The sequence below is a fragment of the Ornithodoros turicata genome, unplaced genomic scaffold, assembly GCF_037126465.1.
Source record: "Ornithodoros turicata isolate Travis unplaced genomic scaffold, ASM3712646v1 Chromosome176, whole genome shotgun sequence".
NCBI lineage: Eukaryota > Metazoa > Arthropoda > Arachnida > Ixodida > Argasidae > Ornithodoros > Ornithodoros turicata.
In genome coordinates, this window is record NW_026999329.1 from 54,859 (window position 1) to 126,947 (window position 72,089).

Below are 72,089 nucleotides of genomic sequence, written 5' to 3' on the forward strand. Positions count from 1 at the left end.
ACGACTCCTACCAGCTGAGCGAGGATGGTCTCCTGGTCCGGTACATTCCCCAGGCGGACGACGAGGAGGTTGGTGATAGCCCCTTTCGGATCGTAGTTCCAAGGAAGCTACGTAAGTCATTCCTCAAATACTTCCATGATTCTGCATTGTCGGGTCACGGTAGCGGCAGCAAGACTTATTCTAAGTTGTGTCGTATCGCGACTTGGCCGGGCATGAGACAGGATGTTTTGCGGTATACACGCAGCTGTCCGATATGTCAGAAGTCTAAGCCGCGTGGAGGGCAGCCTCCCGGCTTGCTGCAACCGACTGTTAGCCAGAAACCTTGGCAGATAGTCGCATGTGACGTAATGGGTCCTTATCCCAGAAGTCCCCGTGGTAACCAGTATCTGTTAGTTGTTACAGATCACTTCACGAAGTGGGTTGAGCTTTACCCGCTGCGGAAGTTGGTGTCCGCTCGGATCTGGGACAGACTGCTGGACGTTTTTTCCCGGTTTGGATTCCCGGACCAGCTCATCACGGATAACGCCTCGTACTTTACAAGTAAGGTGTTTGTCGATAGTTGCTCTGCGTTGAGCATACGTCACGTAAAGACGTCCCCTTATCACCCTCAGGCGAACATAACCGAGCGGGTTAATCGCAACATCAAGATGATGTTGGTATCTTTTACCGAAAGGCATAAAGATTGGGACGCCCGTCTTACGGAGCTTGGCTTTGCCACTCGTACTACGGAAAATAGGTCGACAGGATTTACCCCGGCTTATTTGAATTTCGGACGGGAAATTATGTTCCCCCTCGAAAACACGTTGCGAACACGGCACGCACAGCCTAGTCGTTCGTACGCGAAGTATGCTAATGATCTTCGCGATAGAATTTCGACTGCCATTCGTTTGGCACGAGAGAGTCTTGAGGTCGCAAGACTGGAGCAGTCTCTCCAGTACAATAAAGGTCGGCGCCAGGTCATTTACCGCGTTGGAGATCTGGTACTAAGGCGAACACATCCCCTTAGCGATGCAGCGAAAGGCTTTGCTGCCTCTCTCGCTGATCGATGGGACGGTCCTTATCGGGTAAGCGCACAGCTAACTCCGGTCACTTACAGGCTCGAGCGTTGCAGCGACAACGAAGAAACGGGCCCCGTCCACGTACAAGACCTCAAGACCTTCAGCCAGCGCATCTCGGACAGCGGCAGGTGGGAGGAGGACCACGATCTATCATCGCAAGCCCGCTCTCCCTCAAGTCCCCCTAGGGCCGGTCAACCATCCCCCCAAGAGACTACTGCCCAGGGCGGGGTTCCCGGGATTACCCGCTATAACCTTCGCCCACGTAAACAACCGAGGTGACGTTTTCCCTTTTTTTTGGTCGCAGGCCCCGCCCGAGGCCCCGAACCCCCCGTCGGTACCCTCCACCTCCACTGTCCAGTCGGCCCACCCAACCGGCTCTGGTCCACTCCGCCTCCCGGCCGCTCCACCATGTTGCCACTTGGACCACGCTAGATGACCTAGGAGAAGCCAGCATCAGCTACGTCTCCCGACGACGCTGGCGGGACCAAGCTCGACCCTTGCGGGGAGACCCCCCATCTGCGATCCCAGAACCCTTCAGGGGGTTCACCCTTGAGGAACGGTTCCCCTCCGAACCACCAGCACTCTACAGCCCGGAGGAAGTGCTGAGACTGTGCCCCATCTGCCAGGTGCCCCAGATTCACACCGAGACCCATCGCCGTGGGTCCCTCCACCTCGGCCGCACCCAAGGAGCACCAGCCCCGTCTAATCCGGTGAACCTGCATGACCTCCAGGCAGCTCTAGCTGTTATTCGTCGTCTACAGCCGGAACTTTTGGCCCCTTCCCACCAGCTTCCTCGCACACAAGAAGATCATCTCCTTGATCTCCCGGACCTACCGGACATTTGATTTGTGACTTGACTCCTTCGCTTAGTGGGGGAAGGTGTGGGATAACGCGGCCACACGGCGGCGCCGTTATCTCGCCGGGAGAGGGCAAACTGGCTGTCTCTCCCGGCGAAGATTATTTAACTCGAGACCGAATAGGCAGGAGGCCTCTTTTGGCTGAGTGGAGCGCGGTTCTCGAAGGATTGCTCCCGCCCGGTTCACTTGGAGACAGTCCATGTAAGTTCATAGGAATGTTTCCCCGTGTACGCTTCCCTGTTGATTGATTAAAGAGTTGTGCTTTTCACTTCTGTCCGTGTCTTCCGGTGCAGCGGTTGGGCAAAAGACTGGTTGGGTTCTACCCCAAGTGGGATTTAGGGGGCGGAACTCCATAAACTAACCGCAGAATGGTGCTAGTGCCAGTGGCAGTATCTTGCGCGGGCTGGGGCTGCAATTGCCTTATGCGACGTGGTGTCTGGGGTTGAACCTGAGGTTCAGGCGTCTTCCTTGGGAGCCGTACCAGATCAGCGTAGGTTGAGCCGTGTGTGGCAGCAGTTGAACGTTGCTGCGGCAAGCTACGGCTTCCCTTATCAGCCTGTGCACCAATCCTGTCACACGAGTCGGACCGGGGCTTTGATCGCATAATTAACTTTTTGGGACCCACCTCTCGATGTGACTTAAGGTCTGAGGCTGCACATTCTGCAGCACGAAAACCAGGCATGTAACGAGCGTCTTTAACAACAGGAGGCTTGTCGGTTGTGAGCACCCGAGCTTGGAACCGTCTGGTAGCTGCACGCTTTCGTGGGCATAACGAATGAGAGGCGGAGTGCGGCCCTGCACAGTTTGCGCACTTCGGTTGACGTCGCGCTGTGCATTCTTTCGGCTCATGTGGGCCCGAGCAGATCTTGCAACGTAAAGGCCCACGACAGCTTCGGGCGAGGTGGCCAAACCGTTGACAGCGGTAGCATTGAACAGGCCCTTCCACGTATTCATGAACCGTGTGAGAGGAGAAGCCTAGATGGATCATATTGGGTAACTTCTTGTTCGACCTAATGGTCAGTATAACACTTCGAAGAGCTACATATTGATCTGACCCATCTTCCATGGAGATATGACGAACTTGACGTCTGGCCGCTACGACACCCTCATCTGCCAAATAGGCGACAAGGTTCTCGTCGGTGTACTCAAGAGGGATGCCCAGGACCTTCCCCGTATTTTTGACATATGACGACGGTATCAGGACCGTGACCGCGATACCGGCTACCTCTTGCAGGCCCATCAGGTTTGAAACCGCACCCTCCGTCTGGACAAAAATGCACATCGAGCCGTCACGGTTCACGCGATGATGAAGAATAGGCTCTTGGGCCGCGGAACGAATGGTCTGTGCAATGCTGTTTGGGTTGACTTTCCAAAATGACTTCTCGGGAAGCGTCGGCTTGAACAGAACTGGGATACCTTGTGGTCTGTTTTTCTTGTATGTGACAAGTGTGAAGGGGTCACTCATGTCCTCATCCAGGGTGTCCTGGCGGTCCGCAGGAGGAGTTGCCGGGTTTACATGGTAAGACTCAGTGCTGGAAGACCAGTCCTGAAGCGCTGGGGGTACCGCATGAGGTAGTTGTCCAGATCCGGTATCCTCTGAACGTTCTGGTCGTCGTGGCGAGCGACTTCGGTCGCGGAAGCTAGAGCAACCGATGTCTTGAGATGGACCGGCATGATGCATATCAGCCGGTGTGAGGGCCATAGGCCCTCAAAATTGTGGCAGCTAGGCCTTGGAAACAGACCAAGGAAACAGGAGCGAGAGAAGCTACGTCCGTGCAGCGCAAGCGCGAGCATCGGAATCAAAAACGAGTAGATTGTTGCAGGTTCAGATGCTTTTTCGTAATGCACCTATACTCCAATTTTTTTAACGATCCCGACGTATTGGCAAAGAAGTCGCAGTACTTCGATGCCAACACGTTGGGACCGTCTACGACACAGTGGCTTAGTCGGTACTCGGTAGCCATTAAGGCGAGTCGGCGCCTGTGTCGTATTTTGGACTATATTGTTGCAGCTTCAGATGCTTTTTCGTAACGCGTAAGCTATATAACGCTAGTTGGATGCTGCAGATAACGCTTTTCGAGTAGATTGTTGCAGCTTCAGATGCTTTTTCGTAATGCACCTATACTCCAATTTTTTTTAACGATCCCGACGTATTGGCAAAAAAGTCGCAGTACTTCGATGCCAACACGTTAGGACCGTCGACGACACAGTGGCTTAGTCGGTACTCGGTAGCCATTAAGGCGAGTCGGCGCCTGTGTCGTATTTTGGAGTATATTGTTGCAGCTTCAGATGCTTTTTCGTAATGCACCTATGCTCCAATTTTTTTTAACGATCCCGACGTATTGGCAAAGAAGTCGCAGTACTTCGATGCCAACACGTTGGGACCGTCTACGGCACAGTGGCTTAGTCGGTACTCGGTAGCCATTAAGGCGAGTCGGCGCCTGTGTCGTATTTTGGAGTATATTGTTGCAGCTTCAGATGCCTTTTCGTAATGCACCTATACTCCAATTTTTTTTAACGATCCCGACGTATTGGCAAAGAAGTCGCAGTACTTCAATGCCAACACGTTGGGACCGTCTACGGCACAGTGGCTTAGTCGGTACTCGGTAGCCATTAAGGCGAGTCGGCGCCTGTGTCGTATTTTGGAGTATATTGTTGCAGCTTCAGATGCTTTTTCGTAACGCGTAAGCTATATAACGCTAGTTGGATGCTGCAGATAACGCTTTTGGACTAGATTGATGCAGCTTCACATACGTTTTCGTAATGCTATTATACTCCAATTTTTTTTAACGATCCCGACGTGTTGGCAAAGAAGTCGCAAGTACTTCGATGCCCACACGTTAGGACCGTCTACGACACAGTGGCTTAGTCGGTACTCGGTAGCCATTAAGGCGAGTCGGCGCCTGTGTCGTATTTTGGAGTATATTGTTGCAGCTTCAGATGCTTTTTCGTAACGCGTAAGTTATATAACGCTAGTTGGATGCTGCAGATAACGCTATTCGAGTAGATTGTTGCAGCTTCAGATGCTTTTTCGTAATGCACCTATACTCCAATTTTTTTTAACGATCCCGACGTATTGGCAAAGAAGTCGCAGTACTTCGATGCCAACACGTTAGGACCGTCGACGACACAGTGGCTTAGTCGGTACTCGGTAGCCATTAAGGCGAGTCGGCGCCTGTGTCGTATTTTGGAGTATATTGTTGCAGCTTCAGATGCTTTTTCGTAACGCGTAAGTTATATAACGCTAGTTGGATGCTGCAGATAACGCTATTCGAGTAGATTGTTGCAGCTTCAGATGCTTTTTCGTAATGCACCTATGCTCCAATTTTTTTTAACGATCCCGACGTATTGGCAAAGAAGTCGCAGTACTTCGATGCCAACACGTTGGGACCGTCTACGGCACAGTGGCTTAGTCGGTACTCGGTAGCCATTAAGGCGAGTCGGCGCCTGTGTCGTATTTTGGAGTATATTGTTGCAGCTTCAGATGCCTTTTCGTAATGCACCTATACTCCAATTTTTTTTAACGATCCCGACGTATTGGCAAAGAAGTCGCAGTACTTCAATGCCAACACGTTGGGACCGTCTACGGCACAGTGGCTTAGTCGGTACTCGGTAGCCATTAAGGCGAGTCGGCGCCTGTGTCGTATTTTGGAGTATATTGTTGCAGCTTCAGATGCTTTTTCGTAACGCGTAAGTTATATAACGCTAGTTGGATGCTGCAGATAACGCTATTCGAGTAGATTGTTGCAGCTTCAGATGCTTTTTCGTAATGCACCTATGCTCCAATTTTTTTTAACGATCCCGACGTATTGGCAAAGAAGTCGCAGTACTTCGATGCCAACACGTTGGGACCGTCTACGGCACAGTGGCTTAGTCGGTACTCGGTAGCCATTAAGGCGAGTCGGCGCCTGTGTCGTATTTTGGAGTATATTGTTGCAGCTTCAGATGCCTTTTCGTAATGCACCTATACTCCAATTTTTTTTAACGATCCCGACGTATTGGCAAAGAAGTCGCAGTACTTCAATGCCAACACGTTGGGACCGTCTACGGCACAGTGGCTTAGTCGGTACTCGGTAGCCATTAAGGCGAGTCGGCGCCTGTGTCGTATTTTGGAGTATATTGTTGCAGCTTCAGATGCTTTTTCGTAACGCGTAAGCTATATAACGCTAGTTGGATGCTGCAGATAACGCTTTTGGACTAGATTGATGCAGCTTCACATACGTTTTCGTAATGCTATTATACTCCAATTTTTTTTAACGATCCCGACGTGTTGGCAAAGAAGTCGCAAGTACTTCGATGCCCACACGTTAGGACCGTCTACGACACAGTGGCTTAGTCGGTACTCGGTAGCCATTAAGGCGAGTCGGCGCCTGTGTCGTATTTTGGAGTATATTGTTGCAGCTTCAGATGCTTTTTCGTAACGCGTAAGTTATATAACGCTAGTTGGATGCTGCAGATAACGCTATTCGAGTAGATTGTTGCAGCTTCAGATGCTTTTTCGTAATGCACCTATACTCCAATTTTTTTTAACGATCCCGACGTATTGGCAAAGAAGTCGCAGTACTTCGATGCCAACACGTTAGGACCGTCGACGACACAGTGGCTTAGTCGGTACTCGGTAGCCATTAAGGCGAGTCGGCGCCTGTGTCGTATTTTGGAGTATATTGTTGCAGCTTCAGATGCTTTTTCGTAACGCGTAAGTTATATAACGCTAGTTGGATGCTGCAGATAACGCTATTCGAGTAGATTGTTGCAGCTTCAGATGCTTTTTCGTAATGCACCTATGCTCCAATTTTTTTTAACGATCCCGACGTATTGGCAAAGAAGTCGCAGTACTTCGATGCCAACACGTTGGGACCGTCTACGGCACAGTGGCTTAGTCGGTACTCGGTAGCCATTAAGGCGAGTCGGCGCCTGTGTCGTATTTTGGAGTATATTGTTGCAGCTTCAGATGCTTTTTCGTAACGCGTAAGTTATATAACGCTAGTTGGATGCTGCAGATAACGCTATTCGAGTAGATTGTTGCAGCTTCAGATGCTTTTTCGTAATGCACCTATGCTCCAATTTTTTTTAACGATCCCGACGTATTGGCAAAGAAGTCGCAGTACTTCGATGCCAACACGTTGGGACCGTCTACGGCACAGTGGCTTAGTCGGTACTCGGTAGCCATTAAGGCGAGTCGGCGCCTGTGTCGTATTTTGGAGTATATTGTTGCAGCTTCAGATGCCTTTTCGTAATGCACCTATACTCCAATTTTTTTTAACGATCCCGACGTATTGGCAAAGAAGTCGCAGTACTTCAATGCCAACACGTTGGGACCGTCTACGGCACAGTGGCTTAGTCGGTACTCGGTAGCCATTAAGGCGAGTCGGCGCCTGTGTCGTATTTTGGAGTATATTGTTGCAGCTTCAGATGCTTTTTCGTAACGCGTAAGCTATATAACGCTAGTTGGATGCTGCAGATAACGCTTTTGGACTAGATTGATGCAGCTTCACATACGTTTTCGTAATGCTATTATACTCCAATTTTTTTTAACGATCCCGACGTGTTGGCAAAGAAGTCGCAAGTACTTCGATGCCCACACGTTAGGACCGTCTACGACACAGTGGCTTAGTCGGTACTCGGTAGCCATTAAGGCGAGTCGGCGCCTGTGTCGTATTTTGGAGTATATTGTTGCAGCTTCAGATGCTTTTTCGTAACGCGTAAGTTATATAACGCTAGTTGGATTCTCCAGATAACGCTTTTCGAGTAGATTCTTGCAGCTTCAGATGCTTTTTCGTAATGCACCTATACTCCAATTTTTTTTAACGATCCCGACGTATTGGCAAAGAAGTCGCAAGTACTTCGATGCTTTGGGACCGTCTACGACACAGTGGCTTAGTCGGTACTCGGTAGCCATTAAGGCGAGTCGGCCTTAAGTCGAGTTCACCTTGACATCCTCAGGAAGTTCTAGTGGACAGTACATGGATTGTCGCGCAACAATCCAACACGATTCTCTATCCCACAGCGAGCATTATGTTAGCTGTCTTTGATCCCCAGCTGGCGATGGTATCTGTCTCGTGCGGAAACAAGATGGCACTGCTGCTCTCCTTTGGACCTCAGTGTCGATACTCTGGAGCGAAGCTTATTTAGTGACTCTAGCTCTGCCAGGTGTCTCGGCCATGGCTGTGGCAAAGACTGCAGATATTCAACACGAGTCATCAAGTGCAGCACTGAACTGCATAGAGACTCCTCGCTGCAGGATAAGTACTGGTTACCGAAAATATTATTGTTTCTGGTTTCGCATCCGGTCACTGAAAAACTTGGCTTTTCATTTCGTTTCTGTTTCCATTTCTGGACGATTTTCGGTAGTAGTTTCTGTTTCGGTTTCCTTTTAAGAATGCCATTTTCATTCCCGAGGTAATTTTGGTACTGGTTTCTGCTTCTCATCCCGAACTCGTACTGCCTGGTTTTGGCTTTTTTATGTCACATATTCTAGTTACATAATGACTGCAAAAGGACAGCCACGCCAAACACAAACACTAAAGACCTTAATGCAAGTTCGTCTTGAGTCTTATACACCGCAAGTGGATGCCCCTGTAGGTTGCGGAAATACGTGCCTTTAAGTTTCAAAAGTCTCTCAAAAGTTTCAAAAATAACACGTCATCCAAAACTTTTGCGTAAATCTTGCTGCACAGTGGGCTCAACACGAAAGAAAGTCCCCAGAATTAAACGAATTAATGAATGATGACTGGAAGAATAGTGTGAATATATATAATTTTTATTTTGACGCGAAAACACTGAGCGAAACGTCCTGCAAATTTGGTTTCCATTAACGTTACCACTTTTGAATTTCGTTTCCGTTTCGGTTTCTGATAGTGGAAACTAAAACAATTTCGTTTCAGTTTCCATTTTTGTTTCCTGTTGAATTTCGCTAATTACCGTTCCTCGTCTCTGTTTCTGGTAGCCAACCGTGAGGATAAGAGTTCCCTTTTCTAGCCACGAATATTTCCCTCTTTTGACCAAAAACGAGTCACTAAGGGAGATTGGCGAGGACAAAATGGTATAATTATGTCTTTGTGGTAGTTCTTGTGGTGTGGGTGGTATGTCTGTGTGGCACTTCTTCCCTTATTTGTCCCTCCTCCCATTCACAAAGATGATAAATAAACTATTATTATTATTATTATAGATTCTTGCACAACACCCATTCAACACAGATTAACATGAACATGCGCGGCCACACACTTACGATGCACAGGCGATTGTCAGGATGTGGTGTTCTGTCGTGCCTCATCCACCATACAACCCAGATTTCGCACCCTCACACTTCTCTACTCCTTTGATCCGACAAAAGATGGCCTTGAGTGGTTGACAGTTTCAGAATATGCATCAGGTTATATCTGCTCGAAGGTCCTCCAGATTTCTTGCCCAGCTGACATCTGACGCTTCGACGATGGCGTAATGTGCACTGGAAGTCACGATGACTATGCTGAGCAGTAGCTCCTTGTAGAGGGGACTTCAGTATTACGGCATACGTCATTTTTCCATCAGTTCATTTTTAAGTAACGTTGCATAAATGAGGAGGCATCATCCCCCCCCCTCCTCGCACCTTACAGGTCTCAACTCGGTTCTGGACACGGAAGAGGCACGTGGTAATGCAGAGAGAATAAAAAAGGCATGGACAGTGATGTACCTACTATCCATATGTGGCGTGTTAGTGGTATGGCGATAGCTATACCAGGCCCTTGTGGGTAGTAAACTTGTTTTTGAATTGCTATTAAATCCTTAGCAAACGCCTTTTAATGTTTACTGAAACCATGTAAGTATCATTTGTGTGTGTGTGTGTGTGTGTGTGTGTGCATGCATTTCTTTCTTTTTTCTTTTTTTTTGTTTGTGTGTTGTTGTCGTTGTCATCGTCATTACCGTGGCTGGTTAACTGTCACCGTCTGACGATTACGTGGAGTAACCTGACAGTGTTGGATCGCGTCGTGACACACAGAAAGAGTACCCTACGGACTCGGGCTTACCCGGGAGCCCAAGCCTGGCCCGGGTAAACCCTTCTTTTGGGGGTCCTGGGCTGGGCTTTGACATTCTGGACTTACGGTCCCTACGTTGTCAGGCCTAAGTGAGGCATGTATTACCCCCCCCCCTGTCAGCTAGCAACGGCTGCCAACTTCTACGGACTACTACGCTGGGCCGGGAGACCTAGGAATTATTGCGACCGCCTGTGCTGGGCCAGTTATGGAGTCAGTAAAACATATCCATTTCGGCTTGTTAATACACTTCCTTGACGATAAAAGCACTGAAAGAGACAAACACGAACGACACAACAAAAGGCTCTTTTTACGTCAAGGCCAGGTATGAAGTAGTCTGGCCACCCCCAGGCGGAGAAATCAAGGGAAAGCCGGGCTCGGACCAGGTCTAAGAACGTGGCCCGTGCAGTACTGATCGACTGTGTGCTGTCTTGTGGGGCAGAGAGGCCCTGCGTTCGTGTTTGTTACAGAGATATTTATACGAAGAAGGGAGTCAAGTCCTGTAGAGGACATCTTCTTCAGTGTTGGTTTCTGCACGTTTGTTTATGATGCAGCGAGATATACAGAGTGCGAGGTGGGTTTTTGGTCATGGGGGATGGTGAGCCACAAATGGGACGAAGTTTGCGCGACTCTCAAACCGAGGTTTGCTTCAATTGGCCTAATGCTTGAAGCCGGCTGAAGCAAAACCTCAGTCTTGCAGCGCCACAAATTTCGCCACAAACCTGTCCTACACTGTGACCTTCCCCCTGTAAGAAACACAATGGATACACAGACACCTGATCAGAATAATGAAAGACTTTAAACACCATCACTGCACAGAAACATATACGACACAGACACTTGGAAGATCGCGGAGAATGACCCGGGTGTTTTTCCTCAGTCCTCACACCAACGGGTTTCCCTCTCAAAATGAACCATTCATGGGTTTCAGAATGGGCGTGAGGTATGCGTTTCGTGTCCATGTCTAGTTTAGGTCCGCCACTCGATTTGGATCTTGAAATCTACATACCTGGATGTCATTATGCAATGTGCATCGTAATTCATTATTAATATGCGGCGCTCGGTTACACAAATTCCTCTGGACACCTATGTTTCACGGAAAGTTTTCGCCGCGGCGGCCGTGCCATCTTCACGCTCACATTGGTTGCGTTAAGTAGGAGCCCCGGAGCGCGTGTGTTTCAGACTCGACTCGCGCACCCGGGAGTGCGAGACTCCGAGCTGCGCACCCGTTTTGAAATGGAGGCTTTGAAGCAGACGACAAGCGACCGGGTGCGACCGGCTTGAGATTTTCCGTGACGTACTTCCTGTTGAGCGCCGGCAGGACGACCTTCGAAATGTGGGCTCTGATTGGGATCTGATGTGGGCGTTCCAACGCTCTGATTTCAGTGCATATTTTTATAACTGTTATCATGTTTTTGTGTTAGTGGACAATTTCCACCAGGATATCGGCGGTTATTCGCGCGAAATGCAGCGCTTAATGCAGATATTTTCATACCACAGCAGTCTTCACAGTAAACAGCCCCTGTGACTGCTGTTACAAATTGCTATCTTTTTCCATCCTGTTACAAGGAGAAGTATCGCAACCGTAATCGTCTCTTCCAACGTTACTATATGTTCAAACTAAGCCACGTGTCCTCCGTCTGCACACTGCACGAGCAGACAACAGGGAGCGCGCAGTGTAACGCTCCAAAGTTGCGTTTCGCTGTTTAGTGGCCGCTCCGGGTGTCTCATACTCCAGATTTGAGTGCGCCAAAAGAGGGGAGCCTACTTAACGCAACCAAATAATCACGAACAGCGAAATTACGGCTCCATTTTGAATAATTTTAACTTGATTGATGAGGTACTTTTGATATGGGGTTCCAGATCAATGATGCGTATTCTAGAGAGGGGTGAACGAGTAAGCTATGAGCTTAACCTCAGGAGATGCTAAATAAGGATGTCGTATGAGAACGCCCAGCTTACACGCAATGCCTTTGCTGTCATGGAATTCATAGGGTCGTTCCAAGAGTGATCACTGGAAAAGATATCCCCAAATATCTAAACGAGAAGACTTTGTTGAGGCAAACATCATCGGATGAGCACAACACCGCAAAATATTTCACTATCGGGTATCCGAAATTGTTGGGCATTTTCTGATCAAGAAAATTCATTTATGCAGAAGTACCGGGAGATATTGTGGACCGCACAGAACGGTCCACTCGAGAGTGGCATAGTGGTGACCAGGCCCCCTGGTGGTAAAAAATGTTGGTGTTCCTTCTTTTTCCTCGTAGTTTGCACACTGGGGCCCACATCTTCAACTCGCAGTAAAAAGCGGTATCACTTTTGTTTCAAGTGGGCTTGCTCGCACGTCACGCATGTGAATTACATCTTGATTACTCACAATTGACCATGTATGTGGCATGTGTGAGCAAATGTGGCAGCTATGCCAGTGAAATGTAAACCCGTTTGCACATTCACTGTCTCATTTCAAAACTTTTCGACTCAACAGCAAGCACACTCATGCCTAACGTTAAGGATTTGACAACAGACACTTGTGATTCAGCGTCGTCTGCAAGCCAGAAACATCATCAGGTTGTGCACAATTTTAATGGATCTAAACAGCATTTTCTCACGACACGGGACCAGGTGGGGAGGAGAGACTCGAGTGCATCCTCAGTCCAGTTGCATTCTTCCGTGCCACGGATTGTACGCAAGAGCACACTGGTTAGAAGCCATACAAGTGTAATCTTTATTCTGCGGCATTCAGCCACAGCACGCAGATGCATCGTCACAAGAGGATGCACACAAGCGTGAGGCCCCACAAGTGCGATCTCTGTCCCTCAGAGTTCACCAGGCTGCACCACCTGAAGGTTCAGGTACGGACTCATACTGGTGAGAAGCCATTCAAGTGAGATGTCTGTCCTGCAGCGTTCATCCAGAGCACGCACTTGCAGCATCACTAGAAAACACACATGGGCGAGAAGCCGTACAAGTGCGATATCTATCCTGCACAGTTCGTCCAGAGCACACACCTTGCAGCGTCCAGAAGATACACACCGACCAGAAGCCATACAAGTGCAACCTTTGCCCTGTAGAGTTCGTCCGAAGCACGCACCTGCAGAGTCACAAGAAGACACACATGGGCGTAAGGCCATTCAAGTGCGACCTCTGTCCCTCTGAGTTCACCCAGCTGCACCACCTGAAGGACCACATACGGATTCATACAGGTGAGAGGCCGTACAAATGCGTCCTCTGTCTTGCAGAGTTCAGACACAGTACACACCTGCGACGTCACAAGAACACGCACACGGGTGAGAAGCCACACAAGTGCAATCTCTGTCCTGCAGAGTTCACCCACCTGCATCAGTGCATGAGTTGAAGGATCACGTACTGACTCAAACTGGCGACAAGCCGTACAAGTGCGGTCTATGTCCCGCGGAGTTCGGCCGGAACAGGAACCTGCAGCGTCACAAGAAGAGACATGCGGGGACGAAGCCACACAAGTGCAAGTGACAGTTGCCGACGCGCACTGAAAAATAGTTAAAGGAGTACAGAGGGCCATAAAAAATCAGATTAAGACGTCTGGTGAAAGTGTGTTTGTCGTTATACGGAATAGCGCGAAAGGTTTTGATGTGTGCAGTTTGTGTCCCAGAAAAAAAAAACATGGCTCCGAGGCTATAACGATGATGAGGAGGTATGATGCCACGTCACCGATGACGTGATAAGGGGAACTCGTTCTGGTTCGCCGGTCAGCGCCTTGTCCCTTTGCCGCGGTAAACCAGTTTTGCCAGTTCTCCCGGAGGATTGAGGATAGAAGGAGCGGCCCAATCATTACCGAGCCAGGAGAAAGGCTTTTTCAGAACCCCGAACAGCCGAGTAGCAGACATTTCTCTAGGCTAATCAGTAATCAGCGAACGTTCTTCTTATAGCGTCAGCGCGAGGTTGCGCACGGTCGCTTTTTGCGACGTGTTTTAAATTCAATTTCTGCGAATATTATGACTCTGTGGGTTGAATTACTTCTCATGGTGCATCTTACTGGCCTACTTAACAGTTTTATAGGAAGAAAACAGGGTGTTAAAAATGACTTCTGTGCTACTTTAAAGCACACTGCAACTGTAATGAGAAACTGGGACTTTTTTCTAAAGAAGCCAAACCGAGAATCCCCCACATTACTAGTGTCGCACGGAACTCTAAAACCCTAATCCTTTGAATATGTGGTCAATGAGCCGAATCTGTACTGCAGCCCATATACATTGCTACACGCAACTTGTCCACTTACACGTTTCCCCGTGCGCTGTTTCCGCGATGCGTTGGGGTGCCAGGTGACAAGCAAGCACCCATTCCTCATGATGGTCAGGCAGACCCTTTAGTAGAAACTCTCGGTAAAACGGTGGGAAGAACTGAACAACAGCCTGGCCCGATGCTCCAGGAACGGCTTCTCAGCCTGGCCACAATTATGTTTGTCGAGGGATACACAAAAAAGTATAAAAAAAAGGCAAAAATATTCCATAAACGTTTCGCGTGACAACGAAAATGTGGAGCAGTTTCGATTTAATTTCAAAATTTGCGATCTTCACTAACCACTGTATGCGGTGTAAATATCCTTCAGTGCGCTTCGGTAAATGTGGAATTCTTGTATTTTGTTCAGTATCTGTGAAGTCCTGGTGATATATTTTTTTTCTGATATGGCGTTTCCCGGCGTGGCATGAGTTTTGAGTTTGGGAAGCTAATCCCAAAAATAATTACTCTTGCAAAAAAAAAAAAAGAAGAAAGGTTAGTGTGGTATGAGTTGTCTTATGACTTGTCCTGGTACGAGTTGTCCTGGTATGATTTGTCTTAGTAGGAGTTGAGTGTGGTATGAGCTGTCTGGCATGAGTTGTCCAGGGAACGAGTTGTCGGTATGAGCTGGGAGATTAAGGCGGGGTCCAATAGCCTCGATTTGAGCAGCAGCAGCAGAGCAACAGCAGCGGAGCAGCAGAGCTGCAGCGACACGAGCGGTCCCATAGCACTGGGCGAGAGCAGCAGCGCTGCCGAGCTGCAGAAATTCCCTGCTGCTCCCGTATCCGAATTTTTGGTTGCTGTGCTGCCGTGTTGCTCTGCAGCCGATCGTGCACGCCAATCAGAAGTATTGTTTACGTATGGAGCTGTGCGATAGTGTTCAGTGTAGCAAAGCTGGTGAGTGATGTCTTGTTTTCTTTTGCGGCGGACGATGTGCAAGTGCTTTTACAAGCGTGCCTTTCAAGTGCAGTGGTTTCACAACCGACTCAGAAGCAAGGTTCTATCGTAACACTCGCTTTTCTTGTCATTTTCATTATATGTATATGCAGAATATGGATTACTACGAATAAAGTGTTCAACCCAACCCGCGTTATCGGTTTATTCACGATGCGTATCAGAAAAGGATTATAGAGGGGTGACTTTTCAGCACCGTGAAGGCGCCATCCTCATTAGTACTTTGCAGGAGCCGTGTAGCTTCTGTACCTGTGTGTTATCGCTTGTTCAGGGTCATATATTGCCGACAAAAAGCCTTGAGCCATGGTTCACATCAGTGTCAATGCTACCAAGCTTCCACTTTGTCAGTCTCCACTATGTTCTGTCCGAGTGACGATCTTCGAGAACGATTAATTCTGGAAGTCCAAGAGAGACCCCCTCTCTGGAACAAATGGGATAGTAGATACAAGGATCGACATGAAGTTTCCAGGTTATGGCTTGAAGTCCAGGAAGCGATGAACCATTCAGAGATGACAGGTAAGAAACACCTTATTGCAGAGCAACTTGAAAGCAACAGTTATAGCAAGAGTCTCAAAAGGTTTGGCATGCTCTAAAATTTGCTTTGCTCTTCCTTCTTGAGTACTGTTACCGCTTAAGAACAGTGAAAGTGTATTACGTGGTTTGCAGCTTAAAAAAAACAGCATTGAAATATGTGCTGCTGTATTTTTTTTATACATTGGGTATGACTTTCTACTGAGTGTCCCATGAGTGTTCAAGTGGGGCTGATAACCAACTACCCTATGCTCATCCAAAGAGACAATGAGAACACTGTAGTTGGTTTTCTGTTCCTCATGCACTTCAAGCATTCTACCTCAGGAGAGAGCCTGCTAGCATGGTGTAGTCACTGGCCATGTATCAGATACGTCTACATGTGACAAGATGAGTAATAATCTTCACAAAAACAAAAATGATGCAGACATTCATTTCAACGTATTGAAATTGGTTCATTCCATACAACGGCCAATATGTAAGAAAATGATATGGACAAGAGAACCTTGCACACTGTAAAAGAAAATAGAAAGTGCAGGTGGAGGATTGCAACCATACAAGGATGAACTTAATCGTAGAAGGTTTCCTATTACAGCAAATTTCTCTAATGTGTGTCACATAAAGCTGCTGTGCTTTGGATATTGATATACTCTCGATTGTTATTTGACCACCATGGAACAAGCAGCTGTGTATAAATGTTCCTTTTGGTTGGTGTCTGTAGCCTACACCCACATGAGGTTTTGGAGAATGTCAGGGGCTTTTCTTCCTGTAACTAAGTATTTTAGGCTGTAAGCTCTAAGTTGTTGAGGCACAACTGTCAAAATAAAATAATATGTATATATTTTTTAACCAGAGACTAATCCAAGTTTGGTTTTGTTTGCGTCAACACAAAATTTCTTGAATAGCTGGTAGGCTGAATGACAATGCGATCAGACTATGAATTTCTGTTAGAAAGAGTGCAATTCATTAGCCTGCCACTGTGTTGAAAATGTACAAAAAGAAACATTACATAGCAAAATGTTTCAAGTGTTTATTACGTCTGTAAAAAATCATGTTTGTATTACATTGCTAGCGGACAAGGAAGATCCCTTTCACATGAACGTCTTCACTACATTAAACTATCATTGTAAATGTCAGATTGGCTTCACTACTCAAAGCTGTGTCAGCACATGCTCCAATGGGTACGCCTTTCATTATTTCATGGGCCATCATGGGTAGTACAGAAAAGAGTGCTCACAAGATTAGGCACTTCACATGCTAAGTCTGCACATCAAATTTTGAGTGCACAACCATATGGTGTGGAGCACGTACTTGCTTGCCCTACGCTAGGAGAAGTTCCAAAATACTTTTTTTGCTCGCTTAAAGGGAGGGTCCGCAACGGTTGTGCCCAAAATTAAGTGAAAGTTGATTTCAGCAGAGACCACCCCCCAGATGCTGACAACAGCCTCCGTTTCGTATAAACGTGCGCGTATAATTTACAAACAGCGAAAACGATAAAGCGAAACCGAAACTATGAGAGCAGGCTGTGGCATCGGAATCGAGGAGCGCCACGCCGTGACGTCAGTCGCGAGATTCGTCTGCCGTGATTCCCATGTGTTGTATTGCATTGAAGACGCCAGGAAGCAATTTACGCTCAACATGCAGTCATGGAAACCGACTCCGCATCAGAATAGAACTCCACGGGACTTCAGCCCGATTCAGACGTGTATTCTAATGAGGAGAATGACTTCACCGCCACCATAAACCACAACGACTCGCCGTATTCGACGGACCCTGTACCAGTGCGCGCGTCGCTTGAAACCGAGTCCTCGGACCCATACACTGAAGACTGTCGAACTCGGAGTAACTAATGATGAGTTTCTAATAGGTTGTCATTGAAAAAACTACACCAACTAGAGTCATGCGGTCAATGGCATTTGTTCTTACTGGGTTTTTGCCACCTCCTCATATGAATGTCGTGTAACGTAAGTTTAATTATGTAAATTTTTGCGAGCTTAAAGGAACTGTAAAGTGAAATTTGACCCCCCTGTTTCTGTGTGTGACCTGGTAGTGTTTGCCTGTGTGATGCCTCACATAGAGCCTAAGCACTCAAAGCGGGTTAATTATTACACAACATAAATTAGAAAAACTAAATCGGACGGTAGGTTGCGCCCCGTAACAGCTAAAAAAGTCATGATGGGAGTACTCCTGTCACGTGATACCGAAGTAATACACAATGAACTTACGACCGGCTACTAATCTCCAATAAACACTACTTTTAGAATCACAAGAATTACCGAGACAATTCTTCAAAATATCGAAGAAACAGTATACCAAAATACTGTCAGCGCGGTCAGCGCCCTCTGTCTTCTCTCCTCCCAACCATATTGCACGGCGACGGCGTTTATTGCGGCCTTGCGAGGTTTGTGTACGCAAAAAAGTTCATTTCGTGTCGAAATTGAACAAAGCTTCACCTGAGACGATGCCAGGTATCTACTGTAATGTTCGGGGATACACCAAGTGTGCTCTTTCGACAAGGGACGTTGTGTACCACAAGATTCCAATGGAAAATGCACGGAAACGAAAGTTGTTGCAAGCGCTTGGTCAAGACGTTCGTGAGCCACGCCGTATTTGCTCAACCCATTTCTCTGACGACTCGTACGAAATGGTAGCAGCGGACGGTCGAAAACTTCTCACACGGACGGCAGCCCCGACCCCGACACCAGTGTTGCAACATGTGACGTCTGAGGATGCGAACACTAGTGCAGATGAGGTATGTATGTACCGATACACAGGAATAATACATATGTGTGGTTCACTTGAAATTCAAATCGATTTTTGTGATGCCTACGCTGCGTAATGTACCAAACGCAATATCCCCCTTCCCCTGGGGAGCCCCGAGCTCTCGCAGGAGAATATAAGTGTCAAATAAATTATGCGCTATAGATACTGACCGCATTCTTCATTCATATCAGCGACACAGGCTTCCATCGTGACTGACAAGAATGTGAAACTCAGAAGTAAAAGCATGTCAACGCATGATTTACCGTCAACACCTCTCAACCTTTATCCAGTGATGAATTCAACACCTATTGTCCATACACACTCATGCTCACAGGTGGGTCAAGCTCTTGTTTTGTTTGACATTTTAACTTCTGCATGCCTTGCAGGTGCATGATAGGACAATATCTTCACCACTGGTGGAACCAGCTGTTGAGTCATTCTGGAAATCTGAAGACAACAGTTTTGAATGGCCTGCTGATACAAGTTTGCAGCAGAGTTGTACACGTTACTCGAAAAAAGTAATTGATTACAGTTACTGTTGCAGCTGCACTAAAAGTAATTCTTTACCGTTACAAATTACTTAATCAAAAATGTAGTACGTTACCGATTAAAAATGTAACGCATTACTTTTCCCATTACTTTTAAATTGTAGCAAAGCCAACAAGCCTGCAGTGAATGCAACCATGCAGCTCTTGTTGCAAGTTCTAATATGAGACACCAACATACATGATAAGTGAAATTCACAAATACGTTTGAAAGCAACATACTAAACACATGCACACGTTTATTACAGATTTATACATACATTTAAAACAACATCGAAACTTCGGCTTCGTTTTCTTACTGTTATGTTCAGTTCCCACAATTTATCAATACAGTCACCTATTTTACTGTTGCTCGAGTAGGTCGCGGTTGTAATATTATCATATCATCATATTATTGCGGTTGTATCATATTGCTGCGGTAATAACGCGTGTGTATAACATGTGTGGACTAGAGACGGCCGTCACAGTGACCTCTGCGTCATTGCTTCAGTCGAACTGGTGGTGGAACAGAAGAACAGATTGGCTTGCTGAAAAGGGTTGCCATCGTTGACAGAAGGTTAAAGAAGTAATCAATTACTCAGTAATTCATTACCGCAAATTGTAATCGGATTACTTGGAAAATTACTTGCTCACAAAATTAACTGATTACGTTAAAAAATTACTGAAAAAAGTAATTGATTACTAGTAACGCAATTACTAGTAACGCATTACGTACAACTCTGGTTTGCAGATACTAAAATATCTTCTACTTTGCAGTGTTGTGCCCTCTGCTTCACCAGACCAGTAGTAGTACATCAAATGTGCATCATATTCAGAACTTCCGGTGCATCTCACAAAGAGGCCACTGATGTTCGTGTCACGCTTCTCACCACAAAAGCAGAGTGCCCAAGTGAACACAATTTATCTTGGAAACGTCGGCCAGGAGTGAACAAGATGGCTGCAGGGAACAAATTTAAATTTTCCCAAATTTTCCCCTTTTCAATGGGACCAGTGTAGCCAAGGTGTGAATTCATAGTGCCTTATGTTTTCACAGATTCAAATGACACCTTGTAGTATTTGCTGTTGACCAGTTCTGTGGTTACTCGAGCTAATTAATATTGAAGTCACCTCAACAGACCTCACCTACAACACCTACCAGAAAGGTCGCAGGCTCCATTTCGTGACACAGGTAGGATTATCAACTCACGGTCATGAGAGACTGAAACATCCAAATAATCTTACTGAAACACAAGCTTTCGAATAGAGTCTGTCCTTCATTAGGTATGATACAGACACACATGGTACAGATATTTATACTGATGTACATTAGAGAAAGGGAACAAAGAAGGTAGTGAGGAGGAAATCCAAATTCTTGTTAGAAAGTATTGAGGGCACGAAAAAATAATACAAAACAAGGCACACAGGCATTGTGTAGTTGAATTTTCAGTTACAATACTTCTATCTGCAACAATGACATAAAAGGTACATGTAGTAAAAGGTAAAAAGAACAAGCTTGTACAATTGCAATATGCAAATGCCATGCTCAGGAATGCTTAGTGGCGATGTAGTCCACAAGAGGATCTTGTAACAGAGGGCTAAGATACCGATGGGTTAAGAAAAAGCTCGAACCTGCAATCAAGTGCTGTGCACGTGCTGAGCTAAACCAGTGGATGCAGCGTACTTGTAACCACCTTTACAGATGTAGTTCCAATTCTGAGGGAAATGCAGAGCTTCTACTTAGCATGTGGAGAAGTATGAGCTTACGTATACAAATCAGCTGTCATTCAGGAAACAACGTATACAAGCTTCGAGATAATGTGACTAGGTTTGACCTGGCACGCTTTCAACAGCCATGACAGCCATGAGGGGCCATGTTTCGATATAAAGAGCATAGGGAAGACACTTAGCCATGACCATATCTTATCTTTGCAGAGGATGTAGATCACCTCAGGAGTGAAACACCAACAACTTGCAAAGATGTGAGCTACAGTGAAGTAGTAGCGGTCTGCAAAAGGCCTGAGCCCGCACCAATGGCTGCAGTTGGACTGGTATGAGGGAAAACATGGGAAATTTGTAATAAGAAATTGAGAAGGTGTTGCAAAGATGGATGTGCACAGACACAGAAAAGGTCCAAAATTTTTGTCAACGATAGGGATGCCTCTGAAGAGAAGCCACTGTTGATGCCATTGGCATGACCCCACGTAAGGCCTTCTTATACTGATAAAGTCATGAACGCGAGATGTTATATTTATGTATTTATTTATTTCTATTTTTCTCGTGCCCATGAATGGCCAGAGGGCCTCCCTAATGGTGCACCATACAGACAGTCAATACAAAGAAATGAATTAAAACACCATAATTACATAAGATAAAACAAAAACAAATACTACGACAAAGACAAAACCATGTAGATGGCGAGACAACTGGCCTAGCTTTGGACCCATCATGAAGGAGGCATCGAAGTTGGCGTACGATGCCAAATAGGTCACCACTGAACAGATCAAAAACCCCGGAATGGGAGTTATATACAATCTGAAGCCTCAAAGAAGGCGATTTCTCGTAACTGTTACCACATACATAAAATGTTTTGTGGGTTCTAGTGTTGCAATGTGGAACATAGAAATTGACCCTTGATACGATCGCAGCTGAATCGGTATATATCTATATCAATATATAAATCGATTATAGGCAAGGCGATAGCCTATGTTCTCTTAGAGCTTATGGACTGGAACGTGTTTGCGGCAATCACTTGTGCACTGCACAGAATAAAAAAAAAAGCATACGTACATTGCGTTACTGGTTGGTGCGAAGTAGCACTTGCAAATTGATATGAATACAGTATGGGGATGTTCTCCTTCATTGTTTGCTTGTTTACTGTTATCACTTGTATGCTCATTCATAAACACAGTGATCAATAAAGCAACATTACAAGCCTTGATGTCTGTAGAATGTATTTTACTGTGTAACGGCTGTCTGGTTATTCCAGAAGGGTATATGGCAGACCTCTATTGTTCATGAAAGGGATACTGTTGTGATAAAGCAGTGTTCACGACCAAACCATCCAGTGTACTGCTGTCAAGATGGGAGGCATTCAATGCTGCCTTCAAGCACCTGAAAGAAAATTGAGAGCTTCATCTCAGTGAAATCAAAGAGACATATACATGGTCAGACAGCAACTACTACATCACACGTCAAAAAGGCAAAAACCTTTGTATGCCTCAGAAGGAAAGTTTTCCCTTATGGCATGTACAGCACATGCTTCAAGGACTTTTCTGCAGTGCTTTCAGCTTTCCTAATGGTCCCCAGAGCCACCTGGTAAACTGTTTGTAGGCAACGTACCGAAACTTCCTGCATGTACAATGGACAACGTAAAATTATGATATGTAACTTAACTAATAACAAATCGAAGGCACACATGGGTGAACTCACTTGTTCACTTTGCTGTTCCTCTTAACAGCGTATTCGTCGCTTTCTCTCACGTAGCAGTACGATACCTGGAGCAACTCAGTCTTCAGTCACAGTATTTAAAGTACAGATTTCTTGAAATGCAACCGCTGTGCTGCTTCAGTAACGTCTCATTTCGCGGCAACAAAGGCATTCTTCTGCCGTCGGCATCGGCACGCATCTGCCACAAGGACACCTGAACCGAAAGAGCAATGCCATATTTCCGCTGCGAGGTTCTCAACATTTTCGTTACACATGAAGAGTGTTTCCCACGGCGGCTAGGTGACTGCTATGACGGTAATTCATCCTCCGTCGACGATTCTGCGGATGATGTCGTGTCATACTGCGTCTACCGCGTGCACTCGTACGAACAAACGTTTTGCGGGCGTGACTGCTGGGCTATCGCAAGCTCGAGGGCATTCAAGTTTTGAAAAATCAACATCACACGACGTGGACCTCAAAACAACATTACGCCTTCGCCACAGACCGGAAGGCGGATTAGAAAGGCGAGACTAGCCGTAGCCGACACGAGCCAACCCAGTGTTGTGTCTGAGGGAGTACTGAGCTTTGCGCTCGAATGCAATCTTTGAAATTCGATTACTCAAAGAAAGAAGGGATTTAAAAAGAAATATTTCGTAACTGAGATGTACTCTTCCTAGGCTTTCATAAAATCATAAGATAACCCTGGGTTAAAATTCACTTTACAGTTCCTTTAAGTCGGAAATTTGCCTAGTAAAGGTAACTTTGTAACCTCGCGAATGTGAAGAGCCTGTCTAATTTAGTCAAATTAATGATAATTGACAGGGATATTCAGAAGCTATCCCATCGGAGAAAATAGCCGAACATCAATCTCTACGGAGGTCGCACAGAATAGCGCACGATGAATTTTTCAGCGCAATCTTTGTCAGTCCGACGAAAGGAGGTTGGAAACCCAGCCCTCCCCGACATCGCAGAAAGAGATAAAACAGGCACGGCTTATCATGTCCGACTTTCGCTGGGATTTTGCTTTCCCTCTCCCAATTTTAGAAACTGTTACTTTTTCTACTATCACTCTGTGGGCTGGCTTCGGAACCTCCTTTCGTCGCACTGGGAGCGATTGCACTCAAAACGTCATCGCGCTCTATTGTCCGGTGCTCCGAAAAGCATGATATTCGGCTATTTTTTCCGATGGAATAGCTCGTGAATATCACTGCGAATTATCATGAATTTGAGTGCATTCGGCACGCTCTTCATATTGGTGGGGTAAAAAAGTGACCTTTACTTGGCAAATTTCCGAGTTCAGTTCGCAAATATTTACATAATTAAACTTGGAGTAATGACATTCACATTAGGAGGTGGCAAAAACTAATAAGAACAAATGCTGTTGACCGCATGATTCTAGGTGGCGTAGTTTTTTTTATTATAATTCAATGACACGTTTTCTGGGACACCCTGTATAAGTGCCACGGGTGCACGCGTAATATGAAACATGTTGCAGGTGCACATGCGGCCGGTGCCTCCCGCAGGTGCCCGCAGGTGCCACTCCGAGTTCCCGCATGAGCCGTCTTTTCGTGTCAAACATTCCTGGCTCAAAATGATGAGAACATATCGTTCTCGAGCTGGTCTTCCTCCACTTGATTTTGCGCAGCGCCATTTCCCACTCCAAACGACGTTGTTTGGCCTTCGGAAACTGTAAATATGCTACGTCTGTTGTTGTATCCGACCTGTTGCCACATCTGATTATACAGCATGCCTTACCGGCCATCGTGGTGGGTGTAAGATCAGTGTGCGACGTAACGAACACAATTGCTACGGAAAATTTCCTTCGTCAAAACTGCCAAAACACACAGCAAAGCAAGGCGGACGGCGCGGGATATCTCGCGACTTACATCACGCTCGATGTTGCTTGCAGAAAAGCGCTCGTGGCTCGCACTACCCTGTCACCGAGCGCGTCATAGAAGAAAATCATTTTTATCAAGTTTGACTCAGTTTTCGAAGGAGATATTTTACAGGAATGGTCGTTGATGGCTAAAGGTGACGAATATTCGAAAATCTCGGAAGGGACCTTATGCGGATTCTCCCTTTAAACAAAAATAGCATATCAATGTGAGTGCACAAAAAGGGGCAACAGACTGACATGAAGCTTTGCAGGTCAGCGCTTTGTCCCCTTTCTTTTTTGTACTTTTGCCAGATGTATTGGGAATCTTCTAAAGCAAAACTCTTGGCACTTATTGAACTGTCCACACAGCAGCAATGATTATAATGTGTTGTAACCATGGGTATAAGCATACAAAATGTAGGTTGCAGCTAGTTAATGTTTACAAATGTATAACATCTTAGTGTTTCATTTACTCTTTTGTAGTATTACTAGCAGCTATATCTGTTACTTTACAGGCTACTACTTAAAGCCCAATAAGTGTAATTTGATGCATTTTTGTTTTTGTTTTGTTTCACTTGGAGTGTCCTAGCACAGTTATGCCATTTTATAAAAACGAAGGATATCTCATGGATCCTAACAGCACAGCGGGGAGTTCATCTAAGGCCATCCTGACTGCATGTGAGACTACAGAATTAGTGTAATTCTTGCTTGGAGGAAAAATGGTAGTGTACCAAATTGAAGCCTCGAGAAAACAATGCTTGGCAAGGATATATGAAAAACATTGCAGTAACTGAATAACTTGGTAGTTACATTTTGCAGTCAATTTAAACAAAGGTGACAGCTAGTTACAGTTACAAGACATTTTTACGAAAAAGTTTCTAGCCACACTTACAAATTACTACCAAACACAAGTAGATGGAACTACCACTGCTACTTATTTGTATGGGAGGCATCCATTTAAAATGCCAGTGTAAACATAAAAAACAATACATCATGCATGTACTTGTCAAAATGCTTTCAATTCTATGTGCAATTTCTTGAGCCTTCTGAACGTATGGATAAAACACACGCACACATGTTCAGGCAGTCAGAACTGCGAGAACACTACAATAACATCATCTTTGCTTATTATGCTAACACACACAAATAAAATTGTTCAGTAGATAGACTACATTTAAAACATATCATAGATTATGTAGTACTCTAATGGATGCACTTGTATCATATCTACAGTGGACATGTGCAAAAAATCATGAAAGAAGCTCTATGACAGCTTCAGGAGGAGCTATACAACTTCCAAAAAAGCTGCAGCTAGTGGTGCAGGACTTGATGACATCCTTGAGGCAGAGCAGAGTGGAGAAGCCCACAAGTGGAAGTTCTACAGCGCTCTCCTTTTCCTCAGGGATGTCGTCGCCCCAAGGAGGTAAATGTCACTGTCTTATGTACCACTGTCAATGCATCATTGACATAGGTCCCAGCCCCATTAACGGTAATATATAAAACGTTGAATGCATATAACACATAAAATGCACTGTCTTGTCATAGGACAATATGCAACCGTCCCCAAGAACAACGTGCAGCGACCGTTCAAGACCTTCCACACATGGAGCCGGAAGTTCAGGTAACGCTAAATAAGGTGGTATGCTTGTACAGGTTACCAAAGTAGTATGTAAATCATATTATTCAGCCCTAGTTAACATGTAACAGAGTAAAATTCTAAATACTCAACCTACTAAAATAATCAAGACACATTTGAGCAGAATGCTAAATAATTCAACACAAAAAACACCTACGTATTAATTACAAGAACTTTGTTTTATGCAAGGAAGTCTTGTAATTAATGAGTTGATAGATGTTTCTAACTGTCCTCTTTGCATTTCAAAGTACAATCTTCTCCACAATTTGAATTGTTCTTTCACGTCTTTTTCTACACTTTCAGAGTACAAAGTAACTCATTACGTTTAAGATATTATAATCCATGAAAATTTTGTGAGAATGATGGGTAAATTGATACAGTCCCGTGCATATGACTACTCCCTCGGGACTCCCTTTGATATCTTCCCTAGCTTCCACAAACCGTCAGCATTCACAAACCTGCCATTCAGGCAAACACACTGCTCCTTGTACTACTAAGAACTTAAAGCACCCTCCGCTCCTGCAAGCCATGCCTTTACTGCAGAGGAGCCAGGGTAGCACGAAATACCTTACACAAGATGTATGCATATGTAAGTGCCATCTAATCAAACGAAACAGATCATAACCTTCCTACATCCCCCCAAAAAGTAAATGAATGTGAATATCCCGGAAGTTCATTTGAAAAATAAGTACAACTTACAGCTCAAAAGTACTTTAAGATGCTGTACGCTGAACTTTAAAGGTCAGCTATGCCGATATCCCAAATAGTCGAAACGGTTGTGATATTCTGAAAGCCCACATCCAGCTCTCCCCAAAATACACCTTCATTCTCTCAGTTCGGTACAGTACCATGTCAAAAAAATAGGTAATTCATTCCGAAACACACATGGGCGCAGCCATTTTTATGACGTAGATGCACCCGAACGGGCATTGTGACGTGTACGCGCCTTCGTACTTGTCAGTGGATTTCAGCTACGGCTTCTCGCGGCTTCACGTATCTGTGCTTGAAGATGGCGGACAGCCGGGTTCCACCGTTCCGCGATAAGTAAACAGTGCAGCAGCTGCGAACTCATTCGCGAACCAACCTCTGTGCGATGTTGTGACTGGAATTCGTCGTTTGTGTTTTGTGAGCACGTACAATTTGTATCAAGTCGCGTCTGCGTTAGCCCCTTTACAGCACTTGCCCATTGTAGAGGCTGACGTTTCGACAGCCGTGTCAGCAAGAAAATGCCGACAGCGTTTTATTGCTGCAGGAAAGTTGTGCTATGTATTTGAGAAACCGCATACTGCTATGGGACAAGTTTTACGTACGATTTATCAATGTGCAACAGCGTCGCGATGGTATGCAACGACGAAAGACGTAAAACGAAATACAAATCACATTTTAAACTTTTTGTGGGATTCTGTGCATTTTCCAGAAGCTTTCTTTGGATCACACACTCCCATGTCACGCTGCGTTGTGTGGTACGCTACAAACTACTGCATTTTATGTCTAACATCTGGATATTCTTTGTAATGAACACCGTCGCACAAAAACATGCACACGAAAGCTCCAGTAGCCATGTGGTTGCACACTATGCAGACGCAAAAGAAGTACCAGAGCACATATTGCCACTTAGAAATCTGGTGTCTGAAGAGTTAGGGCATAGCATATATCCTAGAAATCAGGTGCACCTTATCCTTCTGTAGAGTGCTCTTTCAATTCACAACTCAGCCCATGGGGTGTAAAAGTGTTAAAGGCAATTATGTGACTTGTCGTCCTGGGTGACATCACTGGCCAGCCTCGGGATTAATTCCGTGCACAGGAATTATTGTACAAATCACTTTGTATGTAGGACGTGATGTAGTAAGTTGCAACCTTGACTGCAGCATTCTCGATTGCCTCTTACCTTTACAGTTCGAGACACGTTACCAAACCATTTGCAAAGGGCACTCTTACAGGGGCCGTGTAACTTGAGTTTTTAGTTTATAAAATTTATAAAAATATAAGTATACAATATGTAATATGAAATTTATATAAAATCCAAAATAACATTTATAAAAAGAATTTATAAAAAATAAATAAAAAGGCTTCATGTAAGCAATCCGTTAGCATACCCATTGCACATGAAGCAGAATTATATATGCTTGGACATCATCTAATTAATCTTCTGAACCATATGTGTGGCTGCATATGAATTTTTTTATGCGCATCTTCTACCTTCCTATTCCTACATGTGCACACGAATAACAGTGCATATATGTGAAGTGGCAAAAAAGCAATGCTAGACTCTACCATCATTGTGCCCCTTTAACTTTTCCACATTTATGTCTGGTGAACAGGGAATATCTCACTAGAAAAGAAGACATTTGTGCATTGTTTGGCAAGCAAATAAATATATTTATTTACATTTTCCATAAATCAACAATGTTGTGACGTGGTGCAAATAATAATGTCAACAAGTAAAGTACTTACAAATTATTCCTATGTGCTCAAATGCAGATATGACAATTCTGTTTTTGTACCTCAGCACAGTACAGTTTCAAAATTAACAAACTGCACAGCATCAACAATCTTAAAGTATCTGAAGAGGGGAATCACATAAAGCTCCAATAATAGACTGTGCAAACAAAGCTAAAAAAACAAAGTACTTCAAGAAAAATCTAAATAATCGGTTGCCGTTGTGATATGTGCTACTATGCACAGTTCATGAATGGAACATGTTACCTCATTGCATTGCCTCCATGTGAGCACTAGAACAGGCAGCTGGTCGCTCTTTCCGTGTTTTTCTATTGTCTTTTTTTGTTTTCTGTTTTTGCAATAGCAAGCATGGCCATAGTGAATCACAAGCAACCAAGGACAGGATGAGACATCTACATTGCGACTGCTAGCTCTAAACTGATATATTTATTAGCAGACTCTGGAATATACACACATATGCTGCTAAGAAAATGACAATTTAACCAATAGAATAACAGACAAGAAAAAGGGTTATATATCTTCCCCTCTCCTAATTCTATTTCACAGGCAGCCCTAGGATCATTCTGAGTGTGTCCGTGCGTTCACTTTGAGATAACGTATCTCTGACAGAAGCAAATCCAACAGCGGACTGCTTACGGATGCAACTACCTTGGATTTCTCTACCCACTTGTTATTTAACCGCTGCCTTGAGCTGTGTGTTCTGGAAATTTAGGCAGCATCCAAAGTCCCTGCAGTGTGTTGCCATGTTTCTCGAGGGCCTGTGTTTCACTATGGCTCTCAGACACAAACTACCCCATTTCAACAGAGTAGAAAACACAGATTTGTAAATAGCATCTGTTGATTGCACTGTACATACCCCCCACATAAAGGATCATAGTGGATACTACATCTTGTGCGATAATGTCAGGAACACAAAAAAGCTAGATTTGAAACCACTCTTATGTCGTAGTAGTAGTATTTGTGTGAAGCTGCGCAATTCCTGTCCTGCAAATAATTTAAACCATATGTTTCATCTGCCAGCGTGATGATCCCCTGAAAAGCAATTCACACTTGGCGGGAACTACCGGTTCTGAAACCTATCCCTGACATGTGTAGCCATCAGGGAGGAAACCCAAGGGCTGCGGTGGAAAAGACAAACACACACGGGCTATGTTCTCTCTGTGTATCAGCTGCTCTTGCTACTAAGAAGAACATGTTCCAAATTAATATAACATGGCTTGACATGATACGCCAGCGAAAGCTAACCAATAAAATTAGTAGTTAAATGTACAATACGTAAACTCTTGCCATAACATGACAGTTTCCTTCCTGCATTCATGCGCTACCATTCAACCCACACAAACAGTGAACTGAATTTTTTTATAGGATTACAGGTTGTTTGACAGAACTTGAACAAGATTATATAGCACACGATAAACGTAGAGTGAACATAATGTGCAGAAAAAATGGCTGCAAGCAAGCGAGCTGGTGAAGATGATGCATATGTAAAACCCCGAGACTAGGGAACACAAAGGGACATGTTTGTGTCTGTCCCTTCATGTTCCCTAGTCTTGGGGTTTTACATCATGGATAATGTGCAGGTTTCTATTCACGCTTAATGGCCGTAGCAGTAATGCATGAAGACCACTGCTAAGTTGTGTTGAGAAACACCACTTTATGTTTGCCATTTCTAAATGAAACGTACCTGACCTGATCCAAATTAACTGTTCTGAGTCTGGAACACGCAAAGAGAAAAACGCAACACACGCCAGAACATTAACAGATAGCAAATGAGCTGTAGTGAGCTCCATCTTGGGACAAAGTCAACAAGTAATTCACCAAAAGTCAATGAGCGCCTGAAATGTAACATCTCCAGTGGCGTAGCCAGACCTCAAAGGTAGGGGGGGGGGCTCGATACAAAAACTCGCCCCCCCCCCGCTGATCCTGTGTCGACAACACACACATACTTGTGCACACTGCAAACTGAGGATTAAAAAAGGGAACGAAAATAGTTGATTTAGACGTTCACAGTACGATTACATGTATAGGCTGTCATGACCAATGAAGTGGTGTCACGAGATTGGAAGTATTTTGAAAAGCTTATACTTTGAAAACCATTCAAGAGTGCTTCTTAGATAGACGCCATGAACTGCAAGAACTTTCGCGATAGTCACACTGGTCCCCCCCCCCATATATTATGTTCTCGGATTTGCACTATTTGTGTGGGTCGGTCCGTGGCAGGAAGGGGGGGCTCGAGCACCCCCTAGCCCCCCCCCCCCCCCCCGTGGCTATGCCACTGAACATCTCTGACAGGTAGCAGGACGGTCCACGTTCAATTCCTGGTGCTAGCACTGACTGGCTTTTTCATGAATTATTTGTTGGAAGTTTCGATGTGCTTGAGAACCATTCGTCAACCATTGTATCCTCATGAGGTGATGAGGGTTTGTCATCCCAAATAGACTCCCTTTCTGGCATGTGTCCTTATGGATGGTCATCACTGCAGAAAAAAAGAAAGGAAAAGCATTTAATGACAAGAAATGGATAGTCGCATTTACTGTGTAATGATTGTGCACAACAGAAAGATTACTTTTGCACAGAAGGCTGTACTTCTTGATGTCTAACATCAAGTTGCAAAATTCCAGAATATATGACATGTTGTAAGGTAGAGAATAAGTAGAGTTATTGAGTTGTCGAGTTGAGTTGAGGGGGGAGTTGTACCCCCTTTTTATTTTATTATATATGATTATATAATTATCTTTATGTCTGTACCACCCCTCGCTCTCTACAGGGTTAGTCTCGGAAACGTTACACATTTTGATCGCATCATAAAAATAGAAGACGGGGTTTATCCAACATCAAACTTTGCAGACTGGTAGCCATTTGTCTGAAGTTTTGTTTGAATTTTTTCTGAGCATTATGATCCTGTAGAAGAAAAATTAAAAATCAAGCAAGATTTCACTCTGTGCATTTTCTATGGCCTATCTCACTCAAAAGCAGTCATTTTCTGCTGTGTGCGCTTCATTTTCATTGCACCATACACAGGTGGCATCAGCATACAGAACAAGATTGAAACAAGAGGATTGGTGCATAACGTCAGAACCGGCATGTCACATCGTTGTAGGCAGCGCTACCTGTGTGAAGTGATGTGAATGTGAAGCAGACACAAGAAAAACTGGAGGTGTTTGTGGGGGATAGGCCATTGAAAACGCATGGGGCGAGATTTTGCTTTATTTTTAATTTTCTTCCTACATGACCATAGCGCTTACAAAAAATTAGAATGAAACTTCAGATAAATGGCTATCAGTCTGCAGAGTTTCACAAGGGTCAAACCTATTCTTCTATTTTTCCCGTGCGGTCGAAATGTGTAACGTTTGCTAGAATAACCCTGTACATTACAACATGTTTCATATATTCTGGGATTTTGTAATTTCATGTTAGGCATTAACAAGAGCAGCCTTGTGCACGAAAGTCTCGTCTCATTAAAATTTAGATGCTCTCAACAGTCTTCTTTCTGTTGTGAATCTCTATCGCAGCATACCTGCACATTGCTGTTCTACGTACTGTGACTTTGCAGTAAGAGTATGGACTTTGGGTAAAAAGACTACACAGCACTGCTCAGGTATTTTTGCCTACCGAACAGTATGTATGTGTGCAGTATGCACACAGTATTTGTGCACCGGATCCACTAAAAATGTAGTGAATGTGGCACTGCCCACGGTAATGCACCAAGTTGAACACAATTATTGTAGAATCCAGGTATTTTAGCTTACATGTCGAGCCAGTACCACACCAGTATCCAGTGTGAAGTTGTGACAAATAAATAGTTTCCATTTTCCTTAGCTCTCAGAAAACAGACAGTGAATTAATAAGAGTAGACAATGTTAACATGAATTCTGGGCTATTCTTCAGTTGAAGATTCACAGATAGTAAAGGCACCTTCCTCAATGAACGTTGATGACACTGAAAAATCTAAAACGTTATCAGAGGTGCCATCAGCTTCGGTGTGTCAAAGGATTCTATGTCCAACAGTAATCCAGCTAACAGTAACAAAAATGTGCAACAGATAAATTAACTGAACTAATGTAACGTACCTTCTATATCAGACAATGAAGCTTGTAACACCCCATCCACAGGAACCAGTGTCCAGACACAAAAGTGCTTGAACTGGGAGATAGCACCTAATCGGAATGGCGACCTTTGTTTTCCACCCTGAAAGCACAGGTTGCAACTTTGAGGGCACATTTAAAAGTGGTGTCAAGATGTCTGCATGCGAGTGCACATGAAAAGTTGAACATAGATGAATACTCAAATTATAACATCACATTGTCATACCTGTTGGTGGAGGTGGACTGCAACTAACGTGTCAGCAATTTCTTCATGACCAGATGCAAGCCAGATCATGCTTCATTTCCGCCTTCAGCGTGCACCTGTGATAATTCAGAAGTTAGATTATCAATAGTACTATTGTGTTGTTAATCGTGGTTATATCAGAGTAAGCGCAGTAGGACAGCTGCACAATCGATTCATTAAGCTTGCTATTTTTTATATCTGAACCTCGACTTACCATTTTTTGCTCTCGTTTTTGCCTTGATCCTCCGTGGCACGTTCAAAATGTTATGCGTCGGGCACCTCCGATTTTCATCAGACGATTTCGTGCCGAGATTCCAAATTGCCTCTGGAGTCGCGCGTAACCTATGATAACATTCCTGAACGAAATCCTTGCAGTGGAAATTAGCAGGCACCACTGTCAGCCAAGAGCTTCGCACTGCTTGGTCTTTTGGCAGCTTATAATAGGTAACACTTGAATGCTCCGATGAATTGTTCTAACAGCGTAGCACTGTCGCATCTTCGACAACTTCGCCGTGGCATATTCACGAATCATATCGCTCCAGCCCGTTAAAAGGCAAGGTCAGAACAAGGAAGTGCACTTTCCAAACGACGCTGTGCCAAAAAAAAACATTCACATGCTTTGTTTCCGGCTTAGCAACAACATAACAGCTGTTCGCTTATGTACCATGCACAGAGGAGGAAACGAAAGAAGCCAAGCAGCCAAGCCAAGAGTCCATGCCAAGCCAAAGACAGATAAACGGAGAGCAGTGACGTCGGTGCGCCCGTGCGCAGGGTTTGCCGACGGTCTGACGGCCGGGCGTGGGAACTAAAAAACTGTTTTCTAAAAAACTACGAACAGTTGGAGCAAGATATTTCGCACACATATTCAGTGTTCGGTAATGAACACACAGCGCGAGTATCGCTCAGTTCTGCAGCACTTCAAAATCGGCATATCTGACCTTTAAAGTTAAAGTACTTGTAAAGTTACCCTCAAAAGAATGTATGACAGAACAACTCGACTAGAGTATGATCGATATATAGAGCCTGAAGTTTTCAAAAAAATATTTTTCTCTAAATTTCTGGGGTAAAAGTCACGTAAATAATCATGTGCACAAACTTCCCGTGAATTTGGGTGAAAAACTTCTATTATGCTAAATTCGGAGCGAATTTGGGGCGAAAGCGGGCTCAGTTACTTTATTACTAACTGTAGTGGTTTGGTAGTAGTTTGGGGATGTAATTGCATTTGCTGCAAAACAAGCACAGGTAAGTTAGTGCATTCCTACAGACGTCCCAGTGAGGGGAATCTGCCGGGCAAAAATTGGGTTTCATCCGAAGGACTCAAACTTCAATTCGAGGTGCAAATTCGGGGAAGAATCGGGTCAAACCCTAAAACTCCAGGCTCCAGTTACATGTATAAAAGTGGAAAATGTGGAAGCACTAGGAAACGTAATACTGCACATGTCAGATGTTCTAGCAATTGTTCAAAATGTTATACACAATGAAGGTTTCGAGAACTTTTGAGAACTTTGTGGAATTATTCATGATGACCATATACGTTGACAGCAAAAGTCACAGAGCACTAAACTGCATGCACTTCTTTCATGCCTTAGGTGGACGTCGCTGCAAATGAGGACATGGGCATTGCAGAACATTATTTCTGTGCTGGGCCATCCAGGGCAGGCAGTGCTGTGCCATCCAGGGCTGGTAGTTCTGTGCCATCCATAGTCCCAGGTGAAGAAGGCATGGTGGAAGAGGAGGAAGAAGACGTGCCTCTTGCCTCAGCAAGTGCAGCGCACAGGCCACGAAAGAGAAGGCGAGCGTCTCAGACAGACGACAGCAACATCGCTGAAGCTCTCCGGGCTCTGACGGCTGAGTTGCATTGCTCAACTGTAGAGCTGCAAACCGCTGTAGATGCCCATGAACACTTTGGGGGTCTTGTGAGTGCCCTGCTGAGGGAGGTTCCACGAGCTTTGCAGCACCTGTGCCGGGTTACAGTCTTGCAGGTGCTGGAGTCATTCATGGAAGGCAAGATTGTGCACATTGTAACACAACAGGAACTGTTAGTAATCATTTCTTCCACTCATATATTGTAGTGAGCTGCTTTTCTTTGTCACTTTCCAATTTTTCCTCCCATTTTTTATACGTACAATGCATTTGCAGACCTTCCTAGAGCGGCTCCTTGGCACCAGCCTTCGCCCACTGCCAGGAAACTGCACCTTCGGCGCTCACGAAGTAGTCGGCAAAAACGTTTCTCACACTTGCTGCCTCACGTGAGAAACGCCTTGCAAGCGTCGGTCTGAGGTCCTCCAGGGCATTTGCAGGATTCCTGGCAAGCAGGTTCCTCCACTGGCCATCCTCGGCATCACTGGCATCAATGTTGCGGTCTGCGAACCCTTCAATGGACAAAGTCTGTAAGCCTTACATTCAGCAACACCATAAGATTGCACAGTTTCACTGGTTTCTTACCTCTTATACAGGGTGTCCCAGCTAAGTGCGAACATATCTTTTCTAAATATATACAACACTTTCTCTGAGACGAAATCAATTGCAGTATAGCATACGCTGAAGGGCACTCTTTAGGAGGGCATTAGCAAACTCCTAAGGCAATGTCTCAATTAACTTTTTCATTATCAAAGCTATGAACCTGTCCAAATGAGAATATCTGGTCCCTTCGGTCACCTGATACCGGAGCCGTTCTCAGAACAAATGTCCGTTCGATAGATCATCCGAAAAAAATTGTTAAGAAACAACATTTTTTTGCTTTATTTTGTTCATTATGCATCTTCAGAAACGTGTCTTTCCTTCACCCCCAATGTGAGAGGGTAAAAGAGCACACTTTGCGTCCTGAAAATAGATTAATCAAAAACAGAAAATGCGACCCAAGATAAGGGCAGCTCCGATAGAGTCACCCGATACATTTGTTTTCGTTTTGTTTCCGCAAGTTAAAGCTCATCTTCCTCGCATTAGGCGGCACTGTGCTCCTTCGTCCTCTCAGACTGGGGGTGAAGGAAAGACACGTCCCCGAAGATGTGCACTGAACAAAAAATGGGAAAAAATGGTGTTCCTTCTCGGTGTTTTTGCAGAGGATCTCTCAAACAGATTTTTGTTTTGAGAATGGTTCCGGTACCAGGTGATCGAAGGGACCAGGTGTTCTCATTGCGACAGCTTCGTAGCTTTTATAATTAAAAAGTTTATTACTGAAAGTGAATTAAGACATTACCTTAGGAGTTTGCTAATGCCCTCCTAGGGAGTATCCTTCAGCATATGCTATATTGCAATCGATTTCGTATCTGAAAAAGTGATATATACATGTTGTTAAAAAATATGTTTGCATTTAACTGGAACACCCTGTATATTCTTTTTGTTGAAAACATTGGAAAACGAGTAGACTTTCATTATTGTTCTTTTCAATACCCTTGTTTTGTACCTTTTTGTACCAGATTAGTTGGTAAGCAGCTTGTTTGTGCAACCTTTGTTCTACATTAAACATAGTACTCCATAACAATTTTAAACTGTGCCAGTGATCTCTTCGATGTTAAGCATTCTATACCGAAATATGTTTTTGTTTCTGGAACTGTAAAGCCCATGTTTTGATGTCTATCAAAGTACACAGGCAAATAAAAGCTTGTGCAGAATCCAACAGTACACATGCATTTTCTTTTTCCCTTCCTAATCTGAAATGTGTCACTGCATAATTTATTAACAGGACCTCATGTTTTAGGGCGACATGTGGTAAAATCTATTTTTATCTCTGACTTACGTTATTATCACCCTGAATAAAGCCCCATGCCTCCAAAAAAAAGAAAATGGGATTCCTGGAAGAAAATTCAGTCACACAGGTTCTGCAACATGCTAGATGTTTTGCACACATCATAATTGCTGAGTTTGCTGTGTTCACCCAAAACAAACAACACGTCTTTTCTTCTTGTTTGTTTGTTTGTTACGTGCAATATCACCCTGTTTTATAGTTCCTGAAACGAAACCTAATTTTTACGTCAGAATATATTGAAAAATACTCATAAACACATGAGTCTATGTACCGATGCTGCCTTACCTGGTGGATAGTACGCTTCCCTGCCTGGTGCTGTCTCCTCCGGAACCCTGAGAAAGTTGTGCAGAACAACACAGGCTTGCACCAGAAGGTCCACGTTTTCCACCTTCACATTGATGGGTCGCCTGAATATCCGCTACCCTGATGCGAGGATGCCAAACGCATTCTCTACACACCGTCCGGAATGTGTATCAATATAAATGTAATGCAAAAATAGTGTAAGCAGGACAGTAGAGGCAGGATAGGAGGGCAAGAGACCGTTTACTGAGCGACGCTCAATATTCGAAAGCGGCGGGTGCTAACCCAACGATAGCGAAGCGGCTGCCCGTTGCTCGTCTTCTTCACATCTCCCCCGGGGCAAAGAGGGAGCCATCCTGGCGATCGCTCCGGTGTTTGGGGACGGGAGGACACACGGTTTTAGCCGGGAGACGTGGATGACGTCGGAGCCGCGGTGTCGGGCGTCGGGCGGGGAGTGCACAGGCTCAACGGCGTAATTGACATCAGAAACCCGCTGCACGATTCTGTAAGGGCCGGTGTAGCGGCATGAAAATTTGGGGGAGAATCCGGGCTTCCGTCGAGGTACCCAAAGCCAGACCAGATCGCCAACTTTGTGAGACACAACACGGTGCGTCTCATCGTAGCGCTGTTTCGCTGCGGCTTGGGAGTCGTAGGTACGGCAGCGGGCGATTTGACGGCATTCCTCGGAGCATGAGGTCGCCTCTTCAAGTGTCGGGTTGTTGGCGCTACAAGGGGGATACGGAAACATGGTGTCGATGGTACAAACGGGGTTTCGGCCGTAAAGGAGGTAAAATGGGCTGTAGCGTGTCGTGGACTGGACCGCCGTATTGTAAGCGAACGTGATGTAAGGGAGAATGGCATCCCAATTGTCATGTTGCGCCGACACATAAAAGGCGATCATGTCGGCGAGGGTGCGGTTGAAACGTTCTGTGAGACCGTTCGTCTGAGGATGGTAAGCGGTGGTAGGCTTGTGGACGACCGCGCAGGCACGGAAGATGTCGCGCAGTAAAGTGGCGAGGAAGGAGCGACCACGGTCGCTGATGAGGACGCGAGGGGCGCCGTGGCGAAGTAGAATGTGAGATATGAAAAAGGCAGCTATTTCCTGAGATGTACCAGAAGCGAGGGCTGCTGTCTCGACATACCGTGTGCTGTGGTCGATTGCAACGATTACCCAACGCTTTCCAGTAGACGATGTGGGAAGAGGACCAAACAAGTCGAGACCGATGCGATCAAAAGGTAGTTGCGGCGGCCCAAGAGGATGAAGGAGGCCAGGGCTAGGAGAGGGCGCAGGCTTCTGCTGTTGGCAAGCCAAGCAGGAGTTCACGTAGCTCAGTACAGTGGAATACATGCGGGGCCAGAAATACCGCTGACGGACGCGCTGGTATGTTTTGTAAAAGCCAAGGTGGCCCGCGGTGGCATCGTCGTGTAAAACGCGAAGGATGCGCGCTCGGAGCGTCCGAGGAACCGCTAATAGCAAGCGCTGGCCGTCCGGGCAATAGTTCTTTTTGTACAAGACGCCGTCCGACAAAACAAAGTTCCGAGCCCTCTTGAGAAGTTTCTTGTCAGATGAGGCGCCTTGACCGTCCAGAAGAGTTATTAAGGAAGAAAGGTTGGGGTCCTTCAGTTGTTCATGACGGAGAGAGCGGGCATCGTAGGACGTGAAAGGGCACACAGAGGCCACGCACGCAGTCGGTGATTCCGGAGGATCTGCAGTAGCATTCCTCGGGAGGGGACAGCGGGACAGGGCGTCGGCATCACAATGTTTCCTCCCGGATTTGAACTTGATGGTGATATCATACTCCTGAAGACGGAGAACCCAGCGGCCGAGTCGTCCAGATGGATCCCGCAATGAGTGGAGCCAGCATAACGCGTGATGGTCCGTCACGACATCGAAGGGTCTACCATAAATATATGGGCGGAAGTGGCAAACGGCCCAGACGATCGCAAGACATTCTTTGTCAGTGGTGGAATAGTTCTGCTCAGCTTTCGTAAGGGTGCGGCTGGCGAACGCCACGGCGTGTTCCATCGGAGCTCCAGGCAGGCGTTGTGCAAGCACGGCCCCGATACCCACGCCGCTGGCGTCTGTATGGATCTCGGTGGGAGCGGACGGATCAAAATGGCGGAGAACAGGTGCGGAGGTCAACGTGGATTTGAGGCGTTCGAAGGCTTCCGTGCAGGCCTCTGACCACAAGAAGGGCGCGTCCTTGGAGAGTAAGGTGGTTAACGGGGCTGCTAGGGCGGCGAAACCACGAACAAAACGTCGGAAATAAGAGCAAAGTCCAATGAAACTGCGAAGCTCCTTGAGAGTCTTGGGTGCCGGAAATTCAGAAACAGCTTTGATCTTCTCGGGATCGGGGGAAATGCCCTCGTGGGAGACAACGTGGCCTAATACCTTGATTTGACGGTAGGCGAAATGGCATTTTTTGTGGTTGAGTTGCAGACCGGCGGCGACGAAGCAGTCAAATACAGCTTGAAGACGCTGGAGGTGGGTGGGAAAGTCTTTGGAGTATACAACTACATCGTCCAAGTAGCAGAGACAGATGTTCCATCGCAAGCCTCGGAGCACCGTATCCATCATTCGCTCAAAGGTAGCTGGGGCGTTGGATAGGCCGAAGGGCATGACGCGGAACTCGTACAAGCCGTCGGGAGTGGTAAACGCGGTCTTTTCGATATCGGATGGTTCCATTGGTATTTGCCAGTAGCCTGACCGGAGATCGAGGGAAGAGAAATACGTAGTGCCTTGAAGTGAATCCAGTGCGTCGTCAATGCGAGGCATGGGGTAGACGTCCCGGCGGGTAATTTTGTTAAGGCGACGATAGTCAACGCAGAAGCGAATGGAACCACCCTTTTTGGTGACAAGTACCACTGGAGACGCCCAAGGGCTGGAAGATGGCTGTATGACTCCTTTAGCTAACATGTCCTGGACTTCCTTTTCAATGACTCGCCGCTCGGAAGCAGACACGCGGTAAGGTCTCTGTCGGACTGGCCGAGAATCTCCGGTGTCGATAGAATGCGTAACACCCCTGGCAACTCCTTGCCATGGCCGCTTGGGGCTTGGGGGCCGGCGTAGACGGAAGGCTGAGGACTGACGCCACCTCCTGACGTACAATATCGTGCAGAGGCGATGGTAGAACAGGGGGCACCGGCGTGTGAAGTTGCAGCCGGTCTGGCGTTGGATCGAGTGAATAGCGATGAACCTCGGCAAGTTCTTCGCGGATGATATCGCGTATCATGGCCCGTAAGTTGTCCTGGAACAGAGGGTCAGCATATGACACTGTTGCGCTCGCCGGTGCCGGAAGGATATGCTGGATGCGGGAGCTGCGGGCATCCTGTAGCTGACGGCATAGTTGAACGGCATCTTCCACGGTCGCTGGCGATTTCGTGACGAGCAGTTGAAATGCGTCTTCCGCAATACCGCGCATGATGTGCTTGATCTTGTCTGAGTCGGGCATATGCGGGTCGACCTTGGAACACAAGCATAACACGTCTTCGATGTAGGACGTGTATGATTCTTGGGAGTGCTGCATTCGCTGCGAGAGTTTGTGCTGGGCGTCCGCTTTCTTGTATGCCGGGCGGCCGAAGAGCTCCCGAGCGCGTTGGCAGAACACAGGCCAGGTGGCAAGATCAGCTTCGTGGTTCAGGAACCAAGTTTTCGCGAGGTCGGTAAGATAGAACGCGACATTGGTGATTTTCATGGTGTCATCCCACAGGTTGTGTTTGCTCACGCGGTCGAAAGCGGCTAGCCAGTCCTCTATGTCACAAGAGTCAGCCCCAGAAAAGAATGGAGGATCGCGTTGGCGGAGCGCAGGGGCGGGCCGAGGAGAGGAGGATGGCTGGGCATCCCCAGCAGGAGTAGAAGATCTCTCAGCATGATTTTGTAGCATGGCGACTGCTCGCAAAACTCGTCCGGAGCGAAGTTCCAGGTCAGTCAGTAGGCGAGGGAAGCAACGATAAAATCGTCTCGAGGATGGGAGCGGCCGCACCTCCACCAAGTGTAAGCAGGACAGTAGAGGCAGGATAGGAGGGCAAGAGACCGTTTACTGAGCGACGCTCAATATTCGAAAGCGGCGGGTGCTAACCCAACGATAGCGAAGCGGCTGCCCGTTGCTCGTCTTCTTCACAATAGTCTAAACTATCTAAACTTTCTAAATTATGAGACCACATCCTGCATATTATCTGCCTATGGTACTTCTTCTTGGAAAAATAAATAAACAAACAAACAAACAAAATGTACATGAAGATCTACAAAGCTAACACTTTCCTACATATATGGATTAGTCTTGGCATTTATTGACCGAAAATTTTTTACTGCTTCTGCTCAGACGAGGACATGTCGTTCTAAACACTTTTCACGTTACATGTTACAATAAAACAATGATATGAGTGACCTTATCAAGCCACGTGCAGTGGCTTTTTGTTCCGGGTTCCAGCCCCTTATGTAGGCTAAAACAAATATTAAATAAATAAATAAATATGTTGGCAAAATGCACGATGTCTGACATCGAAGGCTACCTAGTGCAAGATTGTGGGGACTGCATCTGCTTGGCCCTTTTCGGAGTTATCTACATAGCTCGAGCACAATGCATGCCGGACAAAACCATACAGTACCTAGCATGTGACAGCCGTATGTTGTACACACGCTTGGTGTCATTGAGGTCGGCACCTGGAAAGGACCGCAAGAAGCCAGGGCGCAGCTGAAAGGCCTCGTCTCCCACAAAAACGTAAGGGGCCTCCAAGGACGAACCAGGAAGCCTCCTTGCTGCTGGGAGTCCGAGGCGACCAGCTTCGAGGTCTTTGCCCAACGAGCAGGATTTAAAAACCCCGCCGTCAGATTGGGACCCATATGCCCCGATGTCCGCATACAAAAACTTGTACTTCGCATCGGCTACGGCCATTAGGACGATGGAGTGGGAGCCCTACAATAAAATGCAGATTTGTAACATATGCTCCAACTAACTCAGGCAAATCTCATAATGTCACACCACCTTGTAGTTGTAAAACATGGACCCTGCACGGTGTGGGGCTTCAATGATGATATGCTTTCCGTCCACAGCCCCAATGCCGTTTGGGAAGGACCATCTTTCCTCAAACTGTTTCGCTGACTGGGCCCACACATCTGGTGACGGGTTCTGTGAAGTAGCAACAATTAGCCACCGGTCTGAAAATTGCAATTCCTACAAAAAGACGAGGACATGGCAGCAGAAAGTGCTGGTACTCCTTTCGGTATTTGGTTGCACAATGGAAAAATACGAAGCTAACGAACTAACATAGGCCTTGAAAGAACAAATGCCCTACACACTGGTAGCGCTGCACTATGTAGTTATAGGCAATGGTAGTGCAACATGCGTGCAACAATTCCAAAAAAGACTGCCTGAGGAAACCAAGTTTCTTAGTTTTTGTGAATGACGAACTGTATGCTCTGTATGCACTGTCACAAAGTTATTTTAAAAAAAGGTAAAACAAAGCAGTGAAATGGGTAATAAGAATGTTTCAGTTCTGCTGTAGATGGTACATGTATTCAAAAATTTTAAAAACATCAAATTGGTATGTGTTCACCAGGATGTATGCAACAACAAATGTGTTGCACTCAGGGCCGGCGATAGGGGAGGGAGTAAGGCGACCTCCATAGGTCCCGCGCTCGAAGCCCTCAACCAAGGATTACGTTTTTTTTAAATATCTAGTATGCACCTAATCGTGTGAAACAGGCCCTGCGATGTGCCTTTCCCTCAGGCCCCGCACACCCATAGCATCGGCCCAGGGCGCACTTAGTGTAAGATGTGTTCACCACCCCACCACACTCTGCTCTACTACACCACATTTATCGCGCGACACTCACGGGAAGGTAGATTGGCATCAGCTCTTCCCACAGCGCCGTGCATGTCTCATACACAATCCTTTTGATTGTCGTGAAGCCAATCCGGAAGCTGTATGCAACACTGCTGAGGTAACTGCCGGACGCCAGGTACCTGCATGAGTCCACAATGCTGATTATGTCAGCATCCCAAACAAATGCCCACAGATGCAAGAAATATATAATAATCAATATTTGTAAGGAAAGACATTCTTCCTGACGGGTTACACTAGCACCTTACCAATGAATCATCACCACATCTATACACGCAGGAAGAAAAATTGCCTCTTCTTCACAGTGTGGGACACAAACTTGCCTCAGTGTGGTGGCCAGTCTGTGTGCAGGTTCAAAAGCTCGACGACCCTGGGGGTGCTTCTCCAGTCTGTGCTTGACGAGGCTCAGCAGATAGCCGAATTGTTCAGGAGACATGCACACATACCTCCTGAACGCAGCAGTATCATGGAGTCTCATCTTTGACATCTGCAGATGTGATACCAATAGCACTACATTCAGCACTGCATACTGTCTGTTTGAAGGCAGTGTTATCTTACTTACCAGTGTGTGGAAGTCCCCCTCAGTCTCTCTCGCTCGCCACAGGACACTTACCCATTGCGAACGCTTTTTTTGAGTGTTTACGCTTCTCGCGACGTTGGAGGGCCAATAAAGCTGCGCTTATTCTCAGCAAAATTCGCCTTCGCTTAAGAAGTAGCAATCTCTGGTTCCAGCGCGGCATTCTAGCTAAGTGCGAACTTAACGAGCGAAGCGTGCGAGAACAGAGTGACGCCTCCAGATAGAAAAGTTGGTCCTTCGAAAGGGGAAAAAATGGAAAGTTTCCCATTTGGGGAAAGAGGAACGCTCTCCTAATTCTTTTCAGCTCCAGTTTTAAGTGGCCTTGGGCCTATTCCCAGTGGCCTTGCATACTTGGGGACAAGGAAGAAATGTAAGCAGGAGGCTGTATTTCTAATAGTTCTCACACAAGGTTTTATTTCACAAAATGAGGCGAGCATTTTGTAGTTTGTGCACAATTAAAGCGTAAAATGTGGCATCACACAACACTTCGCTGAAAAGTTACTGTGCCATCAGAGTACGCAACAACCCCAAGAACACAATGACCCCCTGTGTATGTCCAAGGAAAGTCATCAGCGGACAGGGATAACATCCCTAGGACTTCCCTACTAGGTCCTCAATTTGTTAGAAATGTGACAAAGTGAGACTCCCCTGGTGATATGTACTCTGCATTAAATTTTACTTCTAAGAGGTGATGGATGTACTCACTTTCCCTGTGAAGGATTCATCATTTTTACACTTACCAGGTTCATTGTTATCTTGGGATTCTGCCACAGCTGCTGTTTCCTTTGTCAAGGATGCTTGAGATGTTCGTGCGGTATCTGAAAAAAAAAATACAGATTTCTTTGGAGTCGTCTGAACAGCCGCTTTTTTTTATTATTAGCCTCACTTAACTTCGTCATACCATTACAAAGCTCAACCGTTTCATTTTTGTTTGCTTCACTGCTGTTTCTGTCAGGACCATCCCAACATGCGATGTTCTGAAGCTTGCTCCCGAACTTCCGTTTCTTGGCGAACACCGTCGGAACCCAGTCAACATCAGTTGTCTTATTTGACTTCTGACCCGAACATAGCGCAAAAAGTGCGAAAACCATAAACTATATGAGTCACAAAGTTAATTCACAAATATACGGACCTGAAACGAAGTGGCCACTGCAAACCCGGGAATCGACGGCAGGAATCCAGTCGATTGGTTTACCCAACAACTTTCGTATGATCGTCGTCCATTCCCACACCCTGTCAGCTGGTATTCTAAAATACCGCCTATCACCAGTTTTTTGGAAGGGCACTTTGCATACACAGCAGACAGTCGGCATCGGCGTAGCGAGGCGTGTTACTCATGTATGAAAATGCCACATAAAACTGAACAAACTCAACTCTTTCCAACGCAAAGTACACACAATTTGTCCGCGATGTAGATCGTCTTAACCTCATTACACACGGATTTACGGCAGACAGTTTGAGCACTACCGCTTTATTTCTATTTGTCTTCATCGCAGGCCGAAGAGTAGTATGCCGCGTTCCCACGCACACAAAGGTGACACGATATGGAAACTACAAGTCGTGTGCGGCAGGTGTCTGAAGCGCGCCTTTGGCGAGCATCGGGCGCCTTGTTCCGGTATGTCTACCAACGTCACGGCTAGGTCACCATGACGTTTCTCGGGTAGAGGTCTGTTGCGTTGTAATGGGTGCGCCAGTGGATTGCCATAGTAACCAACCGGTGCGTGACCCCGCGTGTCATATATTATCATAGGCCGCGCTCCAGGAAGAAGATGTAGAATACTGAATATCCAACGCGCTCGGTGTACTCTCTCCCTCGTACTCCGGTGCCTCTACTAAGTGGTCTTTCAGGCCACGAGCTCGATACACTCCCCAGCGAAGTTTCCGAGGCGTCTCATTGGTATTCGGACGTCCCCTTCCCCCGTACGTCACGGATCCAGAGCAGCACTTACGCACTCCGACCTGCAAGCTGGAGCGTGAGAGTGCACCAAGAGCGCCACGCTCCTGAAAAGAAGTTATATGCAGAGCGTTTAGTATGCAGACGAGCTGGTGTTCCTCTACATGAGTCCTGACCCGCGATGATGGAATGTCCCAGCGGGTAGACGTGCGTGGCATCACGCTAGGAGGGTGCCGGTAGAACTGGCTGCCAGGGGCAGTGGCACGCGGCAGCAGAGACACGTCTTCATCGTCATCCACGGGCCGCCACAAATAAAACGGCTGCGCTCTGGAGACTCTCGACTCTGGAGAGACTGTACTCTGGAGCATGCAGGCTGTTAATATTGTCAACGTATTTGAAAGCTTATTCCGAAAGAAGCGCCCACACTGCAAATTTTACGTGCGACTGAAAACTCTCAATACTTTATAATTACGACTGAATTCACGGTGAAATAGGGTGCTAGAATATGCTAGTTCCCAGTGCAGACGGAGCTTGTATTGGGCCACTCTACGGTGAAAACACACGGCGCGACGCCTGCTGGGAAATAACCGCCCATTCCCCGAGCAACAATGTTAAATGTCCCCACCCCAACCCTCTATAGACCTCTACCCGATAAACGTCATCATGAAGTTGGAAGATAGACCGATATCGAGGCAACTGGGAAGGGAAGGACTGGGGTCCACGAATGGGCACTTGTTCGCTGCCTCCTAAAGAAAAGCAGGACCGAAGGTCGCGTTTCTTTCAGGGACCATATTAATTCCCTGAAGACAGTGGCTGCGACCCTGTTCGTCCCGTGTTATTACCGAGCGATCTGCCTGCCACCACGTTGCTCAGGCGAACTCTGCATCCGGGGCCGACATTTGTCCTAAAACGTCTGAAGGGGCAAACACAAAGACGGCACAACAGGCGCCCGGATTGGGTTGGAGATTTCCAGCGGTTTTTCTTGCGCCACTTTCTACAATTGAGTGGTTTCAAAACGATTTTTCACACTGAAAGAAACCTGAAAGAAACCTGTAAGAAAACACTGAAAGAAACCTATGAAGAACCCACGTTCAGGTTTCGTTCTTCATGCATGTCGTCCGCCATCTTGCCTGCGTCAACGCCAATTTAACTGCAGGAAAGCCTTTTTCGTCTTCTTTTTCGTGTCTTCTTCGCGCTGTAAGCGCACTTATTATGCAAACACGATGCGCCATCTGTTTATAGTCTCGTCATTTTATGTTTATTAAATGCATTATTTATTTATTATATTATATTATTATTTATTTCATGCATTAAAATGAAATAGCTTCGGAGCTACAGCGTTCATAACGTCCTATATTTCCAAGAATGGACATACGACGTGTTGCAGCCTTATCACCAACACCCGCGTAAAATGGCGGCACTAAGACTCAGACTCAAGATCACCAAAGACGATGAGAAGGAGTGGCTTTTTAAAGTCTGGCTTGCATTTCCGTTGACAGTTCCGGACAGCATTCCTGGCGACTGAACTGAGCCTTTCATGGAACAGAACATTCTTATTCTTGCTTGATGGTTTCTTCTGTTCCTCTAATATTTCTGTATAGTAATTTTCGCAGATGTTCCTTCACGGCAAGATGTTCCTTCTGCAACAGCCTCCCACGAAATTGCCCATGAAATCTTCCACCAAACTGGAGTTGACAGCTCCCTACAGCATTTCTGGCGACTGAACTGAGCCTTTCATGGAACAGAACATGGAACATTTAATTCTTATTCTTGCTTGATGGTTTCTTCTGTTCCTCTAATCTTTTTGTATAGGAATTTTCGCAGATGTTCCTTCATGGCAAGATGTTCGTTCTGCAACAGCCTCCCACGAAATCGCCCACGAAATCTTCCACCAAAGTCATTTCATTCTTGTTGCAGCTTGAGATGCTTTTTCGTAACGCGTAAGCTATATAACGCTAGTTGGATGCTGCAGATAACGCTTTTCGAGTAGATTGTTGCAGCTTCAGACGCTTTTTCGTAATGCACCTATACTCCGATTTTTTTTAACGATCCCGACGTATTGGCAAAGAAGTCGCAGTACTTCGATGCCAACACGTTGGGACCGTCTACGACACAGTGGCTTAGTCGGTACTCGGTAGCCATTAAGGCGAGTCGGCGCCTGTGTCGTATTTTGGAGTATATTGTTGCAGCTTCAGATGCTTTTTCGTAACGCGTAAGCTATATAACGCTAGTTGGATGCTGCAGATAACGCTTTTCGAGTAGATTGTTGGAACTTCAGGTGCTTTTTCGTAATGCACGTATACTCCAAATTTTTTAGCGATCCCGACGTATTGGCAAAGAAGTCGCAGTACTTCGATGCCAACACGTTGGGACCGTCTACGACACAGTGGCTTAGTCGGTACTCGGTAGCCATTAAGGCGAGTCGGTGCCTGTGTCGTATTTTGGAGTATATTGTTGCAGCTTCAGATGCTTTTTCGTGACGCCTAAGCTATATAACGCTAGTTGGATGCTGCAGATAACGCTTTTCGAGTAGATTGTTGCAGCTTCAGATGCTTTTTCGTAATGCACCTATACTCCATTTTTTTAACTATCCCACCGCTATACACTACCGTGCATAGACTGACTGCGACGCAGAGGTTCAAAGGTTTACGTTTCCGCGTAACGACTCACCGCTATGTACTGCCGTGCATAGACTGGCTGCGACGCAGAGTTTCAAAGGTTTACGTTTCCAAGTAACGACTGACCGCTATATACTGCCGTGCATAGACTGACTGCGACGCAGAGATTCAAAGGTTTACGTTTCCGCGTAACGACTCACCGCTATACACTGCCGTACATAGACTGACTGCAACCGAGAGATCCAAAGGTTTACGTTTCCGCGTAACGACTCACCGCTATACACTACCGTGCATAGACTGACTGCGACGCAGAGGTTCAAAGGTTTACGTTTCCGCGTAACGACTCACCGCTATGTACTGCCGTGCATAGACTGGCTGCGACGCAGAGTTTCAAAGGTTTACGTTTCCAAGTAACGACTGACCGCTATATACTGCCGTGCATAGACTGACTGCGACCCAGAGGTTCAAAGGTTTACGTTTCCGCGTAACGACTCACCGTTATGTACTGCCGTGCATAGACTGACTGCGACCCAGAGGTTCAAAGGTTTACGTTTCCGCGTAACGACTGACCGCTATACACTGCCGTACATAGACTGATTGCGACGCGGATGTTCAAAGGTTTACGTTTCAGTGTAACGACTGACCGCTATGCACTCCCGTGCATAGACTGGCTGCGACCCAGAGTTTCAAATGTTTACGTTTTCGCGTAACGACTCACCGCTATACACTGCCGTACATAGACTGGCTGCGACCGAGAGGTTCAAAGGTTTATGTTTCCGCATAACGACTCACCGCTATATACGGCCGTGCATAGACTGACTGCGACCCAGAGATTCAAAGGTTTATGTTTCCGCGCAACGACTCACCGCTATACACTGCCGTGCGTAGACTGACTGCGACTCAGAGGTTCAAAGGTTTATGTTTCCGCATAACGACTCACCGCTATACACTGCCGTACATAGACTGACTGCGACCCAGAGGTTCAAAGGTTTATGTTTCCGCGTAACGACTCACCGCTATACACTGCCGTGCGTAGACTGACTGCGACCCAGAGGTTCAAAGGTTTATGTTTCCGCGTAACGACTCACCGCTACCCCAAGAACACACGCGGTCCTCAGGGTGTCCTCAAAGTGTCATCACGTCCTCGTCCGTGATGGGATGAACGGAGGAGGTCCACAGGCTGTCATCATAGGAGCTTCCAGTGATTGTCATTTGCGTACATCCTGCGGTCGTCAACCGGAGGACAAGCACAGGAGAAGTAAATTATTTTAATACTGCGTTGTGGCATTTTAATACCTGCTAGCCTGTAATCAACTTCCCGATTTATTTCTCATTACCCAATACAATCAAAGAAGGAGTGCTCATGCATAAGTTTAAAAAAAACGAACAAAAATATAAAATAAAAAGAGATATAGGGCGCAAATACTGATCGTCGGATTTTAAAGGAATCCGTCCATGTGCAGCGTTTGACGTGCACTAAAATACAGTTTCCTAGACCTTTCACTGCGGTCTTGTTGCATGAGTGTCCGCAAAGGGTCCCTGGCAGGAGGTTGCGCGGAGCCTTTTATTTCCGAAGAGACAAAAAATAATAGCGTTTCACCGCTCAAGCTTCACTTACTATGCATGCATCAAACCAAAGCAGTAAGAAACACGGACACTACCTTGATAGCGATTTAATACTCCAAGGAATTTCTCACTTCATTGTTGGTTATGTGCGAAATCAAGTTAAACTTAGATACATCACCCTTTGTTTTGACTGAGATGCGAAGAGGACTCCCGAATCTGCTGAAGTTTGGAAGACAAGAAATAACTTGTATCTGTTCAGTCTTGGAAAGGAGATGCTGCTGCATCATGTGCCTTTCTAAGTGGTTTCGCAGGTTTTAGTGACCTAGGGGCCTTTTATATATCTCTCTTTTTTTGCCCTTTAAACTGTGACACTCATTGTTTGTGATGAGAAATACGCTGAACGAAATACAGATGAGAAACCACGAATGGTAGCTGGTGACCGAGGTTGAAAATATATAAAAAACACACACGCTGACTGGGTGCTGCAAATGTGCCCTCACTTCCCAAAATAAATAATTCACTAAGGTATCTGCTTGCTCCCAGAACTGTACTAGCCGCGTCATTTGGTAGCTCCCATAGGAGGTCCTGAGGATATGACGGGGAGTCTCACTTTGTCACATTTCTAACAAATTGAGGACCTGGTAGGGAAGTCCTGGGGATGCTATCCCTGTCCGCTGATGACTTTCCTCGGACGTACCTAGGAGGTCATTGTGTTCTTGGGGTATATACTGCCGTGCATAGACTGACTGCGACCCAGAGATTCAAAGGTTTATGTTTCCGCATAACGACTCACCGCTATATACTGCCGTGCATAGACTGGCTGCGACCGAGAGGTTCAAAGGTTTATGTTTCTGCATAACGACTCACCGCTATATACTGCCGTGCATAGACTGACTGCGACCCAGAGGTTCAAAGGTTTATGTTTCCGCGTAACGACTCACCGCTATACACTGCCGTACATAGACTGGCTGCGACCGAGAGGTTCAAAGGTTTATGTTTCCGCATAACGACTCACCGCTATATACTGCCGTGCATAGACTGACTGCGACCCAGAGATTCAAAGGTTTATGTTTCCGCGTAACGACTCACCGCTATACACTGCCGTGCGTAGACTGACTGCGACCCAGAGGTTCAAAGGTTTATGTTTCCGCATAACGACTCACCGCTATACACTGCCGTACATAGACTGACTGCGACCCAGAGGTTCAAAGGTTTATGTTTCCGCGTAACGACTCACCGCTATACACTGCCGTGCGTAGACTGACTGCGACCCAGAGATTCAAAGGTTTATGTTTCCGCATAACGACTCACCGCTATACACTGCCGTACATAGACTGACTGCGACCCAGAGGTTCAAAGATTTATGTTTCCGCGTAACGACTCACCGTTATATACTGCCGTGCATAGACTGACTGCGACCCAGAGATTCAAAGGTTTATGTTTCCGCGTAACGACTCACCGCTATATACTGCCGTGCATAGACTGACTGCAACCGAGAGATCCAAAGGTTTACGTTTCCGCGTAACGACTCACCGCTATACACTGCCGTGCATAGACTGACTGCGACGCAGAGGTTCAAAGGTTTACGTTTCCGCGTAACGACTCACCGCAATATACTGCCGTGCAGAGACTGACTGCGACCCAGAGATTCATAGCTTTACGTTTCCGCGTAACGACTCACCGCTATACACTGCCGTGCATAGACTGACTGCGACCCAGAGATTCAAAGGTTTATGTTTCCGCGTAACGGCTCACCGATATACACTGCCGTGCATAGACTGACTGCGACGCAGAGGTTCAAAGGTTTACGTTTCCGCGTAACGACTCACCGCTATACACTGCCGTACATAGACTGACTGCAACCGAGAGATCCAAAGGTTTACGTTTCCGCGTAACGACTCACCGCTATACACTGCCGTGCATAGACTGACTGCGACGCAGATGTTCAAAGGTTTACGTTTCCGCGTAACGACTGACCGCTATACACTGCCGTACATAGACTGATTGCGACGCGGATGTTCAAAGGTTTAGGTTTCCGTGTAACGACTGACCGCTATGCACTGCCGTGCATAGACTGGCTGCGACGCAGAGTTTCAAAGGTTTACGTTTCCGCGTAACGACTGACCGCTATACACTGCCGTGCATAGACTGGCTGCGACGCAGAGATTCAAAGGTTTATGTTTCCGCGTAACGACTCACCGCTATATACTACCGTGCATAGACTGACTGCGACGCAGATGTTCAAAGGTTTACGTTTCCGCGTAACGACTGACCGCTATACACTGCCGTACATAGACTGATTGCGACGCAGAGTTTCAAAGGTTTACGTTTCCAAGTAACCACTGACCGCTATATACTGCCGTGCATAGACTGGCTGCGACGCAGAGGCTCAAAGGTTTACGTTTCCGCGTAACGACTCACCGCTATACACTGCGTACATAGACTGACTGCAACCGAGAGATCCAAAGGTTTACGTTTCCGCGTAACGACTCACTGCTATACACTGCCGTGCATAGACTGACTGCGACGTAGAGATTCAAAGGTTTACGTTTCCGCGTAACGACTCACCGCTATACACTGCCGTACATAGACTCACTGCGACCCAGAGTTTCAAAGGTTTACGTTTCCGCGTAACGACTCACCGCTATACACTGCCGTACATAGACTGACTGCGACCCAGAGGTTCAAAGGTTTATGTTTCCGCGTAACGACTCACCGCTATATACTGCTGTGCATAGACTGACTGCGACGCAGATGTTCAAAGGTTTACGTTTCCGCGTAACGACTGACCGCTATACACTGCCGTACATAGACTGATTGCGACGCAGAGTTTCAAAGGTTTACGTTTCCAAGTAACCACTGACCGCTATATACTGCCGTGCATAGACTGGCTGCGACGCAGAGGTTCAAAGGTTTACGTTTCCGCGTAACGACTCACCGCTATACACTGCCGTACATAGACTGACTGCAACCGAGAGATCCAAAGGTTTACGTTTCCGCGTAACGACTCACCGCTATACACTGCCGTGCATAGACTGACTGCGACGCAGATGTTCAAAGGTTTACGTTTGCGCGTAACGACTGACCGCTATACACTGCCGTACATAGACTGATTGCGACGCGGATGTTCAAAGGTTTAGGTTTCCGTGTAACGACTGACCGCTATATACTGCCGTGCATAGACTGGCTGCGACCCAGAGTTTCAAAGGTATGCGTTTCCGCGTAACGACTGAGCGCTATATACTGCCGTGCATAGACTGACTGCGACCCGGAGTTTCAAATGTTTACGTTTCCGCGTGACGACTCACCGCTATACACTGCCGTACATAGACTGACTGCAACCGAGAGGTTCAAAGGTTTATATTTCCGCGTAACGACTCACCGCTATATACTGCCGCGCATAGACTGACTGCGACGCAGATGTTCAAAGGTTTACGTTTCCGCGTAACGACTCACCGCTATACACTGCCGTGCATAGACTGGCTGCGACGCGGAGGTCCAAAGGTTTACGTTTCCAAGTAACGACTGACCGCTGTATACTGCCGTGCATAGACTGGCTGCGACCCAGAGGTTCAAAGGTTTACGTTTCCGCGTAACGACTGACCGCTGTATACTGCAGTGCATAGACTGACTGCGACCCAGAGATTCAAAGGTTTATGTTTCCGCGTAACGGCTCACCGATATACACTGCCGTGCATAGACTGACTGCGACGCAGAGGTTCAAAGGTTTACGTTTCCGCGTAACGACTCACCGCTATATACTCCCGTGCATAGACTGGCTGCGACCCAGAGTTTCAAATGTTTACGTTTTCGCGTAACGACTCACCGCTATACACTGCCGTACATAGACTGGCTGCGACCGAGAGGTTCAAAGGTTTATGTTTCCGCATAACGACTCACCGCTATATACGGCCGTGCATAGACTGACTGCGACCCAGAGATTCAAAGGTTTATGTTTCCGCGCAACGACTCACCGCTATACACTGCCGTGCGTAGACTGACTGCGACCCAGAGGTTCAAAGGTTTATGTTTCCGCATAACGACTCACCGCTATACACTGCCGTACATAGACTGACTGCGACCCAGAGGTTCAAAGGTTTATGTTTCCGCGTAACGACTCACCGCTATACACTGCCGTGCGTAGACTGACTGCGACCCAGAGGTTCAAAGGTTTATGTTTCCGCGTAACGACTCACCGCTATATACTGCCGTGCATAGACTGACTGCGACCCAGAGATTCAAAGGTTTATGTTTCCGCATAACGACTCACCGCTATATACTGCCGTGCATAGACTGGCTGCGACCGAGAGGTTCAAAGGTTTATGTTTCTGCATAACGACTCACCGCTATATACTGCCGTGCATAGACTGACTGCGACCCAGAGGTTCAAAGGTTTATGTTTCCGCGTAACGACTCACCGCTATACACTGCCGTGCATAGACTGACTGCAACCGAGAGATCCAAAGGTTTACGTTTCCGCGTAACGACTCACCGCTATACACTGCCGTGCATAGACTGACTGCGACGCAGAGGTTCAAAGGTTTACGTTTCCGCGTAACGACTCACCGCAATATACTGCCGTGCAGAGACTGACTGCGACCCAGAGATTCATAGCTTTACGTTTCCGCGTAACGACTCACCGCTATACACTGCCGTGCATAGACTGACTGCGACCCAGAGATTCAAAGGTTTATGTTTCCGCGTAACGGCTCACCGATATACACTGCCGTGCATAGACTGACTGCGACGCAGAGGTTCAAAGGTTTACGTTTCCGCGTAACGACTCACCGCTATACACTGCCGTACATAGACTGACTGCAACCGAGAGATCCAAAGGTTTACGTTTCCGCGTAACGACTCACCGCTATACACTGCCGTGCATAGACTGACTGCGACGCAGATGTTCAAAGGTTTACGTTTCCGCGTAACGACTGACCGCTATACACTGCCGTACATAGACTGATTGCGACGCGGATGTTCAAAGGTTTAGGTTTCCGTGTAACGACTGACCGCTATGCACTGCCGTGCATAGACTGGCTGCGACGCAGAGTTTCAAAGGTTTACGTTTCCGCGTAACGACTGACCGCTATACACTGCCGTGCATAGACTGGCTGCGACGCAGAGATTCAAAGGTTTACGTTTCCGCGTAACGACTCACCGCTATACACTGCCGTACATAGACTGACTGCGACCCAGAGGTTCAAAGGTTTATGTTTCCGCGTAACGACTCACCGCTATATACTGCCGTGCATAGACTGACTGCGACGCAGATGTTCAAAGGTTTACGTTTCCGCGTAACGACTGACCGCTATACACTGCCGTACATAGACTGATTGCGACGCAGAGTTTCAAAGGTTTACGTTTCCAAGTAACCACTGACCGCTATATACTGCCGTGCATAGACTGGCTGCGACGCAGAGGCTCAAAGGTTTACGTTTCCGCGTAACGACTCACCGCTATACACTGCGTACATAGACTGACTGCAACCGAGAGATCCAAAGGTTTACGTTTCCGCGTAACGACTCACTGCTATACACTGCCGTGCATAGACTGACTGCGACGTAGAGATTCAAAGGTTTACGTTTCCGCGTAACGACTCACCGCTATACACTGCCGTACATAGACTCACTGCGACCCAGAGTTTCAAAGGTTTACGTTTCCGCGTAACGACTCACCGCTATACACTGCCGTACATAGACTGACTGCGACCCAGAGGTTCAAAGGTTTATGTTTCCGCGTAACGACTCACCGCTATATACTGCCGTGCATAGACTGACTGCGACGCAGATGTTCAAAGGTTTACGTTTCCGCGTAACGACTGACCGCTATACACTGCCGTACATAGACTGATTGCGACGCAGAGTTTCAAAGGTTTACGTTTCCAAGTAACCACTGACCGCTATATACTGCCGTGCATAGACTGGCTGCGACGCAGAGGTTCAAAGGTTTACGTTTCCGCGTAACGACTCACCGCTATACACTGCCGTACATAGACTGACTGCAACCGAGAGATCCAAAGGTTTACGTTTCCGCGTAACGACTCACCGCTATACACTGCCGTGCATAGACTGACTGCGACGCAGATGTTCAAAGGTTTACGTTTCCGCGTAACGACTGACCGCTATACACTGCCGTACATAGACTGATTGCGACGCGGATGTTCAAAGGTTTAGGTTTCCGTGTAACGACTGACCGCTATATACTGCCGTGCATAGACTGGCTGCGACCCAGAGTTTCAAAGGTATGCGTTTCCGCGTAACGACTGAGCGCTATATACTGCCGTGCATAGACTGACTGCGACCCAGAGTTTCAAATGTTTACGTTTCCGCGTGACGACTCACCGCTATACACTGCCGTACATAGACTGACTGCAACCGAGAGGTTCAAAGGTTTATATTTCCGCGTAACGACTCACCGCTATATACTGCCGCGCATAGACTGACTGCGACGCAGATGTTCAAAGGTTTACGTTTCCGCGTAACGACTCACCGCTATACACTGCCGTGCATAGACTGGCTGCGACGCGGAGGTCCAAAGGTTTACGTTTCCGCGTAACGACTGACCGCTATACACTGCCGTGCATAGACTGGCTGCGACGCAGAGATTCAAAGGTTTACGTTTCCGCGTAACGACTCACCGCTATACACTGCCGTGCATAGACTGACTGCGACGCAGATGTTCAAAGGTTTACGTTTCCGCGTAACGACTGACCGCTATACACTGCCGTACATAGACTGATTGCGACGCGGATGTTCAAAGGTTTAGGTTTCCGTGTAACGACTGACCGCTATGCACTGCCGTGCATAGACTGGCTGCGACGCAGAGTTTCAAAGGTTTACGTTTCCGCGTAACGACTGACCGCTATACACTGCCGTGCATAGACTGGCTGCGACGCAGAGATTCAAAGGTTTACGTTTCCGCGTAACGACTCACCGCTATACACTGCCGTACATAGACTGACTGCGACCCAGAGGTTCAAAGGTTTATGTTTCCGCGTAACGACTCACCGCTATATACTGCCGTGCATAGACTGACTGCGACGCAGATGTTCAAAGGTTTACGTTTCCGCGTAACGACTGACCGCTATACACTGCCGTACATAGACTGATTGCGACGCAGAGTTTCAAAGGTTTACGTTTCCAAGTAACCACTGACCGCTATATACTGCCGTGCATAGACTGGCTGCGACGCAGAGGCTCAAAGGTTTACGTTTCCGCGTAACGACTCACCGCTATACACTGCGTACATAGACTGACTGCAACCGAGAGATCCAAAGGTTTACGTTTCCGCGTAACGACTCACTGCTATACACTGCCGTGCATAGACTGACTGCGACGTAGAGATTCAAAGGTTTACGTTTCCGCGTAACGACTCACCGCTATACACTGCCGTACATAGACTCACTGCGACCCAGAGTTTCAAAGGTTTACGTTTCCGCGTAACGACTCACCGCTATACACTGCCGTACATAGACTGACTGCGACCCAGAGGTTCAAAGGTTTATGTTTCCGCGTAACGACTCACCGCTATATACTGCCGTGCATAGACTGACTGCGACGCAGATGTTCAAAGGTTTACGTTTCCGCGTAACGACTGACCGCTATACACTGCCGTACATAGACTGATTGCGACGCAGAGTTTCAAAGGTTTACGTTTCCAAGTAACCACTGACCGCTATATACTGCCGTGCATAGACTGGCTGCGACGCAGAGGTTCAAAGGTTTACGTTTCCGCGTAACGACTCACCGCTATACACTGCCGTACATAGACTGACTGCAACCGAGAGATCCAAAGGTTTACGTTTCCGCGTAACGACTCACCGCTATACACTGCCGTGCATAGACTGACTGCGACGCAGATGTTCAAAGGTTTACGTTTCCGCGTAACGACTGACCGCTATACACTGCCGTACATAGACTGATTGCGACGCGGATGTTCAAAGGTTTAGGTTTCCGTGTAACGACTGACCGCTATATACTGCCGTGCATAGACTGGCTGCGACCCAGAGTTTCAAAGGTATGCGTTTCCGCGTAACGACTGAGCGCTATATACTGCCGTGCATAGACTGACTGCGACCCAGAGTTTCAAATGTTTACGTTTCCGCGTGACGACTCACCGCTATACACTGCCGTACATAGACTGACTGCAACCGAGAGGTTCAAAGGTTTATATTTCCGCGTAACGACTCACCGCTATATACTGCCGCGCATAGACTGACTGCGACGCAGATGTTCAAAGGTTTACGTTTCCGCGTAACGACTCACCGCTATACACTGCCGTGCATAGACTGGCTGCGACGCGGAGGTCCAAAGGTTTACGTTTCCAAGTAACGACTGACCGCTGTATACTGCCGTGCATAGACTGGCTGCGACCCAGAGGTTCAAAGGTTTACGTTTCCGCGTAACGACTGACCGCTGTATACTGCAGTGCATAGACTGACTGCGACCCAGAGATTCAAAGGTTTATGTTTCCGCGTAACGGCTCACCGATATACACTGCCGTGCATAGACTGACTGCGACGCAGAGATTCAAAGGTTTACGTTTCCGCGTAACGACTCACCGCTATACACTGCCGTACATAGACTGACTGCAACCGAGAGATCCAAAGGTTTACGTTTCCGCGTAACGACTCACCGCTATACACTACCGTGCATAGACTGACTGCGACGCAGAGGTTCAAAGGTTTACGTTTCCGCGTAACGACTCACCGCTATGTACTGCCGTGCATAGACTGACTGCGACGCAGAGGTTCAAAGGTTTACGTTTCCGCGTAACGACTCACCGCTATGTACTGCCGTGCATAGACTGGCTGCGACGCAGAGTTTCAAAGGTTTACGTTTCCAAGTAACGACTGACCGCTATATACTGCCGTGCATAGACTGACTGCGACCCAGAGGTTCAAAGGTTTACGTTTCCGCGTAACGACTCACCGTTATATACTGCCGTGCATAGACTGACTGCGACCCAGAGGTTCAAAGGTTTACGTTTCCGCGTAACGACTGACCGCTATACACTGCCGTACATAGACTGATTGCGACGCGGATGTTCAAAGGTTTACGTTTCCGTGTAACGACTGACCGCTATGCACTGCCGTGCATAGACTGGCTGCGACGCAGAGTTTCAAAGGTTTACGTTTCCGCGTAACGACTGACCGCTATACACTGCCGTGCATAGACTGGCTGCGACGCAGAGGTTCAAAGGTTTACGTTTCCGCGTAACGACTCACCGCTATATACTCCCGTGCATAGACTGGCTGCGACCCAGAGTTTCAAATGTTTACGTTTTCGCGTAACGACTCACCGCTATACACTGCCGTACATAGACTGGCTGCGACCGAGAGGTTCAAAGGTTTATGTTTCCGCATAACGACTCACCGCTATATACTGCCGTGCATAGACTGACTGCGACCCAGAGATTCAAAGGTTTATGTTTCCGCGTAACGACTCACCGCTATACACTGCCGTGCGTAGACTGACTGCGACCCAGAGGTTCAAAGGTTTATGTTTCCGCATAACGACTCACCGCTATACACTGCCGTACATAGACTGACCGCGACCCAGAGGTTCAAAGGTTTATGTTTCCGCGTAACGACTCGCCGCTATACACTGCCGTGCGTAGACTGACTGCGACCCAGAGATTCAAAGGTTTATGTTTCCGCATAACGACTCACCGCTATACACTGCCGTACATAGACTGACTGCGACCCAGAGGTTCAAAGGTTTATGTTTCCGCGTAACGACTCACCGCTATATACTGCCGTGCATAGACTGACTGCGACCCAGAGATTCAAAGGTTTATGTTTCCGCATAACGACTCACCGCTATATACTGCCGTGCATAGACTGGCTGCGACCGAGAGGTTCAAAGGTTTATGTTTCCGCATAACGACTCACCGCTATATACTGCCGTGCATAGACTGACTGCGACCCAGAGGTTCAAAGGTTTATGTTTCCGCGTAACGACTCACCGCTATACACTGCCGTACATAGACTGGCTGCGACCGAGAGGTTCAAAGGTTTATGTTTCCGCATAACGACTCACCGCTATATACTGCCGTGCATAGACTGACTGCGACCCAGAGATTCAAAGGTTTATGTTTCCGCGTAACGACTCACCGCTATACACTGCCGTGCGTAGACTGACTGCGACCCAGAGGTTCAAAGGTTTATGTTTCCGCGTAACGACTCACCGCTATACACTTCCGTGTGTAGACTGACTGCGACCCAGAGGTTCAAAGGTTTATGTTTCCGCATAACGACTCACCGCTATACACTGCCGTACATAGACTGACCGCGACCCAGAGGTTCAAAGGTTTATGTTTCCGCGTAACGACTCGCCGCTATACACTGCCGTGCGTAGACTGACTGCGACCCAGAGATTCAAAGGTTTATGTTTCCGCATAACGACTCACCGCTATACACTGCCGTACATAGACTGACTGCGACCCAGAGGTTCAAAGGTTTATGTTTCCGCGTAACGACTCACCGCTATATACTGCCGTGCATAGACTGACTGCGACCCAGAGATTCAAAGGTTTATGTTTCCGCATAACGACTCACCGCTATATACTGCCGTGCATAGACTGGCTGCGACCGAGAGGTTCAAAGGTTTATGTTTCCGCATAACGACTCACCGCTATATACTGCCGTGCATAGACTGACTGCGACCCAGAGGTTCAAAGGTTTATGTTTCCGCGTAACGACTCACCGCTATACACTGCCGTACATAGACTGGCTGCGACCGAGAGGTTCAAAGGTTTATGTTTCCGCATAACGACTCACCGCTATATACTGCCGTGCATAGACTGACTGCGACCCAGAGATTCAAAGGTTTATGTTTCCGCGTAACGACTCACCGCTATACACTGCCGTGCGTAGACTGACTGCGACCCAGAGGTTCAAAGGTTTATGTTTCCGCATAGCGACTCACCGCTATACACTGCCGTACATAGACTGACTGCGACCCAGAGGTTCAAAGGTTTATGTTTCCGCGTAACGACTCACCGCTATACACTGCCGTGCGTAGACTGACTGCGACCCAGAGATTCAAAGGTTTATGTTTCCGCATAACGACTCACCGCTATACACTGCCGTACATAGACTGACTGCGACCCAGAGGTTCAAAGGTTTATGTTTCCGCGTAACGACTCACCGTTATATACTGCCGTGCATAGACTGACTGCGACCCAGAGATTCAAAGGTTTATGTTTCCGCGTAACGACTCACCGCTATATACTGCCCCCGGCGTCGGGAAATTGGCGCCCCCATCGCCCGGCAGCAGCCGCAGTAGCCCCCTCCTGCATTCACGGTTGGGTCGCCACAGGAGGGAGACCCCCACGTATAGCTGTGCGTGGCTTTCCCGTGTCTGGGGAAAGGGGGATCCTGGCGGTTGAGTGGACCCGGAGGTTGTTTTGGACCCTTCGGGGCCCCTCCGGGAAAGCAACACACCGCTTTGGCCCCTGCTTCCCATAGTCGGGTAGTCCTGGAAGGCCCGGCCAGGATTATTCAGCTAGTCGCCATCTCCCTTTTCATTACTTTTTCTTTCTCCACTCCTTCACTGTCTTCCTTTTCCTCCCTTCACCTTCTTTGGCGGCAAGGGTCAACCTTGGGCAGTCTTTTCACTCTCCAGAAGCTGCACTAGGGTATAGTGCAGAGGTAGGTGTTAGCGTGCGGGGCACGTTCCCCAAGTTGGGCTCCATGGTGGGCGACACGCCTGCTGCACTGAACAATAATATCTTCTTACATGGATAACCACCACTCTAAAAAAACTGATCGGCGCCTAAAACGGAGCCGCACCGAGAGACCTGAACCGGATCTGCTTGATCTGTCTCCAGACCCTTGGTTTCCGAAGTTCCTAATAATTCAGTCTAAGGAAGAGGGAAAGCCACTTGCTAAAATTTCTCCTTTTGTTGTGGCGAAGGAACTCGAAAAAGTAATCGGTAAATCTTACAACGCAAGAAAACTGAATGCAGGGGATATCCAGGTCGAAGTACAGAAAAAACATCAAAGCACGGCACTACACACACTGTCAAACATCGGGAACATACCTGTAAATGTTAACGTACACCGCACACTGAACATAACCAAAGGTGTAATATCAGAAGATGAACTCATCGAATGCACAGAATCTGAGATTGAAGATGGACTGAGTGAGCAGGGCGTGGTCTCTGCAAAACGGATCATTATGAGGAGGGATGGTAAGGAAATCCCAACCAAGCACATTATTCTTTCTTTTCAACTACATGCGTTACCTTCTAATATAAAGGCTGGTTACCTCAGTTGCAATGTCAGACCATACATTCCAAACCCAAGACGTTGTTTCAAGTGCCAGCATTTTGGGCACAGTTCGCTTGTCTGCCGCGGACACTCCACCTGCCCAAAGTGCTCTGGCAAAGACCATTCGCCAGAGACTTGCAGCAATGAGTACCGTTGTGCCAACTGCCAGGGCAACCACCCGGTGTACTCTCGATCGTGTCCACGTTGGAAAGAAGAAAAAGAAATCATAAAGATCAAAACCGTACAAAACATTCCTTACAGAGCTGCAAAGACACAATACGAATTTCAAATGAAAGGATCTTTCTCCGAAGTGGTGCGCAGGGGAGTGGCACCACCAAGGAAATCTGTGGAAACTCAAACCTGCTCGCAGGTCTCTGAGTTCCCACCCTACACTCCCCAACAGGAGGCTGGAGACACTCAGGTGACTCCTGCAGTTACGGAGGCCAGCCGTTCAACTGGCCACAAAGAAACAGCCATGGCCTCCTCTAAGGTCGATGGCACACAATCAGTTTGGGACGGGGTCGTAAAAACCCCTTCCCAAAGAGGCACCCAAAGTATGGAGGTCGATGATGATGACTGCATGTCGCAGAAGTCATCGTCGAGCCTCCCCAGCATTCCTTCACAACGGAAGGAAAAACGAGAAAAAGGACGAGGAACGGGTTTCAAAGGGAATGAGCAACAGAAACAACCCCCGCGAAGGGTCCAACCCCCCTAAATGGTACAAGTCCTTTCTAGTCGTTGTCACCAAGTGCTGCGCTTTCTTTTCCTCCTTTTTAGTGTGACCGTTATGAACCACTTCCTCCAGTGGAACTGCCGTGGTTTACTTTCTAACTTAGACGACATTAACGATCTCTTCGACAAGTACAATGTAGCATGTTTCTGCCTCCAAGAAACATACTTAAACACACACACACCAAATCCAATTCGTAGACACAATGTATTTCGAAGAGATCGAACAGACGCCACTCGCGCATCTGGTGGCGTGGCTGTCGTCACACGAGGAACTGTTCCGTCCAAAGAAGTCCACTTAGTTACAGGCTTGGAAGCCGTAGCCGTGCAGATGTGTCTGGACAGAATTGTCACTATCTGCTCGGTCTATTTGCCACCATCAGGAAGTTTTGCACAGAGGGATATAGAACACTTAATCAGCCAACTTCCAACTCCATTTATACTCTTAGGCGACTTTAACGCCCACAATCCGCTTTGGGGCAGTGCAAGAACCGACGGCAGAGGGAAAATGTTGGAAAGGGTCTTGTTATCAACCTCCATCTGTCTTTTAAATACAGGAGCACCTACGTACGTCCACTGTTCAAGTCAGTCTTTTTCGGTCTTAGATTTATCGCTTTGCAGTCCATCTCTATATCAAAATATAGAATGGAGTGTGGAAGAAAACCCACTTGGGAGTGATCACTTTCCAGTGGTCCTGAAGTATATGTGTGCAGTCAATAGTCTGACAGCATGCCGCCCTAGATGGAAGCTCCAACATGCTGACTGGAATGCTTTCTCTAAAAAAATGTGACCTGTCGTTAATCCCTGTGGAGAGGATGACCATTGAAGAGGCCAACAATGTAATTACCAACGTCATCCTCGATGCAGCAACACAATCCATTCCCCAGACTTCCGGTCGTCTACCGAAACGACCGAAGCCATGGTGGAACAGCGAGTGCAAGGAAACTCGTAAACTTCAAAATCGTGCGTGGGGTACATTTCGGAGGTACCCCACATCACAAAATCTTCTTTTGTTTAAAAAGGCGAGAGCCAAGGCCAGATGGACGCGGAAACAAGCAAAGCGGTCATCTTGGCACAACTTCGTGTCTTCTCTATCTCACAGTACCCCCTCCAAAGTAGTGTGGGACAGACTTCGCAAAATCAGAGGAGAACACCGCAGTTATACAATCCCTCTTTTAGAAGTCAACGGGCAGGTGTGCGGAAGCCTACAAGAACAGGCGGATGCGCTCGGACAACATTTTGAACGCATCTCTGATTCATCCCATTACAGTCCCGAATTTCTTAGAGTAAAAAGAAACACTGAGAAACGAAAAATTCCAATGAGTGGTGGTGATGAGTACGTGTACAATCAGCGGTTCACGATGGTGGAGCTTCAGCGATCCCTATTCGCTGCTAAAGCCACTGCCCCGGGCCCAGACAGAGTAACCTACTCTATGCTGTGCCACTTGTCCGATGACTCAAAAAAATTGTTGCTCCTTTTCTTTAACCGCGTTTGGGCAGAGGGAACATTACCATTATTATGGAAGACTGCGACTGTCATTCCCCTTCTCAAGCCAAGAAAGGAAGCATCGAACCCAGCCAGTTACAGACCTATTGCCCTTACGAGTTGTATTGGGAAGACATTTGAGCGAATGGTCAATAACCGGCTGGTTCATCATTTGGAAGAAAATAATTGCCTTTCTGAATTTCAATGTGGTTTTCGAACGGGGTGCTCCACTATGGATCACCTTGTTCGGCTAGAAACCACAATCCGTGAAGCCTTCGTCAGAAGACAACATTGCCTATCCGTTTTCTTTGATTTAGAGAAAGCGTATGACACTGCGTGGCGACACGGTATTCTGCAGGATCTTTACTCCTTTGGCGTGGAGGGCAGACTCCTTAGATGCATTTCAAACTTCCTCCAGCACAGATCCTTTAGAGTGCGATTGGGAACCACTCTATCCCGCCCCTTCGTACAAGAGAATGGTGTCCCGCAGGGATCCGTTCTCAGTGTTGTCTTATTTATTGTGAAAATCAACTCTGTGACCAATGTCATCCCACGCTCCATATCTTTCTCCTTGTACGTGGATGACATTCAAATATCTTGTTGCTCCGCGAACCTGTCAATATGCGAACGACAGATGCAGGTAGCCATCAAAAATATGGCCAAGTGGTCTTCATCAAATGGATTTAAATTTTCAGCTGAGAAAACTGTGTGTGTCCATTTCTCTAGGATTAGAGGACTCTTTTCACCACCTACACTGCAGCTTAACCGACGAGATATCCTTGTTCAACCAGAAGCCAAATTTCTTGGCATCACTTTCGACTCGAAGCTGACCTTCAAGGCTCATGTCCAAAACCTAAAGATAAAGTGTGTCAAATCATTAAACATTCTAAAAATAATTTCTCACAGATCTTGGGGTGCAGACCAGGAGACACTGCACAAAGTGTATACGCATGTATTCGCTCGAAACTTGATTATGGGTTCTTTGTCTACGGCTCTGCTCGCGAGTCGGTGTTGAAAGCCCTGGACCCTGTCCATCACCAGGGGCTCAGGCTCGTGCTTGGCGCCTTCCGAACGTCTCCAGTACAGAGTCTATACGTTGAATCAAAGGAATGCTCCTTGAAAAGACGGCGTTCTTACCTCGGTACGTCGTACGCACTTAGAATACATAGTCAACCCCAAAATCCAGCCTCGACTTGCGTCAAGCACACACGCTTTAAACAGCTGTTTATTAACAAGCCCTCTGTGGTCCCTCCATTCTTCTTGCGAATTGCATCGGAGTTTGATTGCCACGGTTTCACGTCCTGTGACCTACAAGTTGTAGAGTGTAGCAGAAAGCTCCCACCCTGGGAACCACCTCCAAGGTCTGACACCTCTTTGTCAAAATACAAGAAACAAGACAGTGCCTCATCAGTACTTCAACAAGAGTTTGCACACTTGAAAGACAGCTTTGATACCCATACTGAGATTTACACAGATGGGTCCAAGTCTAGTGCAGGAGTGACTTGTGCCATGATTTGTGGCGCGCACACAAGGTCTCATCGTATAAAAACATTTGCATCAATTTTTACTGCCGAGGTTTACGCCATTATCTTGGCTCTCAACTACATCCTTCAAGATTCCATAAAGTCCTCTGTTATATATACAGACTACTTGAGTTCCATTAACGCAATTTGTAGTCAGCACTCAACAAAGAACTTTCTTGTGCAGCGAGCAAGATCTTTAGCCAGTTTGGTAAGGACAAAGGGGTACTCCCTTATCTTGTGCTGGGTGCCCAGCCACGTAGGCATCAAAGGCAATGAGTTAGCAGATAAAGCAGCTGCAGCTGCTCTCCCAAATGGCATCACACCTTTTGAGATGTCCGTGCAAGACATGAGATCGGCACTCAAGAAATCACTGCACAGAATATGGCAAGCCTTTTGGAACACACAAACAAATAACAAGCTCCACTTAATTAAACCTCACATTCAGGATACAGGAGACCGGCTGGAAAACCGCCTGTTGTGCACTGTACGGGCAAGGTTACGTATAGGCCATACGTACCTTACACACGGTTTCTTATTTCGGGGAGAGGAGCCACCTCAGTGTGCGCACTGTGGTCAGCTCCTGTCTGTTGTACACATACTCATCACATGCACACATCATGAAATCCATCGCAAACATCACTTCAAGGAATTTTATAAATACTTCTTACATCTTCACCCAGCCCTATTGCTTAGTGAGGAAGCTCTCGTCCCTTTTACAAGCGTCTTTGATTTCCTGAGAGACGTTGGCGTTATTAGCCTTTTGTAGTCGCAGAGTAATGTTTTACACGTATACGCTCATCTTTTATTAGTCATCATGTTTACTCTTAAATAACCATAACATCACCACTGTCTCAATCATACCTCAGTTTGTGGCGCATTATGATCTTTGTTGTCAATGCGCCATTAAACTCCAATCATCATCATCATCATCATCATCAGCTATATACTGCCGTGCATAGACTGACTGCAACCGAGAGATCCAAAGGTTTACGTTTCCGCGTAACGACTCACCGCTATACACTGCCGTGCATAGACTGACTGCGACGCAGAGGTTCAAAGGTTTACGTTTCCGCGTAACGACTCACCGCTATATACTGCCGTGCATAGACGGACTGCGACCCAGAGATTCATAGGTTTACGTTTCCGCGTAACGACTCACCGCTATACACTGCCGTGCATAGACTGACTGCGACCCAGAGATTCAAAGGTTTATGTTTCCGCGTAACGGCTCACCGATATACACTGCCGTGCATAGACTGACTGCGACGCAGAGGTTCAAAGGTTTACGTTTCCGCGTAACGACTCACCGCTATACACTGCCGTGCATAGACTGACTGCGACGCAGAGGTTCAAAGGTTTACGTTTCCGCGTAACGACTCACCGCTATATACTGCCCTGCATAGACTGACTGCGACGCAGATGTTCAAAGGTTTACGTTTCCGCGTAACGACTGACCGCTATACACTGCCGTACATAGACTGATTGCGACGCGGATGTTCAAAGGTTTACGTTTCCGTGTAACGACTGACCGCTATGCACTGCCGTGCATAGACTGGCTGCGACGCAGAGTTTCAAAGGTTTACGTTTCCGCGTAACGACTGACCGCTATACACTGCCGTGCATAGACTGGCTGCGACGCAGAGATTCAAAGGTTTACGTTTCCGCGTAACGACTCACCGCTATACACTGCCGTACATAGACTGACTGCGACCCAGAGGTTCAAAGGTTTACGTTTCCGCGTAACGACTGACCGCTATACACTGCCGTACATAGACTGATTGCGACGCAGAGTTTCAAAGGTTTACGTTTCCAAGTAACCACTGACCGCTATATACTGCCGTGCATAGACTGGCTGCGACGCAGAGGTTCAAAGGTTTACGTTTCCGCGTAACGACTCACCGCTATACACTGCGTACATAGACTGACTGCAACCGAGAGATCCAAAGGTTTACGTTTCCGCGTAACGACTCACTGCTATACACTGCCGTGCATAGACTGACTGCGACGCAGAGATTCAAAGGTTTACGTTTCCGCGTAACGACTCACCGCTATACACTGCCGTACATAGACTCACTGCGACCCAGAGTTTCAAAGGTTTACGTTTCCGCGTAACGACTGACCGCTATATACTGCCGTGCATAGACTGGCTGCGACCCAGAGTTTCAAAGGTATGCGTTTCCGCGTAACGACTGAGCGCTATATACTGCTGTGCATAGACTGACTGCGACCCAGAGTTTCAAATGTTTACGTTTCCGCGTGACGACTCACCGCTATACACTGCCGTACATAGACTGACTGCAACCGAGAGGTTCAAAGGTTTATATTTCCGCGTAACGACTCACCGCTATATACTGCCGTGCATAGACTGACTGTGACGCAGATGTTCAAAGGTTTACGTTTCCGCGTAACGACTCACCGCTATGTACTGCCGTGCATAGACTGGCTGCGACGCAGAGTTTCAAAGGTTTACGTTTCCGCGTAACAACTCACCGCTATACACTGCCGTGCATAGACTGGCTGCGACGCGGAGGTTCAAAGGTTTACGTTTCCAGGTAACGACTGACCGCTGTATACTGCCGTGCATAGACTGGCTGCGACCCAGAGGTTCAAAGGTTTACGTTTCCGCGTAACGACTGACCGCTGTATACTGCAGTGCATAGACTGACTGCGACCCAGAGATTCAAAGGTTTATGTTTCCGCGTAACGGCTCTCCGATATACACTGCCGTGCATAGACTGACTGCCACGCAGAGATTCAAAGGTTTACGTTTCCGCGTAACGACTCACCGCTATACACTGCCGTACATAGACTGACTGCAACCGAGAGATCCAAAGGTTTACGTTTCCGCGTAACGACTCACCGCTATACACTACCGTGCATAGACTGACGGCGACGCAGAGGTTCAAAGGTTTACGTTTCCGCGTAACGACTCACCGCTATGTACTGCCGTGCATAGACTGGCTGCGACGCAGAGTTTCAAAGGTTTACGTTTCCAAGTAACGACTGACCGCTATATACTGCCGTGCATAGACTGACTGCGACCCAGAGGTTCAAAGGTTTACGTTTCCGCGTAACGACTCACCGTTATATACTGCCGTGCATAGACTGACTGCGACCCAGAGGTTCAAAGGTTTACGTTTCCGCGTAACGACTCACCGCTATACACTGCCGTACATAGACTGACTGCAACCGAGAGATCCAAAGGTTTACGTTTCCGCGTAACGAAATACCGCTATACACTGCCGTGCATAAACTGACTGCGACGCAGAGATTCAAAGGTTTACGTTTCCGCGTAACGACTCACCGCTATACACTGCCGTACATAGACTGACTGCGACCGAGAGGTTCAAAGGTTTATGTTTCCGCGTAACGACTCACCGCTATATACTGCCGTGCATAGACTGACTGCGACGCAGATGTTAAAGGTTTACGTTTCCGCGTAACGACTGACCGCTATACACTGCCGTACATAGACTGATTGCGACGCGGATGTTCAAAGGTTTACGTTTCCGTGTAACGACTGAGCGCTATATACTGCCGTGCATAGACTGACTGCGACCCAGAGTTTCAAATGTTTACGTTTCCGCGTGACGACTCACCGCTATACACTGCCGTACATAGACTGACTGCAACCGAGAGGTTCAAAGGTTTATATTTCCGCGTAACGACTCACCGCTATATACTGCCGTGCACAGACTGACTGCAACCGAGAGATCCAAAGGTTTACGTTTCCGCGTAACGACTCACCGCTATACACTGCCGTACATAGACTGATTGCGACGCGGATGTTCAAAGGTTTACGTTTCCGTGTAACGACTGAGCGCTATATACTGCCGTGCATAGACTGACTGCGACCCAGAGGTTCAAAGGTTTATGTTTCCGCGTAACGACTCACCGCTATACACTGCCGTGCGTAGACTGACTGCGACACAGAGGTTCAAAGGTTTATGTTTCCGCATAACGACTCACCGCTATACACTGCCGTACATAGACTGACTGCGACCCAGAGGTTCAAAGGTTTATGTTTCCGCATAACGACTCACCGCTATATACTGCCGTGCATAGACTGACTGCGACCCAGAGATTCAAAGGTTTATGTTTCCGCATAACGACTCACCGCTATATACTGCCGTGCATAGACTGGCTGCGACCGAGAGGTTCAAAGGTTTATGTTTCCGCATAACGACTCACCGCTATATACTGCCGTGCATAGACTGACTGCGACCCAGAGGTTCAAAGGTTTATGTTTCCGCGTAACGACTCACCGCTATACACTGCCGTACATAGACTGGCTGCGACCGAGAGGTTCAAAGGTTTATGTTTCCGCATAACGACTCACCGCTATATACTGCCGTGCATAGACTGACTGCGACCCAGAGATTCAAAGGTTTATGTTTCCGCGTAACGACTCACCGCTATACACTGCCGTGCGTAGACTGACTGCGACCCAGAGGTTCAAAGGTTTATGTTTCCGCATAACGACTCACCGCTATACACTGCCGTACATAAACTGACTGCGACCCAGAGGTTCAAAGGTTTATGTTTCCGCGTAACGACTCACCGCTATACACTGCCGTGCGTAGACTGACTGCGACCCAGAGATTCAAAGGTTTATGTTTCCGCATAACGACTCACCGCTATACACTGCCGTACATAGACTGACTGCGACCCAGAGGTTCAAAGGTTTATGTTTCCGCGTAACGACTCACCGTTATATACTGCCGTGCATAGACTGACTGCGACCCAGAGATTCAAAGGTTTACGTTTCCGAGTAACGACTCACCGCTATACACTGCCGTGCGTAGACTGACTGCGACCCAGAGATTCAAAGGTTTATGTTTCCGCGTAACGACTCACCGCTATATACTGCCGTGCATAGACTGACTGCGACCCAGAGATTCAAAGGTTTATGTTTCCGCGTAACGGCTCACCGATATACACTGCCGTGCATAGACTGACTGCGACGCAGAGGTTCAAAGGTTTACGTTTCCGCGTAACGACTCACCGCTATACACTGCCGTGCATAGACTGACTGCGACGCAGAGGTTCAAAGGTTTACGTTTCCGCGTAACGACTCACCGCTATATACTGCCGTGCATAGACTGACTGCGACGCAGATGTTCAAAGGTTTACGTTTCCGCGTAACGACTGACCGCTATATACTGCCGTGCATAGACTGGCTGCGACCCAGAGGTTCAAAGGTTTACGTTTCCGCGTAACGACTCACCGCTATATACTGCAGTGCATAGACTGGCTGCGACCCAGAGTTTCAAAGGTTTACGTTTCCGCGTAACGACTCACCGCTATACACTGCGTACATAGGCTGACTGCAACCGAGAGATCCAAAGGTTTACGTTTCCGCGTAACGACTCACTGCTATACACTGCCGTGCATAGACTGACTGTGATGCAGAGATTCAAAGGTTTACGTTTCCGCGTAACGACTCACCGCTATACACCGCCGTACATAGACTCACTGCGACCCAGAGTTTCAAAGGTTTACGTTTCCGCGTAACGACTGACCGCTATATACTGCCGTGCATAGACTGACTGCGACGCAGATGTTGAAAGGTTTACGTTTCCGCGTAACGACTGACCGCTATACACTGCCGTGCATAGACTGGCTGCGACGCAGAGTTTCAAAGGTTTACGTTTCCGTGTAACGACTGACCGCTATACACTGCCGTGCATAGACTGGCTGCGACGCAGAGGTTCAAAGGTTTACGTTTCCGCGTAACGACTCACCGCTATATACTGCCGTGCATAGACTGACTGCGACGCAGATGTTAAAGGTTTACGTTTCCGCGTAACGACTGACCGCTATACACTGCCGTACATAGACTGATTGCGACGCGGATGTTCAAAGGTTTACGTTTCCGTGTAACGACTGAGCGCTAAATACTGCCGTGCATAGACTGACTGCGACTCAGAGTTTCAAATGTTTACGTTTCCGCGTGACGACTCACCGCTATACACTGCCGTACATAGACTGACTGCAACCGAGAGGTTCAAAGGTTTATATTTCCGCGTAACGACTCACCGCTATATACTGCCGTGCACAGACTGGCTGCGACCCAGAGTTTCAAAGTTTACGTTTCCCCGTAACGACTCACCGCTATACACTGCCGTACATAGACTGACTGCAACCGAGAGATCCAAAGGTTTACGTTTCCGCGTAACGACTCACCGCTATACACTGCCGTACATAGACTGATTGCGACGCGGATGTTCAAAGGTTTACGTTTCCGTGTAACGAGTGAGCGCTATATACTGCCGTGCAAGGACTGACTGCGACCCAGAGGTTCAAAGGTTTATGTTTCCGCGTAACGACTCACCGCTATACACTGCCGTGCGTAGACTGACTGCGACACAGAGATTCAAAGGTTTATGTTTCCGCATAACGACTCACCGCTATACACTGCCGTACATAGACTGACTGCGACCCAGAGGTTCAAAGGTTTATGTTTCCGCATAACGACTCACCGCTATATACTGCCGTGCATAGACTGACTGCGACCCAGAGATTCAAAGGTTTATGTTTCCGCATAACGACTCACCGCTATATACTGCCGTGCATAGACTGGCTGCGACCGAGAGGTTCAAAGGTTTATGTTTCCGCATAACGACTCACCGCTATATACTGCCGTGCATAGACTGACTGCGACCCAGAGGTTCAAAGGTTTATGTTTCCGCGTAACGACTCACCGCTATACACTGCCGTACATAGACTGGCTGCGACCGAGAGGTTCAAAGGTTTATGTTTCCGCATAACGACTCACCGCTATATACTGCCGTGCATAGAGTGACTGCGACCCAGAGATTCAAAGGTTTATGTTTCCGCGTAACGACTC

At 47.0% G+C, this 72,089-nt stretch overlaps 1 protein-coding gene and 1 long non-coding RNA gene across 2 annotated transcripts; one reads left to right on the plus strand and one right to left on the minus strand.

Annotated features, from left to right (window-relative positions):
* The first annotated feature begins 10,515 nt into the window (after window positions 1–10,515).
* On the plus strand, window positions 10,516–13,285 carry LOC135373020 (zinc finger and SCAN domain-containing protein 22-like). Its single transcript, XM_064606319.1, has 4 exons — window positions 10,516–10,525; window positions 12,416–12,630; window positions 12,674–12,782; window positions 12,921–13,285. Exons 1-4 carry the CDS (start codon window positions 10,516–10,518, stop codon window positions 13,283–13,285), a joined length of 699 nt encoding a protein of 232 aa, XP_064462389.1.
* Window positions 13,286–60,663: 47,378 nt separating this feature from the next.
* Window positions 60,664–62,141, minus strand: LOC135373018 (uncharacterized). Its single transcript, XR_010416225.1, has 3 exons — window positions 61,500–62,141; window positions 61,273–61,392; window positions 60,664–60,946 (listed from the first exon to the last, which is right to left on the minus strand). It is a non-coding gene; the product is annotated as an uncharacterized LOC135373018 (long non-coding RNA).
* Between the last annotated feature and the right edge of the window lie 9,948 nt (window positions 62,142–72,089).

Coding starts and splice junctions, on each gene's coding strand:
- LOC135373020 (XM_064606319.1), top strand. Junction 12,631..12,673: donor TTGTACGCAAGAGCACACTG/GTTAGAAGCCAT, acceptor TGCGGCATTCAG/CCACAGCACGCAGATGCATC. Junction 12,783..12,920: donor TGCACCACCTGAAGGTTCAG/GTACGGACTCAT, acceptor TATCCTGCACAG/TTCGTCCAGAGCACACACCT.